We start from the raw sequence: 72,089 nt of genomic DNA on the forward strand, positions 1-72,089 counted from the left end.
ATGTGATCAAGTTTCTATTGTCCAGCGGATATGATGTGAACGAAAGAAATGAATGCAGCAAGTCCCCTCTTCACGCAGCATGTTATAATGGCAACATGGATATCGTGAAATTACTCGTTCACCACAACGATAATGTCAATGAACAAGACCATGATGGATGGACACCACTCCATGCTGCTGCACAAGAAGGACATCAAGACATAGTCGATTACCTTGCATTGAATGGAGCAGACATGAACCCGAAGGATATAGATGGGTTGATACCGCTCCAGGCACCAGCGGACACAGGTCATCCACATGTAATAGAAGGCATCTCATCACATAGGGATGACCCAGGTGAGGGAGAAACCGGAGATCCACGACCTGGAGGCAACCAGAATCTCATCACAAGAGTATATATCACGGCGTCATTGAAGGATGCAGGCACACTATCACGTACAGGAAAGTTAACATCCCAGGTAGAAAATGAAGAGGAGGGGAATGACTGCAGTCCCGCTGATAATGCGAAGAGAGGAACCGTTGAACTCTCCTTGAAGAATCTTTCAACAACAACCAATAATGATGAAAAAGATAAAGGTCGTCCACACGAACAAAAACACCTATCCGAACGTAGAGGTGATCAGAATGAGGAAGAAACAGGAGGTTCACTATCCAGGGACCACCAGTATTGTGTTAAACGTCTCGCCACAAAAAGCAATGTGAAGAAGAAGAAGAATAAGAAGAAGGAGAAGGTGGTACAAATGAAGGAAGCAGGCACGCATTCACGCATAGGGCAATTAGCATCTCACGTAGATAATGCAGAGGATGGGAATGACTGCACTCAAGCTGATAATGCGGAGAGAGGGGCTGATGAACTCTCCTTCAATCTTCCCACAAGGACCCATGACGTTGAAAACGATGTAGGTCGTCCAAACGTAAATAAACACCTATCCGCCCGTAGAGGTGACCCAAATGACGAAGCTACAGGAGATCCAGTATCCGGGGGCCCCCGCCATGGTGCTAAACATTTTTCCAGAAGAGGTTATGCGAAGAAGAAGACAGTGATAAAAATGAAGGAAGTAGACACACAGCCACGTACAGGACAGTTAGCATCTCACGTAGAGGATGTAGAGGATGGGTATGACTGCAATCAAGTTGATAATGCAAAGAGAGAAGCTGATGAACTCTCCTTGAAGAGTCTCCCCGCAAGGACTAATGATGATGAAAAAGGTGGCAATGAGGAACACAATCCTTTTATTCATGCTAAGCTGAAATATCCTGACAAAAGTGAACAAGTTCCGATGCTAGATCGGATGAAGGCAATAACGTGCCCCGATACGAGAAAAAGACGCACCACAACAAATGGCACAGACTGTTCTTCCTCACGTGGAGCTCAGACATGGCAATACAGCGGATTCGATTCACCCAATCTACAAACCATGGAGGCTGACGGTCATCCACCTGAAGAACCGGGAACTAGATGTCACTCACTAATTGACGAAAACAGGAAAATTAGAGTGAGTGGTTATTATTTGTTTAAGTTTTCTCTAAACAAAGCATATGCCATATATTTTATTGAAACTTTGGATAAAAAAAGATAATGGAAAATACAGATATGTTTGGAAGCAGCCATTCAGCCAATTATAATATCATCATAGAGATGAAAAACATAGCTTCGTAGAAAGCGAAATTAATGACCTTCTGTACATAGCCCTACGGCGAATATTCTGTAGTATGTTTTGCTTCAAACACACCTATGCATGAAAAATGGACTGAAATTCTAAAAATAGAGAATAACAAATTACATGCAATGCTATTTTACACAATGGTCAGTTAATAATGTGTTTAATTCATGTATGACTTTTGAATTTCGTCTTTCTCGTTGTTTTGTCTAATTCATCCTAAAGCATCCGTGCTGACCAAAACTAATTGTCGCCGTTATGTCTTCATATATCATATCGTTCCACAACATTATAATGTTACATTTTCTCTGATTTAATTGATTGTCCCTGTCAGGAATCTTCTCCATCGATGAATGCTGGAAATGATCCTCCAATTAACATAACATCAGAGAGTGAGAGGTACTAGTCATTTTTCGTTTTTGTATTATGAGGAAATCTTATTATTCGTATAACGAGATGTATTTGGTACATATATTTCGCTCCACAATGAACTGCATCATTAGTAACAACAGTTGTCTTCATGTTTATTGATATGTAGAACTATTTTACATATTCTTTATAATGTATATGAATAATCGTTTATGAAAAAAAAGCATTATGTACGTAAATTGCATGACTTCGCCTTTTAGCAGGATTAGAGCACTTTCAGATTTAATAGCTGCCTGGACTTGATCCTTAAGAAGCTAGGGAACAGCGAAGCAAGACATGATGTGGTACCCAGGGTATTGTTGGGGTCAATATTTTGAATCTAGGTATTTTTCTTTTGCCATATGCGGGCTTTCATGTACATTTACTTTTATTTGTCAACAGTCATACATATATTTCTATATTTCAGAGATTTTAGGTACCCATTTTGATTGGCATTTTTTTTTTAACATCAGCTAACTTATTTCTACAATCAAATTCAACAGCTTTCCTAAACAACCACCAGATGTCGTTCACCAAAAGTTGTATGACGGAAACCCTGTCTCTACCCATGGAACCTCCTCAAACCCACTTTGGAAAATCATGGTAAGAGAGAAGTATTGTTCCCATTTATTTTGTATCAACAAATTGCTGTGGAAGTTATGAAATAGAATAACAAACCATAAAAAATTAAATTATCATTCTGCATCTGTGCAAAACAAAACGTATATGAGAACACTACCGAATATTAGTAGTTTTAATGGTGAATTAAATGAAATGGGTAACCTCTACGATTTGTACAGGAAGGCGTTCATTATCAATTCAGGTTTTTACTGCCTAGTTATTTTTGCTATTAACTTTCAGGGGGTTAGGAATCGATATAATTTAATCTTTTGCATATATTGAGAAATGTCACTTGATTCCTTGTGGTACATTGAATTCAAGCATTGAATGGTGTCCTCTCCCCCCAAAACTTTTGTTATTGTTCACATCGGACGCTTGCTGATTAAGATATTCAGTGACTTTTGTCAAATTTCATCAACATTCTTTTTCAAACTCATATCATTTTGATTTAGACCAAGCGTCTAACATCAGTTGACCGTTGTTCTTCAATCCTGGGCCTCGTACAAACTTTCCTGCAGATGATCATCTCCTTGGCCATCATTCTTGCTGGAAGTCCGGTTCTTGTAGCAGGCATTGATACCTCCGAACGGGTCACGCTACAAGCAGGTAAATCTGGTGTGGTCCCATTCCATCTCCCATGGTCACCTAATAGTACACTCCGAAGTTATTTTACACTTCGATTTGAATCCACACCACATCCATTCTGCATTAATGGGGAAGTTAATATCGAGGGCTTCAAAAGCTCATCCCAATTGTCAAGATATACAACCCCGGTCACAGATTTAGACACTTCTCCATGCGTTAATATAATGATAGATAACGTTGATTCTCTAGACGAGGATGGGTACGTATTAACGGCAGCCTGGCATAGTTTTGAGAACGTTAGGTTTGAAACTGTGAAGAAGGAGATTATTGTTCAAGTTCCCCCCGGACCTGCGAAATGCTTCATTACTTTTAGTGGAAAAGGTGATTATCCTTATGAAGTACACTGTCGAGCCACCACTGGAAGTGTTACAACCACACTATCATGTTACCAGAATGATCAGATGATTGACGTCAGGGTTAGTATTACAGAAAATGGCCAAATTACTAGAGGTATATTTTGGCTACCTGATAACACTCATTTTTCTTGTTGCTCACATGATATAACCTCGTATGTCAGTGAAACAATTTGTAATGACTTCGAGTGGCCACCTATCAAAGAAACTACAAGACAGATTGTTAATACTGTACCTACATCGGTTACCACTCCCACACCCCAGATAGAGTCTCACACAGGTTCAGGGGCTTGTAGGCAATTCATGCTTCCTTCTCTGTGGCAATTCACATACCTGTTCGTATACATCCTCGCCTTTGTTACTATAAACTAAACACAAAGTCTTCATACGTAATACCACTTTCTTGTTTAAATGATACTAAACAAATAAATGCAGAAATATATCATCGTTCGCATTAGAATTTTTTTTATGTATATAGTGTTCAAAGTGTTTACTATTTCATAATCGTTTCTAAAATTCTTGCATAAATGTTTTTATTTGAAAGAAAATATCAATATGGCCTACTTTTCAATTCGTTGGTATTAGAATGTATGCTTAGTTTAATTGTCTGTAGTCTGTCATATATCAATAATTGAGGGAAAATCTTGAATAATCGATGGCATTTTCTTTTATCAGCATGTCGATTTGACATAGACTATTTAAGTAGGTTACTATCACCCAGCCATGTATGCCCCCAATTTTAGAATGAAATTGAACCAAAGGGGTTATACAAGTTACTCCTATGATCAACATGCTCACGATGAAAATGTTAATTTGGAGTATGATTTCATTTTTGAGATTTTTGTTTTGTTTGCATTTTTCAATTTTATGTTGAGCCGGGTGTTAACATTCTGAGGTTGAATAACTTGATATAGAATAGTGAATGCGTTAATGCAGAGTTAAAGCTTTTCTAGTTTCAAATAGGCGATTTATAATTATTTATCGATGTATCAATAGAGGTAAATATGACTTTGGTAGTGTACCGCATTATGTACAAAATCTTGGTTTCTAACTTATAAATATATTCATGAATGGGCAATAATTTTTCTGTCAGAACTAATCCAGGAACAAAAACTCTAATGCAATCTACAGTCATCTTCACAACTAAACCTCGTATCTACTTCGGTGTCAAATCTTTGTTATAGTAATCGCTCTTTTTGCAAAGATTCTGCTGAACTTTGGAACAAACTACATTTACATGTCAAAAACTGTCAAACTGTCAACCAATTCAAAACTTGTCTTAAGACACAATTATTCAAATTTGCTTTTGATGATTAACTTACTATGTTCATATTGATGTATAATTTAAATGTATTTTAATTTGTGGGATTGTTTGTTTTGTTTTGTTTTGTTTATAATGGAATTTTTTTATCATTGTATTTTGCTTGTCATAGCGCTTAGAGACTTCGATGAAAGCGCTTTATAAGCAACGTTTGTGTTATTATTATTATTCTCATGGAAATAATACATTTTAAACTGGGACGCATGTTCCATTGTTGAAGTCATAGTACATGTATCTTTTGTAGTGCACGGAAAGACTTGTTGCTTGATCAATTAACTTCTAAAAATATTTTACAAGTATGTCTACACATCCTAATGTTTTTCATATTGATATATTCAGAACGACTCGCATTGATATTATTGCGTGTATTATATTATAAGGCCATTCCCAACACAAGCCACGCACGATACATAACTGTGCTTCATTGCAGATGTTATGGTAGTGTTTATCACATAATCTGTGAATTTGTGAATCCAAAAGCTGGAATAAGTTGTACAATGAAAAATTGGAACACTATAACGACGTAAACATTACAAGTTTCTTTGGATTATCTTTGTAAATAGATACAAATATAAAATTGATTTTAAAAACATGCTTTGCACTCGTTTAACATTTGTTTTGTTTGTGCATGCTGTAATTCAAGTGCACTAAATCAAATTTGTATATACGCAGCAGTTTAACTAAAACATCTTCATTATGAAACTCATTGTGGATATACAATATGCATTTTGCATTTTATCATATAAAAAACGCCACAAAATTTACGTATCAGATATAGCTCAACTCAATGCATTGATTTATATTTAGGTTTTATATTGTAAATAAGTGTCATTATCATATTGCAAATATATGTGTTCGTTTTGAAACAATTATGCGAGTTTTATTTTGAAAAAAGTGCATTTACATTACATGAAGTTTTGGGCACGTGTGCTTCATCTTTTCGAAGCCGTATGGAAAAAGGACGTGATCGAAATTGAGTTTTAAGAATGTGCATCAGTGGCCAATCTTGTTTTACTGCTGTCATGTAAAAGATATCGAATATTTGACAATTTGATCTTATACAAAAAAATACAATAGTTTGTGTCATTGTACCACAAATATGGGTTTTTTGCCGAAAAAATAAAAGATAAGATTAGAACAGATATTTCCCATTTCTTTCGTGTGACTTTTGAGGAACACATGTGTCTTGTGCAACCTGCGCTTTCTTACATTTATCTAATATAAAGAATGTATCCAAACCATAATAATGAAATGATTATATACACATGTAGGAAATATTGTATTGTTTTACAGTGTTGTGATTTATTGTATTATGAACAAATCCATATAAACAGGGCACAAATATCACAAGTGTATATAAAACACTAGACAGAATGCGACAAGTGAAACAGATAACAAATCAATGCATACATGTATGTATATGCAATCCGGTATGTTTAATAGCATTTTTGTAGAGGTTTATTGGCCTCACTTGGCGTGATGAGGAAATGGTAAGAGTAATAAAGAACCTCTACACGTATTGTTGATCGTATGATATGGAATATGGAAGGATTGTTAATGGTAATCAGTAGTGGTCATTAATGGTATATTTTATTATGTAAGATATTGTATATTAATCGTTCACATGAATTGATAATGAATTGTAATTATATCGTTGCCCATATTCTGCATACTTTGCAGCATATCTTCTGTATTTGTACAGAAGAGTATAGTATTCATGTTGTACAGTAATCTACGAATCTCGTAGTAGATTCTTTTAAAAATATTGTCATGTATAATAACCGAACATCTATGCGTATATTTTGAATAACAAATGGCGAAAGTTTTAATTCTTAGTAACGAAATTATTACTGTTGTATATGTATATCACCCCGTTATTTTACTCAATATCATGATCATGATAATAAAAGACCAACCTCTTTTGTATTTAGGTGAGATTAAACGCTTAGATTGTGCACCTTATCAAATTATATTTGACATTCATACCGACCTATTTGCTCATATCACAAAAGGATGGTGGTCACAAATGGTCTAATTTTTCTATTTAAGAATACAAGTAAAACTTTTGAAGACCGTTTATTTCGCTCTTTGTATATATGCTAATGAAATAATGATAAAAACAACATCAAAAGACTAGCCACGAAGAGGAGTCACACACTAAAATCAATAATTGAAAATTTCACACAATTATGTATATACATATCCTGATTCATGGCTATACAATATATCGTCCTTGTTTTCACGAAGTGACGGTAGTGAGGAAAATCGTAACGCAAAGTGAATGCAATTTTTTTTCACTACCGTCACTTCGTGAAAACAGCGACGATATGTACCCATATATAATTTACAGGAATACAATGAATGTAACAATGGTACATACATGTATCAAAGAAGTAAATTCCTAATGTATTTGATATCTTTGAAAATTATCTTCCTTTGTAAATAACCTTATTACTATACAATATATGTATAAGTTTACTCAGTGTTTCAGTGGTCTTTTATACAAACGTGAATTTTTTTCTTCAAAACACTGAATACATATAATAGATGTTGAGAATGAACATATAGCCTTTCTCTACGTTCTTATATGATCAGTGTGCTTCCATGCATCTCAGTGGGTTGTGTTACAATTAATATATGTTACAAATCGCTTCAAAACACCAACAACAAGCAAAACTTTAATCTGGTTGTCATGCACTAACCATGCTATACTCTCATGAATGTCAATAGTTGTGTGCACTTTGTCTTTAAAAGCTTGACAATGTTAGCTGTCTTGCTTTTCTCTGGATTAAAGAACTTTTTCAAACTAAGACAATAACATAATTATGTACCCATGCATGAAGTTATATATTGTTTGACAGTGTTGTGTTTTATTGTAGTAGAATGTCATCCATATTCAAAGGACATAAACATCAGAAGTGTAAATATAAAACAAGAAAAACAGACAAGCGAAACAGGTACCACTTCAATGCATTCATGCAGGTATATCCGATGCAGTCTGTTTAATAGCATCTTTGTAGAGGTTTATTTGTCTCACTTTGCATGATGAGGAAATGGTAATAGTAATAAAGAACTTCTCTACGTATTGTTAATCTTACGATATGAAATTTGGAAGGATTATTATGGTAATCTGTGGTATTCGTTATTAAACGCTGTTTATTATTTGTTAAGATATTGTTTATGATACTTCGTTAAATATCTTCTGTATTTTTACGGATAATAATAATAATAATAATAATAATAGCCTTATAATAGTCCACTCCAAATTTTATTAAACCGAAACGGAAATTCTTTTTGCCCAATTGATCGTGAGCCCGGCAGCCACTGAGCAGCGCCAGATCGACGTTGCTCTATCCCTTATCGTTGAACGCCAAACAAGGTAGCAACAACTCCCATCTTTTAACGTCTTTTGGTATGACGCGGCCGGGGTTCGAACCCACGACCTCCCGGTTGTGTGGTGGACGCTCTACTGACTGAGCCAACACTCCGGTACATATAGTATAGATATAGTATAAACTGTAAAGTATGTATATTGTATAGTTATCTATCAGACTCTTTGTCAAATAATTTTCAAAGATTTTCCTGTATAATAACAAGCTCTATGCGTACTTTGCATGATGATTAACAAAGGTTTGAAGTAGTAGTATCACAATTACCAATGTTGTATATGTATATATATCAATATTGTACTCAATATTATAATCATGATAATAAGGGCTAACTTTTTTAAAATATTTGGTGGTAAAGTATATGCTTAGATTGTGCACATATTCAAGTTATCTTTGACATTCACACCAACATACTTGCTCATATTGTCCACTAATTTGCAGTGTTTTTAATTAAATTTAATGAAAAAATGTATTAACAAAATATATTAATGGATAACACATTTGAAAACCTTTAAGAAAGTTATTTATGTTGGTAACAAACGGTCTTAATTTGCTTTTCGAGAATAACGGACATTTTGTTTAGAGATCCGTTTCTTCTCCTGTATATATTAATATTCGTAAAAGGACGATGTAGAAAATACACGAAAAGACCAGCCATGAAGAGTGACATTTTCAAGACAATATTGAAATGATTAACACAATCAAGTTTGTGCATAGCCTAATTATATAGCCAGATATAGAAATAATGTAATATATGGCATGTATGAATGCATGTATGAACTAAATTCCTAGTCTTTTTTAATAATCATGCAAACAAAAGAAATTCGACAATTATCTTCCTTGGTAAATAATTTAACACTATACAAAATATGGAATCAGTTTACTTTGTGCATTAGTGTTCTTCTATTCTTCTTTTGTTTACGAATTTTTTACATTAATTGATATTTATCATTTTATTTTGCAAACTACGCAGCTTACCTTCTAAATATAAAATTGATAATTAGTATGTTTTGGAGTGTAGTATGCGTAATATACTATTATTTGATAAACCTCGTAGGAAATAAGTTTTCAAAGATTTCCCTATATAAGAACAAAACCTTTGTGCATATTTTAAATGATAAATTACGAAAGTTTTACTGGGTAGCAAACAAATTATCAATTTTTAATATTTAAATTTTTCAGTATTTTACCGAATATTATAATCATGATAGTAAAAAGTTCATTTAAAAAGTATTTTGTTGTAAGGTAAATGATTAGATTGTGCACATTTTGAACTTATCTTTGACATTCACATACGTACTTGCTCATAATACGAAAGTATGTTGGTAGCAAAGGGTCTAATGTTGATATTTAAGAATAACGTAAACTGTTTAGAGATCCTTTTGCGCTCTTTATGTTTATGCTCATAAAATGATGATGCAGAAAATACACCAATCGACCAGCTATGAAGAGGCGAAACACACCAAAACAATAATTCAATAATTAGCACACTTATGTATGCACATATCGTAATAAATGGCTATACAATATGTGTAACCCATATATCATTTACACATATATAATGAATGTATAATGGTACATGTATGTATACAAGAAGTGAATTCATGATGAATTTGATATTTTTGCAAAAAAAAACAAATTTGAAAATCATCTTCCTTTTTAAATAATTTGATCACTATACCTTAAAGTTTGCTATGTGTTTGCTTTTATTCAGATATGAGTCGTTAATTTTGTTTAAACATTAAATGGATAAAGTAGGTGTATTTACCAGTATGCTTCTATGTGTTTTAGCGGGTTATAATAGCAGACGTATCAATTGTGATAGTATACAAGATGGACCGTAACATATGGATTCCATGAGATTTGAACATTCGTTGTACTTTAAATCTATTTTGTTACCACTTTAATCAATAATGGATGTGGCAGATCAAAATGATTGATCGAATATGCTTGCTTTGCTAATAAATACATAAATGAACATAATTTGTTCTCTGTTAATTTGTTATCATGCTATATTGATTAGTACTTTCATCCGTAATAAATAGTACTTTCCTAAACATGAAAGAGTGATGAATTCTGGTAAATATAAAAAATAATATATATGTGTCAGATACTCTTCTTTAAAACTGTATACAGTGTATATCATCGTCGCAAATCCACACGAAAATGGGTGTGAAATGCCCTATGAGTTTAAAAAGTTGGACTGAATTTCATATGTCTTTTACATGTTTGCAACGGGTGGTTTTACTGTGACGTTTAAGCAGGATTTGCTTTTTTAGTCATGATATTGATGATTTTAAAAACGGTATCGCACAATGTACAATTCAAATTTGTTTAATCATAAACCTTCCAGACTAACTTTTAGCCAGTTTATTGCACAATGCAATCACATGTCCTGTTTTAAACTTTCATTATATTCTAAAAACTTTTCTTGCTCATGTATAGCTTTTTGACATGAATATCACTAATTGGAGGTCTCATGAACCCTCGTAAATGTTACATAAAATGCCTACAGGAACGAAAATTTGGAATCGTGGGCTGTCGCTTTCGTTGGCCGTCTGTCATGTGATCTGTCGGTACCATGGTATGTCGGTCTCAAGGTCTATATCAGTATATTCGGAGAGGGAATAGGGAGGAAAGAGAGAGGGGGATGAAAAGGGTCTGTCGGTTCTATGGTCTGTCGGTCTCAAGGTCTATAGCCGTATATACGGAGAGGGAATAGGAAGGAAAGAGAGAGGGGGATGAAAAGGGTCTGTCGGTTCCGTGGTCTATCTGTCTCAAGGTCTATAGCAGTATATTCGGAGAGGGAATAGGGAGGAAAGAGAGAGGGGGATGAAAAGGGTCTGTCGGCTCCATGGTCTATCTGTCTCAAGGCCTATAGCCTTATATACGGAGAAGGGAAAGGAAGGACAGAGAAAGGGGGATGAAAAGGGTCTGTCGGTTCCATGGTCTGTCGGTCTCAAGGTCTATATCAGTATATTCGGAGAGGGAATAGGGAGGAAAGAGAGAGGGGGATGAAAAGGGTCTGTCGGTTCCATGGTCTATCTGTCTCAAGGCCTATAGCCTTATATACGGAGAGGGGAAAGGAAGGACAGAGAAAGGGGGATGAAAAGGGTCTGTCGGTTCCATGGTCTGTCGGTCTCAAGGCCTATAGCCTTATATACGGAGAGGGAATAGGAAGGAAAGAGAAAGGGGGATGAAAAGGGTCTGACGGTTCCATGGTCTGTCGGTCTCAAGGCCTATATCATTATATACGGAGAGGGGAAAGGAAGGAAAGAGAAAGGGGGATGAAAAGGGTCTGTCGGTTCCATGGTCTGTCGGTCTCAAGGCCTATAGCATTATATACGGAGAGGGGAAAGGAAGGAAAGAGAAAGGGGGATGAAAAGGGTCTGTCGGTTCCATGGTCTGTCGGTCTCAAGGCCTATAGCCGTATATCCGGAGAGGGAATAGGAAGGGAAGAGAGAGCGGGATGAAAAGGGTCTGTCGGTCCCATGGCATGTCAGTATCCTGATCTGCCGGTCTCAACTTCTGTTGGTCTCAAGGTTTGTCGGTCTCCTGGTGAGTCGGTCTTTGGGGTAGCCATATAATATATCTGTAGCCATAAATACGGAGAAAGAAATTGGATGAAAGAGATAGAAAGAGAGAGGGAGAGAGAGAAGGAATGAAGAGAGGTAGACAGGGAAACAAAGAAAAGAAGAAAGAAACAGTATATGCCTGCATAATGTGTGTGTGTGTGTGTGTGTGTGTCTGTCTGTCTGTCAGCGAGAGACAAACAAACAGACATAGAAAAAGAATAGAAGTGGAAAGAGCGTCCTCTTCTAAAGTTGCGTACTTAATAGTCATGTGTAAAACCTTTACCAGCTAATACTAGCCTAGGGAGGATTGAATTGCCAGGTAAAGAATTTAGTAGAAAGGAAGGAATGTGTAGACGTCACTCTGCCAGGTTAATTTCCATAACTCTTTGTCCAAAGTTATTAGAGCCGAAATATTAACAGCGACTGATTGATTTCTAAGTTCAGGGCATATGTGAAAAAAAAAAATGGAATTAGTTTCCTTTTCCTACTGATCTTATATATTTGTGCATCGTCTCTCTTTTTTCCCCCTCTTTTTTCCATTTTTGCTTTCTTTTTAATATTTGCTCGTGTCATTCGTCGTATTTTGAACTTCAGACGTTCCAATGAAAATCCGTGGTCAAATGAAGCACATTCTTTTATCCAAATAATATCCGATAATAGTGAGTATCGTCTTTAGTAAAGCCCCCCCCCCCCCCTCCCCCTCCCCCTCAAAAGCAATAACAAAATATCATTAAAAGTGTTCTAGCAAGCCTACCCCCTGGACATCCACCCCCCCCCCGAATAACCACCCACAGTCAACTACCCCCTAGGACGACTACCCCCGGACAACTGCCCCCAGACAATTACCCCCGGACAACTACCCTCAGACAACTACCCCCGGACAACTACATCCGGACAACTTCCCCCAGACAACTACCCCTTACGACAACCATCCCCTAGGACAACTAAACCCGGACAACTATCCTTGGGGGTTGTTGTCTGGGGGTTGTTGTCCGGGGAGAGGCGGAGGGATCAGGATTGACCTAATACCTGACTCGTCTAATTCAGGACCGACCGACTATTTAGACGCTCAATGAGAAATCCCTCATTTAAACGAGGATATTTTTTTATTTTGGGAGCATGTGATATGATAAGCGTTTTATATTATACTGGGGAAAAGCTTTTTAAATTAATGTTTTTATATAAAATTCTTAATAAAATATTAAAACAGGGACTTTTAAAGAGGTCTCTGGTTGAAATCTGTTCGCAAGATTCTTCATTCGCATTGATGCATGTTTAATTCCGCATAAGGAGTCTTTTGCGTATTTCGCATGTTGAGCGTGATCACATCAAAATGATTCTAGTACGTGCTTTTGACCGATAGTTTAACAAATGTTCAATCTTTATTAATTATTTGTCCAAATGATGCACGGGACTTGTCATTATTGAAAACTTACCTGCTCCTGTCGGTCATCTGAATATGGTATCGCTGCAACTGCTGTTCATAATCTACTTGGTCTAGTGGTTAAGGCAATGGCGTTCTTAGCCAGGGACCTGGGTTCGATTCTGCAGAGACATTCTATCAACCTTTCCCCAAAAGGATGATAGAGCTACGCACCATTACAAAACAAATGAAAATTACGTTTAATCTAAATATGTAATAAGCATGAACAAAAAACGTGAAATAAGCCTTGTGCTTAATACAGACGAAACAAACGCTCTTACTTAATTAACAGTGTATTAACAGTAACATTGTAATGGGAATGAAAATACAATAGGTAATATAAATAAAACTGCAACAATTATGTACTTTGGATGATGAATAAATTACAAAAAGATAGGACATAATTATGGTTATAAATTAGGTAGGAAGATGGGAAATCATTTTGTGTTGAATAGGTAGGTCTTAAGGGTGCTCCCTCCAAGGACAATATACACATTATTTATACAGATGGAATGAAAATATTTTCAAATGACAAAATAATACCAAGATTTACAAAATTGGTACAAAATGTTGTGTGTGTGTGTGTGTGTGTGTGTGTGTGTGTGTGTATGTATTTCTTGTTTGAAAGAGGGATTGTTCAACTGAATCATTTGGTTGAGAAAGGTCATGTTAAGCCTGTTAAATATTTTATGAACCTCGGTATGAAAGGTAATAATTTGCTTATGATTATTGATATTTATGATGCGATACCCAGGTTATGGAAGGATGATTCAGGGTTAATAGAATTCCTCGAGGTTGATTTGATAAGCTTTAATACTTATTTCCATATTTCTAGTAAAAAAATACAGTTTGTGGATGTGGGTTCAAGAACAATCTATGATTATTTCATCAAAGCACTGCAACGAACGTATGATTTGCAGGTAAGGGATGGGCAAAATGATTATGATTTTATAGATAAAGAATTAAAAGAAATATTTGTTAGACCAAGAATTACTATACTCATTAGAAAACAACGTGAATTTCAATTTAAATTATTGCATGGAGCCATATACACTAATGAGCATCTTCATAGATTTGGTTTTGTTGGTGATAATTTATGTTCGTTTTGTAAACAGGAAATAGAAACATACAAACATTTATTTTTATCTTGTGGGAGCGTTCAAAGGTTATGGCAGGCTTTAATACAACTTTTTGAGTTAGATGAAATTAAAGATTTAGAATGGCGAGATATATTTGTTGGGTTGGTAGGTAGTTCATATAGAATAAAAATGTGTAATACTATCATTTTCATGGTGAAGTATGTTACATTTATGTCAAGATCGGGGGGGGGGCGAGTACTAACTTTAGAAAAGATGAAAAAAAAGCATTTTTAAGTATAGGGATGAGGAAAAGAAAATAGCAATTAAAATGGGGAAGCTAGGATCACATTTCTTAAAGTGGGAGCAGCTTAAGATTAATTAAGATTTGCTTTCTTCTCCACCGTGAGCTTGTTAAAAGCGTAACTCGATTTTGCGGCCTGGATAACTTATTTAGTATATTTTTCTTAAGTTGAGAATGTTGGCAGACATCCACTGAGTGAGTACTGTGTGTGTGTGTGTGTGTGTGGGGGGGGGGGTTGGGTGGGTGGGTGGGTGAGTATGTGTGTGAGTGGGTGAGTATGTTTGTGTGATAGAGGGTGAGTATGTCTGTGTGATGGAGGGGGCAGGGAGGGGGCAGGATTGTTTCAGTAAAATTATCTCCAGATTTGTTTTTTTTTTGTAATATATAAGTAAATAACATTTACAATTGACATATTATGTTTAGGTACTTATACGTTTACTTTGTTGCTAAGTTATATTATACTGCAAATAAGTTTGTGTTTAATTATGTTTATGTAAAAGCATCAATATTGAACACGTTTATTTTATTCAATTGTATGTCATGGTTTGTATTACACATCTGGAGAAATAAAACAAAATTGTTAATACAAAAAACAAAAAAAGTGTGTGTGTTTTGGGGGTTTTTTTTGAGGGGAAGGAAGCATTTTGTGAAAAAAGTGAAAGTTCAAATTTGTCCAGTATCAATGAAACTGCATTAAAAAAAACTAGTGTAATTTTATGTCTTTGTTTAACAACTTATTAAAAACACCTACAAAATGGGGGGGGGGGGGTAAAAGGATAACGTGTATGAAACATTATGTTTGTGTTTACCCTGACGTTTAATATAGCTTGCCCAAAACTCAGACATGATATCATTTCTGAAAGTATAAAACAAGCAAAAGTGCTCAACCAATTTTCGATATTATTTTTCTTTTAAAACGATTCCCTTACAATCGGTACCGGTGAAATTTGCTCTGTTCTATTCCATCTGCTAGTCCTTTTTGTGCACACCCTGTATATAAATGTCTAGTATGTACATTTTAAAGAAAATATATTAATTGCCACCGCAAGATGGAATACACAAGGAGCATGGATTGTACCTCACAAGCGCTTTATCTTATATTTCTGTCTGTCCTGGAATATACCTACCATCCTACTTGGTCCGGATTTCAATATCACTTTAATCAATTATTCTCAAGACTTCACCTTTCAGTAACAATCATCTCGTGCAAGAGCCACGTCTCATTAATTCTGCAGTATGGGGTGAACGGACTTGGTTAGGTTGAGTAGGCCTTTGTCTTTTTCCAAGAAAAGATGATATTGATGTTCTTCAGGAAAGGCCAGCATCGGCTACGAGCTTTACATGTCGTGAGCAAAACAATGAAATGATAATAAAAATAATACAGATTGATTTTTAAAGCGCTTATCAACTCTTGAATTGTTAAACAATAACCACGAACAGAAAATGTTCTGTATCTAAATGTTAAAATTGTGCCGATAATGAACACTAGTCTTCCCAATGAAGATATCGACGGTAATGGCGTGTTCTTTTAGCCCTTATCGGAGCCATGCATACACAGAGTTGAGCCACCCCGGTTCAAGATGGACACAATATACCGACCACTGCTTTGTTTGGCAAGCACAAAACATACGAATATACGCCATGATGTGACCCAGTGAAACCGAGTTGGCCAACTTATGTGTATAGATGGCTCTAACGCCGAAAATTTCGCAACGACTCAGCCGGCCGCTGTAAAGGCAAGGGTGTGTGGTGGGGGGGGGGGGGGGGGGGGGGGTAATAGGAGATATATATATATTTTTTTTTTGGTCCCGAAATTTGACCGATCGACATTCCGTTCCGTTGGGGGGGGGGGTAAGGTCATCTGTTTTAGGTCATCCATTAGGAAAAAGAAAAGAAAAGAAAAAATCAAAGGGGGGGGGGTCCCCCAAAACATACACATAACAAACATTGAAGGGGGGTTAACCCCCCCCCCCCTGCGTACACCCCTGGGTACAGGGCTGGGCCACAATTCACGGTTCGTTATTGTGCTCGCAGGGGCCTCCCTTTGTCAGAAATGTTAGGGCGAATTGCAAAGAAGGTTGACCCATTTTTCAGGAACGGTCGCTTCTCTTGAAGAGGGAAGTCTCTCTCTCTATACGCACACACGCAAACAAACAGAAACATACACACAATCGAGCTCTCTCATCTCTCTCTCTCTCTTTCTCTCTCTCTCTCCCTCTACCACTTTGCAACTCTTCCCCTATCTCTCCTTTTCTTTTATCCCACTTCTCACTTCGTACGTATGGCTACAAATCATCACACAAGAGAACGACAGTTTAATACTGCCTAACAAGGCTGACATAATGTACCCCCTCTCTCTCTCTCTTTATCTCTCTCTCTCTCTCTCTCTCTCTCTCTCTCCATTGGCCTTCCTTCCCCCTCTATTTCTCTGACACTCTTCTGTCTCTTTTTTTCTCTCTCTATATCTCCTTCTCTCTCTCACCTCTTATGTCTATCATTTTTCTCCTTCTGATTTCTCCTTCTATCTATTCATTCGTCGAACCTTAAAAAAAGAGTGCCTGTATTGATATCTAAAGATCTTTATTGGTGGTACATCTGACTTCGTTCTAGCCTTTTGACAAGGCCTCGTGACTCTGGTTATTTTCCAACCCAATCAGCGGCTGAGGTGAATCTAGAGACCCAGGGTGAAGGCGCGATCGAGTGGCGTTAGGGCCACTCGCTCTGCCGGTCACTCGGGTTTTCACAATTAGTCTCTATTTAGTCGCTCGGCGTCTATCAGACATGAGGCCTTGTCTAAAGGCTAACTTCGTTCCAATTTAGTCAACATTAACTTTTCTTGTCTGACTTGGCTCGCCATGTTGACACGTATTGGACACGAACTTACTTTTGACATCTAATAAACTCATTCGACGTACTGCTTCTTTACACAAAATCATAAACTTGAGGCTGGCTTATCGAAATAATATTTATCATGAATCTAACACGCCTTCCGACACTAAGTCCATAAAAAACAGCATAGTAATTGCCCAATTAACTTATAGTCATATCTTGGTTTATCATAGTATGAACTGCCTTGTAGTTGTACTCTAGTTTTATTTGTAACACTTTACATGATAAACCCACTGGTTCATTCATATAATTATACCCACTGCTCATAATTATAATCAACAGGTCAATATAATCTAGAACCAGTTTATTGTACCTCCTATCCGTTTAGCTAAAGATCGAATTCTCTCATCGTTAAATCCCTGATGTCACATCATATTTCTCATCCTACTACTTCTACCCCACCCCCCTCCATCCATCTTTGCTGTTAGTCAGGTCAATTTATTGATTCTTCTCTCAAAGCCCGAGAAACAATATGTTTTTAATATATTAAATGCACAACTTTACGCATCTAACAACGTACAGTCAGTCTCAAAATAATACATTTATTATCAAAGGGGCTATTGTATAGTATCTGAAACAACGGTAAGGAATTGTTTGTCATTACAAATACATATGAGTTTCCCGCTTTCTACGAAGTGAGAAGTGGGAAGAAAGAGAAGGAGTTGTTTTTTCAAACTAATTTCCCTGGTAAGTGAAAAACAATTTAATGGTTTATTTATTTTACCTGACTGCTAGGAAACCAGGTGTATGCTTGTGAATAAACAATCAGGGGACTGATGGTTTTAAGTCCTCTCCGAGGGACTTGGTACTGATATATGCCTTACCTACAGGAAGGAGCTCATGGATCGCACAAGAACAAAACCTTCCATTATTATTACTTTTCATTTTCTACAAGATTTCTATAGATATGATTTAATGAAAATAAGATTTGAATTGAAAAATGTGAATATAAATAAGATTGTTTGTGAAAATAAAGAAGATTATGATTTGGATTGATGACGGCAGAATTGTGTAACTATAAACTGCCCATGTGCATACTTTTATATTTACTATTATACTGCGTGAGTTCGTAAGGTTTCTGTAACTCGTGTCATTTATTTTACCTTAAAGTAGACTGTTGTGGTAACCGTTGCAATGGTCTGGGAATAATGGATAGTGGATCTGAGAAACAATATTAAAGACCTAACCGATAAAACTACTGTTTTATAACAGAAGGCCATTATAATAATTCATAACAAATCTAAATCACGCAACTAAACTTTGCGAATCTAAATTTCGAAAATTTCCAGTACCCAATTTCATGATTGTATTGTACTTTTTACTGAGCAGGTTTACACGTTATAGATCCGTACGTAATAATATTACAATACCCAACCAGACAATCCAACCATTTCCACCTTCCCCTCACCAGGATTCTTCCTGAACCCTGCCCAAAATATGGGTACACACTTCGCAACGAAATTATAAACACCCCAGTTGTAAATTATTGCGAAACCAGGTTGCGCGCTCTCTGTCTCTCTCTCTCTCTCTGTCTCTCTGTGGATCTCTTTCTATATTACCGTCTTTTTCTGGCGCTGTTAAGCTCCCCAATATCTACATTACTCTCTTCCAGATAGCAAGCTTGTGCAAAATGTATAATTTGCATCACAAATAGTTTTTCCGACTGACTGAGCAATACATATGTTTTTAAATATATGCTGCCATAGCCTTGACGACGACTGTGCAAAGCATTTCATGTAGAATGTTTCGATTTGGGGTGCGCCAAGTGACAATACGCACTCTAAGCCACCTTTTTGATCTATTAGATTTACCTTTGCCTTTCATTATTGTATCTTGTCCGTTAATTCTACATGGGTCTCGGATTATGGATAATAACACATTTCTGCACACTGAATCTGTTTTGCGATTTATTTCTTTGGCAAGTGTTTTTCCGAGCACTGCGTGTTTCGATATAGTGCCAATACCAGATTCGCCATTTAATGGACACTAACCTCCTGTTTCTGATTGTGCAAAACAGTATTTCACCGTCAGTTTGCTTCTTAATGACACGTTCAAGAACAAACATTTGAAGTGAGCTGTTACCTGTTACTTTGACTGAAATTTGGATAAGATACTCGTGAATCCTTGGTAGCTAGGATGCATTTAGTTCGCACAGTCAACACTGCTGATGAGGGGAAAGACTGAAGGCCTCGTGCGTTTCGTCGTTTCCTTTGGACACATCACAGAATTAAGCAAACGGTAAGCTTCCACTTGACAGTTTTCATAATAATATCAAACATAACAATGATTCTTTTAAGAAATGAGTAGTATAACAAACTAGATTTCTAAGTGTGAATCGTAATCCCATTGTGTTTCGGATTTGAAACAAGATTCCAATATTAAAGTTGTTCAACCAATTAGAATATATAATATCATTATATGTGAAAAATTCCATTTGACATGTTCACTTGCCCACATTCTTAAGATAAGGGTATATCTTCAAAAAAACGTACGGGCTACCATGACAAATTTAGTATCAAACAAAAACAATTGTTTCTCGATACCGAACTCTTTGACAATAACCGTCACAAGAAGTCTTTATAATCATTTTTTATGGAACTGGTTACAACAAGGAGTTATTTATTTTGGGTTCATCATCAAAAGATCCTTGGTTATGGAGAAAACGATAATGATATAACGTTAAAGGGCAAGTCCACCCCAAATATAACTTAATTTCAATAGAAGCAGAAAAATCAGACAAACCAACCAAAAAGAGTTTGAGCAAAATCGGATAACTAATAAGCAAATTGTGAATTTTTAATGACATGAGAAACTTGTTAATTTCAAGACAAATTGGCAAGTCAGTCATAAGTCTGTTACGTCATTGCCTCACTTTCCACTAATTGTTTTCTTTATATTAATAACATAAACTTCCAATTTTTTCCCTAAAAATCTTATTTCCTCATACCAGCCTCCAAATTATATTTTTCCCAGTTAAATCATGAAAAATGTGAATTTTGATAAACTATTATTATTTAATATAAAAATGAGTGATTATGAAGATACAATACTCAGAAAATAATAAAAATTCTTCAAAGTTCATAAAATATTTTTTGAAATGTCATGCATGCAATATAATACAAATCATATAACCTAGGCAAAGGCTTTGGGAAATCAAGTTTTGTGGATAAAAAAGGAAATTAATTGGATAAAATATATAAATAAATTGATAAATAATGAGGCAATGACGTCACAAACTGGTAACCAAATTTGCAATTCGTGTAGTGTTTTTTTAAGTTCCATAGTTTTCGTACTCTAAAAACAATTCATAACTTTTTTATTAGTTACCCGATTTTACTCTAATTTGTTTTACTCAGTTTCTCTTGTTTTTATGCATCTATTAAAAGCAAATTATTTTGGGGGTGGACTTCGCCTTTAAGACAAAGAACACTAACTAAAAGGAAATTCAAACAAAATTAATATCAGTCGTTTGAAATCACGAAGAAAATCGCAGATCTGGTTCATCGTTTTTGTTTCACCTGCGTAGCAAAAAGCGAAACGTAGGCGCCGCTTTTCGGTGAAGGCGGCGGCGCTGACGGCGTCAACATCAAAAACTTAACATGAGGTTAAGTTTTTGAATTTGTGATATAATTTTTAAAGTATAAGTTCTTAGTCAATGAAACTTATACTATAGATTTATCGAGTATACCTAATCATGTGAGTAGAATTTCAGGTCACAAAGTTGAGGTCAAAGGTCATTTTAGGTCAACAGACTTGGACTATGTTGTTGCATCATCATCGAAAACTTAACCTAAGGTTAAGTTTTTGAATTTTTGATATAATTTTGAAAGTATAAATTCTTAGTCAATGAAACGTAGACTAAAGGGTTATCAAGTCTCCCCAATCATGTGAGTAGAATTTCAGGTTACTAAGTTAAGGTCAAAGGTCATTTTAGGTCAACAAATTTAGACTTTGTTGTGGCATCAACATCAAGATTTTCAATTTGTTTGCATATTTACCCAAGGGTTATCGAGTATCACAAATCATATGACACAAATTCCAGGTCACAAGGTCAAAGGTCATTTTAGGTCAGTAGACTTGAATTATGTTTCCACAACTTAATATAATAATTAATAAATAATTTTTTTAAAAACTAATTTGTTCATATTTCTTTCAAGTTATCGATCGTGGTACAATAACTAGTAAATAATTCTTCTGATCATTCTTAGTCAATATTCACTTCAAAATTATATTCAGAGGATTTCATTTGTTGAGGCCTGCTAATGGACCACCCTGTCTATAACTAATGTTCCAACCTCAATTATTTATCATATCGAATTGCGTAATGCAGGCGAGACCGCGGAGAGCATTTCCCTTGTTTGATAAATCAAATTATAAAAGGTCCTTTCATCACGATTCTACCGTTACTGGGTGCCGCCATTGCGTTGTCCTCGCCGGAGATTGTGACGTAAATGCGCTATGGATGTATGATTGGCCAACTATATCAATCACACTTACATGTATAAGTATGATTGCATGTTTTATAACATTTTCATTAAAACAAATGTAAATAGGAACTTACATTATAAATAAATTATGTTTGACATATTAAACAAGTATTAAAATAAATTGGATGGATGAGTGAGTGCATGCTACCAGCTGCAGAGCTAGAGCGGAGTATAGCGCAAATACCTCATAATGGCGACTCCCATATGAATTTATAGCAGACGATAACCGTCTTCTTATTTTGGAAGCCTTAGTGAATATACATACATGTGTACCCTACGAACCTGATTGTTGTATGCAAATGCGAGTTTGAATGTCCTCTACATTAAACGCAGGTCACAATGAATGTTTCCATTCTTCTCTAAGCTCCCAATATTTACATTACTCCCCCAGATAGCTAGCTCGGGCCAAATATATGATTTGCATCACAAATAGTTTTTCCGACTGACTAAGCAATAAAAATGTATTGAAATATAAGCTGTCATGGCTATGATGATGAATTTGCAAAGCATTTCATGTGAAAGGTTTCGTTCTCGGGTGCGCCAAGAGATAAATTGACTTTCCAGATTCCCCCTTTTGACGAAGATTAGTCAAAATTTGTTAGACGATCCCGTTTACGATTTGTTTAAAAACTCTAGGGACCTGTAACACAAAACTTAGCAATTGACTGTACGATTGATTGATCGATCTTAAAATCTAATAATTGTAAATCATGGTAATTCAAAAATAGCAATCAATTGCTAGTTTATCTTTGTGTGACGGTGCCTAAACATTAACAGCACTACCGAACACACTTCACTTTAAGTCTCAGGTAAATACGTTCTTTGAGATGAAATGTCTCCTTTCATAAGATCAAGAAAAAAGTTATTAGGACATAATTTCGATATAGCGTTCTAATCCCCTTCCTCCCTGACGCAATAATCCGGTGGTACATTGAACAAATATACAGTGTCAATGGACAGATGAATCTTGTGATTTTGTTTTCAATTTAAAGAATGTATATTTTGATATTCAATGTTAAACTTCCATCTGTTTTGCCCATTGACTAGACATTATCTAATTCATTCAAGTAGCCCCAGTGCAAGAAAGGCCTCATTTTCATTTTAAATTACACATTCCTTTACAAGAAACAAATTTACTTAATTTTACGTTATTCTATACAAAAGAAAACTAGACAACTTTGTTTTTTGAGTTCTCAACCCCAAGACAATGAGACAATACAGCATGCCATAATAGCTATAGTTTGATAATGAACACTAACATCAACGATCCATTTCTTTTCCTATTCACATTTACAAAATTGAATATACATTGAAATAAAAATTTTAAAAATGGTATGAAATAGGATACCCATAATGTCACACTAGGCATACCCACATACACTTAAAAACGCGTCCATTTCGTTTGTTATAACCCACACTGGGATACACAACGGGATTCAGACAAAGATTGAACTACCCTGGAAATACAGAATTCCCCCTATTAAATAAACGAACATATGAACATCCATCCAACACGATCAATGTCATTGTTTTCCTTTTCCAGAATCCACAATTTGATGATTTTGTGACCGTGTGCAAAATGAATAGCAGGCCCATACTATTGACATGCTAAAACTTGTGGCAAAATATAGTGTAAAGGTTAACCCAGCCCTCTGAGCCACTATCTTTTGAATTTTTTAAAAAAATTTTTAGTCATTTTATATGTTGGAACAGATAGGAAAGTAGTCCGACACTACATCACATTGAGATTAGCCAATTTGAAGTGCCCATACGTAAAGTGATTACAACTTTCAAAAATGCATAACTTTCTTATATTTAGTTAGATTTAATTGAAAATGTCATCAGTCTGCTTCTCTGATTTGTCTGCTTTTTTTTAGAGTAGATATCTATTTGGGATGAATTTCCTTTTAAAATGATGATACATAGTTGTTCAAAATGAAAAAAATATCAGTCGCTTTTAACTCTTCATTGTAATCTCAGAAATCAATACACAAGTGCAAAAGACTGTCTAAAAGTTGTAACAATGACCAACATTGATCGAAACACAATGTCGAGCAAACTTCCACTGACATTATGTTTTCTAACATTATTTTACAAGGACATGTTTTTTCACCCGCGCTCCACAGATCTCTACCATCGATCAAAATAATTTAATTTCAATTCTAAACCTAGCTGCGTAAACAACGTAAACATATCATTTGAAGTTATTGCGTTTACCTTCTTTAAAATCCATCCTAGGAACGAACCACACAAAAAAAGAACAACAAAGGATAATGTGTACAGCCTCATACCACAGGAAAAAGTTATGTAAGGGTGTGGGTATAGGTGTGTGTTTGTGCCTGAATGTAGGCGCGTGTAATTGGGTTTTACAGACGTGTGCCAATCAGACATGATCCATCGTGTATCGGGACCGAACTCTTTGACAGTAATCGATGCAAGAAGTTTCGATAGTCATGTTTATGGAACTGGTGATAACAAGGAGTTATTTTATATGGGTTTAGCATAAAAAATCATTTGTTATGGAGAAAAATTGTCCCTTAAAAGGGATTTTAGTTACTCCCTCCAATCTAAAGACATCAAAAGTGAAGAAGAAAAGAGAAAGAACCAACGAAAAGCGATGACGGTATAATGTTAAGACAAAGTAACACCAACCCGGACATCCTTATATATCTATCAAAGATATTCGGCAGAGATTATTAATTGGATTTAACGTACATGAATACCTTGGACTTAAAGTTTTGAGAGCCAAGGGTTAACACATTATCACCAATCTTCAGATCAATAGGAAAGTATCACAAGAAGGGAAAGATGTGTTGATGTTAATGGCAGTACGATGGTACGAAAATATACCTGACAGTGGCCAATACTGCAACTGAAAAAGAGCCTTTAGGTGTGGGACTTTACATTTAGATGTTCGAATTAAACGATGTAAGAATATCAATGTTTAATATGAATATCAGAATGAGCAACTTCGTATTTCACTGACAACAAAACTAATGACTGACAACAAAACTCATGAGAAGAAAAATAGATACCTGTTTAAGTTTGGGAGGCGTATACTAATATTCCTTTGTGTAAGTTGTGGAAGAAGAAAACACAGAAAAATTAATATGATGGGAAAAAGACATTTAAAAAAACAGTAAAGATACAAAGGTATTCCTACTATTTATGATCTGATTAGTAATGTCATATAAATTGTTTTGTTTCACATATACATCTACTGCGTTATAGAATTTCAAACGAAATCTTCCCCTTTCCAATAAAAAAAATAAAAAGGAGGAATATGAGTTGTTACAAAAGAATCGAGAAGTTGTGCCGAAAAAAACATCACCCACCGTGACCGACTTCAATAGGAGTAGCTCCATATCAATAGAGATGTTTATGGTTTTGCAACTTCCATATTCTTTGTCCGCATGTTCTCGGTTCCCCCCCCCCCCCCGAGTTCCCTGTTTTCTCTTCTTTTTTTTCTGTTACCCAGCTCATTTGAGGCTAATTTGCCTACATAATTGTTTAAGAGGGGAAACATTATGAGGGGAGATTAGAGGGAGAGAGAGAGAGAGAGAGAGAGAGTGAGAGAGGAGGAGAGGAATACTGCAACAATAAGCCAGTTTAGGCCACCTGATTTGTTTCAGTTAATTGGAAATTAACGAGCGCATCAAACTTTGTCGAAGAGTTGAAACAACAGCCAACGACAATAATCGAGAAAAAAAAGTCAGACAAGCTTCCATTGAAAGTATCCTCTTTAGAATGTATTTTTACGAGGGCATGTTTTTCACCTACGCTCCACGGATCTCTACCATTGGTCATAATAATTTACTTTTCAACCTAGCTGCGTAAACAACGTAACAATATCATTTCAATGTGTTACGTTTCCCTTCGTTGAGATGCAGCCTTCATATCATTGGAAAATAAAAACTTGAGGGTGTGATGTAGGTGTGAAGGTGTGTATGTGTGTGTGTATATGAATGTAGGTTTGGGTTTTACAGACGTGTACCAATCAGACATGATCAATTGTGTCTCGAGACCGAACACTTTTGGGTATAGGGCCATGAATTTGGTAAAATGAACATATTGGAAGCATATGCGATCCTACACTATTCAGTGGTCATTGTCGCGGTTGAAATCGAGTCTAAAGTAATGAAATTATAAATAATAAACTCGTTATATTGTATAGCTCCCTCTGAAGGTAAAGATATTAATTAAGCTATAAAACATTGTTTCTTGACTAATATAGACCGGTTTTAACTATTCCCATTTGGAAATTATATATCACAACTACATATTCTGAACTGTTCATGGGCTAATTTTCTAGTGCTTACCATACATACACAGGGGCATCCAAATATATCAAAAATGTAAAGAATCCCTATCCAACCAATTTTCAAAATTTTCCAAAACTTTGTATTAATATCTTTAATAGTCATGTTAAAGCTTATATGCCGTAGTTTACAGGAGGGATTAGAACGCTCTGCAAGGTCACTGGACAGGCGGTTATCTCATCAACTCAGCTCTCAGTAAACATAAGAAAAAGAGGATCATGGGGGACCAATGGACACCGATTAGGCATTGTTTGTTATATAGAGGGCGCAAGAAGCTACCAGTAGTGCAGTGGGCCTTTAATGGAACTGGTCATAACAAGAAGTTATTCATTTGCACGCTCAAACGCAAACATACTCATACGCACACACGCACACACGCACACAAACACGCATCCACCCATATATCACCCATATCATTCGTTATTTTCTATAGTGATATTCAATTTTCTAGAGTATAAGATTAATTAGCTCAATTATCCCTCGTAAATACCATTCACGTTCACTATTCCAGCAGTATCCTGCATTAGGTTCCACTGATGCATGAGTATATCTGCAAGACTGAAACCATTATCCTACTTGTTGGATAAAGAGAAGAAGACAAACAACTTTCCGAAAGTAATAGATTTAAGTCTTGATTTTGCATCTACCTCGAAGAAGATACAACAAAGTGTATTTCCAAAAAAGTCAGATAATCGTCACTGATAGGAAATATGTTTCATGTGACATTTTCTTTGTTGTGATTTGTTTCAAATGAAACTCTATCAATATTATAAATATGGGATTGGCACGGAGGAAAAAGGAGCTTATTACAAGACGATGTTGTTAGGCATAGGATTGTTACGCTTGAGGTCAAGCTTAAAAAATTGTTCCAGGCCCCAATTTGTATAGTTTGCACAGTGCATTTAAATTTACACTACTCTCCTGATTCTACCATCTTTGCCCTAAAAATAAACTGAATTGACCGTGGCTCCCAGATAAGCAGAACTTGATGCATTGCGATTCCTTTCTGATGTATATCTTTATATTTCACTTGCTACATGGTGATTCCAAAATGGGGGTGAACGCTGATGGCGAGGAGATAGGTCCATGTTGTATTCACATTTACTTGTTGTATGTACTTTTCGGGTAGGTGGTATGATGGTAAGAATTGAGAAAATGAAGTTTTATACTTCAACACTCTTTTATTTCAATTTTAAGTCTAAGGTTGGGTGGTTTCACTTCATTTAAACCATTTAGGACAAGATCTCTTTCAGGATTAAAGGGCAATCCAACCCTTGTAATAAATCGATTTGTATGAAAGCAGTAAAGTAACAGAAACAGAATGGCTAAAGTTTGAAATGAATCGATCAATAGTAAGAAAGTTACGAATGTTTGAAATATGAGATCACTAAGTCTATGCGCATCTCAAATTGGTGGTTTGGTCAATGGATTGTGACGTAGGACGTGGATTACTCACCCATTTGCCGTCTACACAAATATCACTAATGTCTGTTTTTCTCGTTGCTGCGCCCTTGGGGCACTACTCAAAATATATGTTAGATAGCATGTTAGAATAGGTCCCCTAAAAAGAATGAATCCCTCTGAGCCATTGTCTTTTGAAAAATTAAATTGTTTGTCATTTTATATGTTTGAACAGATAGGAAAGTAAGGCCGGCACTATATCACTTTGACATTACCGCCTCAGCCAATTTGAACTGCCCATAAGTATAGTGATTACACATTTAAAAATATGAGATCACTAAGTCTATGCGCATCTCAAATTGGTGGTTTGGTCAATGGATTGTGACGTAGGACGTGGATTACTCACCCATTTGCCGTCTACACAAATATCACTAATGTCTGTTTTTCTCGTTGCTGCGCCCTTGGGGCACTACTCAAAATATATGTTAGATAGCATGTTAGAATAGGTCCCCTAAAAAGAATGAATCCCTCTGAGCCATTGTCTTTTGAAAAATTAAATTGTTTGTCATTTTATATGTTTGAACAGATAGGAAAGTAAGGCCGGCACTATATCACTTTGACATTACCGCCTCAGCCAATTTGAACTGCCCATAAGTATAGTGATTACACATTTAAAAATGCATAACTTTCTTATATTTTGTCAGATTTAATTGAACCTTTCATCAGTTTACCCTTTTTTCTGCTTTCTTTTAGGGTAGATTTCTAATTGGTTTGGATTTCCCTTTAAATTGATGGCACATAGTTGTTCCAAAAAAAAGTTTTTTTTAGTTGTACATTGTATTCTCTCAGAATTCAAAACACATGCGCAAAAGACTATGTCTAAAAGTTGTAGCAATGACCAGCATTGATCGAAACACAATGTCGAACAAACTTCCATTGACATTATCTTTTCATAAATTATTTTACAAGGACATGTGTTTTCACCCAAGCTTCACAGATCTCTACCATCGATCAAAATAATTTAGTTTCAATTCTAAACCTAACTGCGTAAAAAAACGTAATAATATCATTTGAAGGTTTTGTGTTCCCTTCCTTGAGATCCAGCAGCAGGAACTAACTACACAAAACAAGGACAAGACTAGATGGAACTTCGACTGCGCGCAGTCGAAAATGATGCTCCCGCCAAAGAGCAATTTCACAAACCATAACAGAAGCAATTTTTCAAATTCAAATTTAATAGTAATTCATTAAGAGGTTCTCAGAATATCGTGATTACAAGGTATTTTTCATAAACAGTTATGACCCTTTAATCTTTGACCTCATAACACTAAAATCTAATCAGTTCATTGGCCTTGCAAGATATATACATGTCCTGCGTTTGATGGTAATCTGTCCGTCGGTTCTAATGTGATCGCCAGCTATTTATGCATTCATAATGAGCCCTATGACCTTTGACCTTTAACCTCGTGACCCCAAAATCTAATCAATTCATCGGCTCTGCAAGATACATGACCCAAGTTTGGCAGGAATCCATCAATCAGTTCTTGTGATAACGCGATCACGAGCTTTTTTTGCATACAAAGTGAGCTCTGTGACCTTTGACCTTCGACCTTTCATATGGAAACGTTTGCTTGTATTTTGTATCATAAAAGAATTTGATCACGAACTGACTCCCACACGGTGTTGAGTGCTCAGGGGTCACTGGATTCATCGGGCAGGTAGTTCCATTATGTGAATGGGTAAATTAACTATTACAAAATGAGGGGACACATTACATTGTACAATAGGGACACACGTTGTTTTTATTGTGCAGAACATACTCTTTTATTGACTTACTTATTGCATGGAACTATAAAACCAAAATGCATTTTGTATTCTAACAATTGGAGTACAAAGAATAATAACAGGTGAATGAAATGCATAAACACCACAAACACCTGGGGAGGAAGCATTCATAAATTTGAATACGATGAAACTATAAAACCAAAATGAAATTTGCGTTCTGGCAATTGGAGTACAAAGCATGATAGTAGGTGAATGAAATGCTTCAACAGCAACACAAACACCTGGGAAGCTAGGAAGCATCCATACATTTGAATAATTTAGTTGATAAACGACTCCGCATGTGGACGTTTGTTGAAGCAGAAAGCAGTGGATTCTTAACAACACTAACCCATTTAACAGAATGTCAGAACGTTAATTAAACTTGGCGCGGTTGGAAAATGCATCTTTCTACCCTGCGACTTTAATGGTACGATCCAGTAAATTAAAACAGTAAAATGGATCTTATTTTAAAATTATTCATTAAACAAAACCCAAAACTTCAGTGATATCAGAAAAAATATGTTATATCTTCCTAATAATTAAAAAAAGATGTATAAACATTGTGAAAGTGTCGCATTTTACGATAAAAGACACCGATTTAGCGAAGATGACGTCATTAGTGCGCTTGCATCAGGGAATTCAAGGTCAAAATGTCAATTCAGACGCTGATAAGTTATTGGTCGAGCCTTTTTGTTTCCTTTATTCCGAAAAAATTATACAATCAATCAAAATAAGTTTGATACCAGAAGAAAGCTAACGATTAGTATTTTCATTAACCGCTTGCCCCAAAGTCTCTTGACCACAGTGAAACGAGTGAGAGCTTGCGAGAGCGGCCAAAGTGTGATTGAAACTCGCTATTTGCTCTTCTCCAACGCAAAAAGAGACGACATTGTGCTGGATAAATGTATTTTTTCCGACAAAAGTACAGAAAATTTGCATATGGTCTTTTTATATTATACTTTATGAAATGTTACCCTAGCGACTTCCGGGCGCCCCAATGCTGGAAACAAACGCACATTTTAGAAAACTTCACTTTTTCATGGAAAAATGCTTATTTGTTCTATGCATGCAAGTCAGATTGAGCGGATGATACAACGTTTCCATATGACCCCAAAATTTGATCAATTCATCGGCTTTGCAAGATACATACATGACTTATGTTTGGCAGGAATCCATCAATCGGTTCTTGAGATAACGCGATCATGAGAACGGGACGTACGGACGGACGGACAACCCGAAAACATAATGCCTCTGGCTACTTCGTAACGGAGGCATAAAAATGTGTACGGCCTCATAACATAGGAAAAAAGTTACGTTTGGGTGTTGGTGAAGGAGTGTGTGTGTTTGTGCGTGAATGTAGGCGCGTGTAATTGGGTTTTACAGACGTGTGCCAATCAAACATGATCAATCGTGTATCGGGACCGAGTTCTTTACCAGTAACCGTCACAAGATATTCTTAATAGTCATGTTCATGGAACTGGTTATAACAAGGAGTTATTCCATATGGGTTCAGCATAACACATCCCTTGATATGGAGAATAATTAGGTACTCTCTCTAACCTAAAGAAATCAAAAGTGAAGAAGAGGACAGAAAGAACCAGCGAAAAACGATGATGGTATAACGTTAAGACAAAGTAACACTAACCCGGACATCCTTATATATATCTATCAAAGATGTTCGGCAGAGATTCTTTATTGGATTTAACTTACATACATACCTTGGATGTAAAGTTTTGAGAGCCAAGTACTAAAACATTATTAAAATAACATGACCAATCTTCAGATCAATCGGAAATTATCACAAGAAGGGAAAGAGGTGTTGATATTAAATGACAGCACGACAGTACGAAATTTTACCCGACAATAGCCTATACTGCAACTGAAGAAGAGCCTTTGGGTGTGGGATTTTACATTTAGATGTTTGAATTAAACGATGTAACAATATCAATGTTTAATATGAATAGCAGACTGAGCAACTTCGCAATTCACTGACAACAAAATTGATGACTGACAACAAAACTCATGAGAAGAAAAATAGATACCCGTTTAAGTTTGGGAGGCGTATACTTATATTCTTTTTTGTAAGTTGTGGAAGAAGAAAACACAGAAATTAAACATGATGCCAAAAAGACATTACAAAACAGTAAAGATGCAAAGGTATTCTTACTATTTATGATCTGATTAGTGATGTCATATTATATATTGTTTTGTTACATATACAAAACTACTGACAATTATGTATTTCAAATTTCATTTTGTTTAATAATCTGTATGTATTGTATATGTTTTAAGAACATGTTTTAAGAAGAATGGAATAAATACCATACCATACCCTATACCATACCGTACTGCGTTATATAATTTCAAACGAAAACGTTCCCTTTCCAATAAAACAAAATTAAAAGGATTCCCTTTCCAATAAAACAAAATTAAAAGGAGGAATTCATTTGTTACAAAAGAATCGAGAAGTTGTGCCGAAAAAACATCACCCACCGTGTCTCTGACTCTTCAATAGGAGTAGCTTCATATCAATAGATATGTTTATGGATTCCTAACTTCGATATGCTTTGTCCGCATCATCCCGGTTTTCCCCCGAGTTCCCCGTTTTCTTTTTTTTTCCTGTTACCCAGCTCACTTGAGGCTAATGTTCCCTCATAATGTTTGAGCACCATAATACTCTCTGTATTATGATGCTCAAACATTATGAGGGGAAATTAGAGAGAGACAAAGAAAGAGAGGGAAGGGAATAGAGATCTAAAGAGCGAGGGGAACAGAGAGAGAGAGAGAGAGAGAATACTGCAACAATAAGCCAGTTTAGGCCACCTAATATATTTCAGTTCATAGGAAATTAAAAAGCGCAAACAAACTTAGTCGAAGAGTTGATACAACGTCCAACTTTGATCGAAAAATAATGTCAGACAAGCTTCCATTGAAATTATCCTCTTCAGAATGTATTTTACGAGGGCATGTCTTTCGCCCACGCTCCAAAGATCTCCACAATTGGTCACAGCAATTTACTTTTAATAATAAACCTAGCTGCGTAAACAAGGTAACAATAGGGACTTTTAGATTTGCACGTCGACATATCGGACTGCTACGTGTGACGTCCTTTTAAGGCACTCGACAGAGTGGACTGATACGTCTGACGTTCTTTTAAGGCACTGCCAGTGCCTTAAAATGACGTCACACGTAGCAGTCCACTATGTCGACGTGCAAATCTAAAAGTCCCCATCATTTCAATGTGTTGCGTTTTCCTTTTTTGAGATCCAGCCTTCATAAAATTGGAGAATAATGCTCTAGGGTGTGATGTAGGTTTGTACATGTATGTGTATATGTGAGTGTGTATGAATGTGGGGGCATGATCAATTGTGTCTCGGGACCGAACTCTTTGACATTAGGGACTTTTAGATTTGCACGTCGATATTGCGGACTACTATGTGTGACATCCTTTATTATGTGACGTCCTTTTAGGGCAGTGTTAGTGCTCGGCAGTGCCTTAAAAGGACATCACACGTTGTAGTTCACGATGTCGATGGGCAAATCGAACAGTCCATATTATCATTTCAATGTGCTACGTTTCCCTTCTCGGAGATCCAGCCTTCATTATCATTTGAAAATAATGCTCGAGGGTGTGATGTAGGGACTTTTCGATTTGCACGTCGACATATTGAACTGCTACGTGTGGCATCCTTTTAAGGCAATGTGACCTCTTTTTAGGCAACTGGCAGTGCCGGGCAGTCCACTTTGTCGACGTGCAAATCTAAAAGTCCCTAATAACAGTCACAAGTTATTTATTTACACGCACAAACGCACACATACTCGCACATACACACAAACACGTACACGCACACACACACGTACCAGCACATACACACGTACCCGCACATACACACGTACCCACCCATACACCCCCCATATCATTCGTTACATTCTTTAGTTATATTCAATTTTCTAGAGTATGAGATTAATTAGCTCAATTATCCCTCGTAAATACCATTCATGCTAACTGTTACAGCAGTTTATTGCATTGGTTTCCACTGATACATGAGTATATCTGCAAGACTGAAACCCTCGTTTTACTTGTTGGATAAGAAAAGAAGAAGAAAAAAAATCAATATTATTGTCAGACTTAAATCAATTACTACTATCCGAAAATAGTAGATTCAAGTCATGATTTCGCATCTACCTCGAAGGAGATACAACAAAATATATTTCCAAAAAAGTCAGTTAATCGTCACTATTTAAAACAGAAAATATGTTTTTATGTGACATTTTCTTTTTTTCGATTTGTTTGTTTGTTTGTTTCAAATGATACTCAATTAAAAATATGAATATGGGATCATAAGATGGCATTGGCAAGGAGGAAAAAGGAGCTATTGTTAAGACGATATTGTTAGGCATAGGGTTGTTCTGCCTGAGGTCAAGCTTAAAGAGTCTGTTCGAGATCTCAATATTAATAGTTTGCGTAGTACATTTAAAATTACACTTCTCCCCTGGTTCTACCATCTTTGCCCTTAAGTATCTACATCTGATGACAGATTCTACTACAGTGTACCTTGCCATTTTCATAATGGTTGTGTTAGCATGGAAAATTGTTCTCATTTGTGTCATTGGACAGAAACGACATGTCCTAATTTTAAGGACTGGATCTTGATTCAGCTTTGCTCTTAGAATATAACTCTTCTCTTCCTCCACTTCCATCTCTTTTTCCTTCGCCCTTTTTTCCTCTCCTCCTCCTTCTACTACTTATTCTTCTTCTTCTTTTTCCCTTGTTTTCACCTTCTTCTTCTTCTTCTTCGTCTTGTTCTTCTTCTTTTTCTTACATGTAGCTGTCAAAATATATGCGTCTGGTGCCTGACCCACGTATTGGACAAGTTAAAGTATTCTTTCTTGATGTTGGTCCGCCTAATAGGCTAGGAATATTGTGTTTTGAGGTCAAACAAATTGCAATAAAATATTTTTCACTGCAATGCATTTTAGTAAGGTCCTCAAAATGACATACTAAAAGTCCAAAAAAATCCAAGTAGTGGAAGTGCCCCTAATTTGCATAAATCCAATATGGCCGCTATTTCGAGGATTTTCACATAGATTTTGTCATATTTGTCAACTTGTATAGGCTGTTGTGGCACTAAAGGAGTAGGAAAAGTGATCTGCTGTACATTGTGTATCAACTAAAATACCCATATTCTACAGGTACATCACACACCTGAAACAAATCCCCCGCACACCCACACCCACACAATCCAACATGTAATTTATGCTCAATTTATTACCTTAGCAGATGATGTTATTTCATTATGCACTAGGCAAATATCATGTCATTTTATATCGAAACAACTAAAACAAAAATATCAGTTCAGAAAAACTGGCCCTTATGAGTATTCGTACAAACACAAGAGCTGTTATAGGGTTATGTAGGGGTACAGCCCGTACCTTACATTATCCGTGTAGTGGACTAATTGTGTCTAATTTCCATAAATCCACAATGGCCGCCAATTCTAGGTTTTTTTTCCTAGATTTGGTCAAAATATTCACCATACATACCTTTTAGCACACTTTTAGTGTACTTTTAAAGTCTAAAATGTTATTTCCAAGAATTTTTTTGTTTGCATAAGGTTTTATATGCCCGGTTGAGTGTTTTAATTTGCTTAAATTCAAAATGGCTGCTAAATTAAACATTTTTGTAGAGAATTTATTATAATGATATTTTTTGTCTTATGTTACCTTGAATACATTCAGACTAATTGCGACAACACTTATATATGTTGTACAAATATATTTATATTTCAAATGTTTCATAATTAGGTTTTTTAATTTTCATATATATACATACATTTTGTTAAAAGTGGATTAATCAATTTTGTGTTGAATCTCACCTTACAATGCATTTCAGAGCAGCTATGTCTATGTTAGTTTACAATCCCAGTGCAATTGTTATAACATGATGCAGGTCATGAGGCCTACAATTAAGTATACATATTCTAATTTGATTAGAGTTTGTAGTCTCCAACAAACAAACATTTATGAGGCATGCTGATCAGTAGTATCATCAAGTTCTAGGTAGGCCTATAATGGTGGTGAGTTGATACAACTAGTGCCATGGCAATCAGTGCAGGCTGTTGGACATTGGATGCCATACTTCCAGCACGTGCATTTCTTGGCTGCACAATCTTTCTTGCATCCACATCTGATGATCTTAAGGTGTTATGCGGAAGCTGGTGTTTTATCAGTTTTTATTGGAAGATACTTCCCATCCATGACCTGCCAACTCAGTTTCCCGATGTCAGGCTGTCTGCCATTCCTTTCCATTCTAATATCTGATAGTACACACGCAGACTGTGGAACTTTCCTGCTGCTGAAGTTGGTTGGAAAGTCTTTGCTTACGCAATCTTCTATTGAGTCACCACCATACAGGCATACAAGTGCCTTCTCTCCAGTTGGAATAATGGCCTCCTTCAGGTATGATGCCGGCTGACTTAATACCATGGCAAGCTCACAGAATTCGTCATTCTTCATGATTTTCTTCAGTGCTACGCCTTTCCCTAGTCCAAATATGCGAGACGTTGTGTCGCAGTCCAGAAGCACACGACACAGAGAAAGTAGTCACACACACTACTTCCTAGAGTTTCCTTCAGCTGTTTAATATTCCATATTCGGTTCTTCTTGGAGTTGCCTTAATTGGGCTCAGGTGCAAAAAAAAAGAAGTCCTTTGAATTCAGATCAGCGTAGAAGATCAGCACGATGAGAAGGTTTGTGTCATCATCGACAATAACTGTTGCTTTAAACTTCTGTTGCATCACAATTAATTCCAGGATCTGCTCTTCCTCAATTGCTACATCACAATGAAGATCAAGAAGATGCTGTCCGTTAGTAGTTGTTCAAGAGAGAACTTAAGTGGGCTGCTCCGCGAAATTAGCTACTCCACATGGAACACCTGGGTGCTGAACAACCTCTGGAAATTCCTATAGTGATCACTATAGGAGCTTCCAGAGGTTGTTTGTACTCGTTGCAGATGTACATTATACAAGTCTGGTATCAGCATGGTATTAAGAGCAGCATCAACGAGTAAATGGCTCCGCACATGCAACTCTAGAAATAGCCTTTCCACCAAGCATACATGGCATACACTATACTTCAGGAAGTTCATGGGGTCCTGAGCCCGTCATCAAATGCCCTGCAGAATGATCTGCTTCAAGTCACTGTCACTTGGCTGGCTCCTGGTTATTGTGAGTGCCTTCCACCAGAGTAGCTTATCAAACGTCCAAACAGGTGTATAGTATTATACTGTTTAGCATGGATACAAGCAAAACGCAGAGTTTAGTAAACACATGCAGGATGGATCACTAGGATTCATGTCAATCATGGGGAGAAACATAGAAGATGACTGATCATGGTACTTGCCGTTGTTTTTATTATCTGTATCGTTCCGGACCTTTGAAGGCCTTGGGGACCGCAGTAGTAAAAATGTCTTCAACAACACATCAAGATCAAATGTTGGATATTCTGGTCCCCGATTCACAATCGGCTGGTAAACCAGAGGTTGTACAGTTGTAGATGCCTTTAAGTATTCAATGTTGATACGTCCAACAGTAGCAAAGTCCTCCGCGGATACCGTTTAGTACAGGCTTACAGTACTTTATCCCTAGGGTTAGGGTAGCAATGTGCCCATCTGTGGAAATTACCTGATCCATCAGGAGTGTCGATATTATTTGCAATAAACTGAATGAACTCTTGAGAAATTGCCGCACTTCTTTCATATTTCTTAACCACCGGATAAGAGCATTAGAAGCATTGCGCATGCAGTGTGTCGATCAAAAAGCGAGATGAGAATTGATGATGCATTTGTATTCAAAGCTGAAGAGGAGAAAGGAGAACCCTTGGACGTATTGCGTGCATTATGGCTTGCCCAATAGATGCCAGCATCACAATCTACCTTTTGGCCAACAAACATGTTCCGCAATAGCAGTTGCAGGGAATCTGTGAGAAATGCAGGTAAACGCGTCACTTGTAATTTTCTTTTAATAACTTAACGTCATTCTTTATACGGTGAGGCAGCAGTCTTGATGATCCTCATTTTCTCCTGCTTTGATGTGTTGTTCTTTGGTTGCTTGTGGAATTCATACAGAATAGCACTAGCTGTGCTACGAAATGTAACTACATCATGGTTTCCTTTCAGTTCAGTTATACAACCTCTCACCTAAGTGCCACTGTATTTTCTTTTTCATGTATACCCCACTGTCGGCATCATGATCTGTATCCAGAAAATACTCTTACATCTTAGTAACACAATCAACTACTGTTGTTTGTTCCTCATCATTTTCCTCATTGGTATTTTTTTTTCTTCAGTTTTAAAGTTCACCATGCATAGTTTATGGTAAACTGCATCAACTGCGGGAAGATCATTGGCAGACGCAAGTCTTCCAGACACATTTTGCGACCAAGTATCATTTCTTTTAATGCATATCTCTACTACAACTACAGTAATAGCACAATCAGTACCACAGCAACAACTAAAGCCCCTTCCTATTCATGTGTAGGCTTGCCTTTTGTAGCACTGCATAGATCAGCAATCAAGAAAGGTGTACATTCTGTGGCGTCATGAATTACAGGCTTAATTTGACCTCTGAATTACCTTAGATGAAGGAGGGGGGGGGTGTAGTAGCAAACTTTGATTGGTTATTGTGCCTTAGTTGATTCTGATATCTTAATTTAAAAAATGTATTGTATTCTGCACATTATAAGCTTTCCATCGATATTATAATGAAACTGTTATTGAGTGTTCTACTTTAAAGTTTTGCAATGAATGACTATGAATTAGGCATCATGGATATCACATAATAAAAGCTTACGGGTCTAACTTAGTTGGATATTTGACAAAAATAGTGACTAGAGAGCACAAATACCGCAGTAATATGGATAATTGTACTGTGATGAGCCATTAGCATGCAATATACTATTTGTCAGATCTCTAAACTTAAGTAAACTGTTACACTGAGAACAACTTCTAATTCCAATGACCATGACGATAATGTAAGGTACAGGTTGTACCCCTAATAGCCCTACCAACAGCTCTTGTGTTTGTACGAATACTCATAAGGGCCAGTTTTTCTGAATATTTTATTTTAGTTTTTTTTCAATATCATTAGATTGACATTATATTTGTCTTGTGCATAATGAAAAAACACCATCTGCTAAGGTAATAAATTGAGCATAAATTACATATTGGATTGTGTGGGTGTGGATGTGTGGGGGATTTTGTTCAGATATGTGATGTATCTTTAGTATATAGGTATTTTAGTTGATACACAATGTACAGCAGATCACTTTTCCTCCTCCTTCAGTGCCACAACAGCCTATACAAGCTGACAAATATGATAAAATATATGTGAAAATCCTCGAAATAGCGGCCATATTGGATTTATGCAAATTAGGGGCACTTCCACTACTTGGATTTTTTTGGACTTTTAGTATGTCATTTTGGGGACCTTACAAAAATGCATTGCAGTGAAAAATATTTTATTGCAATTTGTTTGACGTTTACCTAAAAAAAGACACAATATTCCTAGCCTATAAATCGACATCAGGAATGTCATAGACAGGATTTCCAATTCGGTTGCATGAAAAGGATACATGCTATCTTGATTGGATGCCTTTGATATCAGACAAAGGAACACCACTTCGACAGTATAAATGCGCCTTACACTTGCATCTAAACTGATGGATGTATCTCCAAGGTCATGCAGACTTCTGATTTCTTCCATGCCACGATAATTAACAATAGGCAGAACAACAAGGAACACCCAATTACAATAGACACTGCTATCAAGATTGTAGTCGAGTATTCATCTTAACCGTTCGTAACTTTCCAAGATTATTTGATGCTTGCCATATCGGGATCTTCCACATCAACACTTGATAACTTGCACGCCACAAATTATTGGATTCGGGGTTTGAATTATTATCATATACATAATGAATCAGTTTGCATTAAGATTTATACTAAACAGAACTGACCAAGATAAGCAGAGCTTGATGCATTGTGATCCCTTTTTAAGGTTTTTGTTACATTTCAATTGGTACAGGATGATTCCACCATGGGGGCACGGACATCCGAAATGAGGGGTAACACGGATAACGAGGAGATGAGTCTAGAATCAGCAGTAACAGATGCATTCGAGGTAAGCAAAATTAATTTTTATGATTAGGCATTTTAAAAGTTTTACACATTAAAGTATAAAGGAATGATATTTCGTAACGAACATCTCTCCCTAAAATTTGCCGACAGAACTATTAAAATAACTATCAATCAGCGAACCTACTAGTTTCCTCCCAATTAAATGGAACATCGGATGTCACTTCTCAATGGTTCATCCCAGTAGATCGACTATCCATTATCTTTCTTAAACCGACTGCCCACGAGACCGGCAAAACAAAGAAATACATAACATAAATCCTGCGGGCTTCAGGTCTCGTAGGGCGGCGATCTAGTGAACCTCCAAAACAGTTGTCATAAGGTTCGCGAGACATTAACGGTCTCCTGTGTTTTCTGTTTTAAATGGTCAGTGAGCCACAAAATAGAACATTTGTTTCATTTCATGTTTACAATTAGTAAGGATTTTTTTTTTTGGTCTTTTTCTATTAGCTCCAAAATGACTTGTTTTGTCGAATACTTTTGTCGCAGTATCGAAACGTCTGGCGGGTCGGATGACCTGGCTCATGAGCCGCAATCGATAGAGAAAGACAACAAAATCCACTGTAATATAAAAATGACTTAAACAGAATGATAATAAAAATAAAGAGTACTGAATGATTCAGGAAATCAAACAAAAGATAAGAAAAATATGAACTTTTAAAATTGTAATTATTCTAACACAAAGCGGGTGAATTTTGAATTGTGAGCACCCCAACCAATTTTTTTAGCAATCGAAGAACCGATATAGTAGTTTTATACCTGAATCCTAAATATATATCATGGGATTCATGGTTAACCATCAATAAACACTGATATAGAAAAACATTGATTTAATCAGAATGGCCCTTCGTGCACTGAAGCTAGATGACATAGTGTTTGAGTGACACAAAATTAAAGATTCATAACTTTCCCATCCTTTTGTAGGATTTACCTAACATTTTCACTGATTCATTTCTTTTATTGGACACTGAGTAAATATTCATTTGATCCTAAAGCAGGGAATTTCATGTTTGGGCAACTACGTATAATATATTTCGAATTACCTTTCAGAGCAGGAGGCAATTGTCAGTGGTATGAAACATAAAGACCCGAATTCACAACAGTGGTACAAAGAGGTTTTGTACCATGGGTGTCGTACAAAACCCCCCTCTGAGGTTTAAACCTCTGATTTTCTGATTCACAAAGGAGGTTTAAACCCCCGGGGGGTTTTGTACCACTGTTGTGAATTCGGGCCAAAGTGTGCAGTCTGTAAAATGTAAATATTCGAAGTTTTATGGGTATTCAATTAAAACAAAAACAAGGGGGCGCTATGATCTCTGTAGCGAGAACCAGTACAAATACGTTTTGCCTTTTTGATATCCTAGAATTTAATCGATTAGACATTTGGAATTCGCTCATATTAAATTACAGTATGTTATATACGGTAGTAATGTTTATGATCAGCTAAGGCATTCGACACTCTGTAATGCACTAGTGCAAGATCAGGTGAATGCGACTTTCTTAGGCCAAACTGATTTGGATTATTAAAGGAGGTCATTCTTTGTCAAAAAATCATACATTCTGTGGTAAACAATTCGTTCAAGTATTTTTGAAAAGCTTGACAAAATGAAAATTTGGCGATAGTCACTTAGATTTATGCATACATCATCTTTTTAAATAATTATATTGATCTCTATTCATTAAGTTTGTAGGTGTTCCAGATTTTTTATCTCAACCCATGATACAAAAATGGTATTCATTTTCTTGCTTTGTTGAGCTTCATTCGTCAGAAATATGTGCTTCCAATTTATCATCTTAATTTTGAAGTTTTTTTATGGAAAGGTCACATCATAACATGAAAGACTCTACTGATGAAATACCTTCAATTTGAGTATTTAAGCATTTTAAGGATTATGTACTTTGAAGTGAAACAAAATTCAGTCATATTGTCGTTCTTGGGTTGATATTAGTCAAGAGCTCTAGCATTGCCGCCTCCTCCCTGTGCAGACTTTTATAGCAACCCGTACACTCATGTCAGTCATTTTGTTTTATATATTAAAGAGGAAACCTCAGTCTACATACAATTGACAGGGGAAACAACATAAAATGAACAACAACAATATATAACATTGTTCCAGGTATCCCAATTCTCCGTTAAGTCAAAATGATTAATAATTGGAGAGACTAACTCCAGACTGTGAAAGTATGAAATCATTAACTGTTATGAAATTTGGTTTTTTTAATTTTTATTCAGGACACTGAGAAATCTGGCGGGTTTGAACAAGAAACTGAAAATGAGAAGAGTCTTTCGCAAGACGCTGATGGTGACGTAGGAATTCAGGAACGGAAAATGTAAGTTTTTTGTTTTAATCTATCATCATCTACACGTACTAGAACAAGCAAAGCGTACGCCTTGGTTCTGGTAAACCGAGAAATATTTCTTTCCAATAAATATAATAACTCATATTCGAGAAATTAAACCTGCTTAATGCATATCGCTGGTTTATCTATCAGTGAATAATATAGAAGTAGCTTTAAAGTGAGACCACATTTTCTTCATAACATCGTTATCTGCATGAACAAGAACTTAACATACTGCGTTTGCTCACTCCTAAAATATTGACAATTTCTTGAGATGATAAGAATAAAGAAGTAAAGAAGAGTGCTCAGCAAAATATAGAAAAGGACAAAGAGAGAAAGATGTATATATATATATATAGAGAGAGAGAGAGAGAGAGGGAGAGAGAGAATGAGAGAGAGAGAGAGAGAGGAAAATGGGTGTCAATTATGATAACTACATGTATTATTAAATGAATAGAAAATAGAACGAATGACGCGATCATAATAGATGTATATGCCTACACATTTTAAATCATCTCCATGGACAGAAATGAAAACATTTGATTTGAACCACCCTTATTATGTAGTCATTCATTGTATTTGGATAATCGTGTCACACTGTCACACTGTCACATTTGTCTCACGTGAAAATCATTTTTTTAGAAAAACAGTCACTTTCGCGTTTCAGTACTAATACCTTTATATTTAATTCTGTCCTCCTTTCGAAGAAACTCAGTATAATCCAATCGCTTTTCCATGAGACTTTCTACTTTAAAAAAAGAAATATCCGCTCAGTTGAATGCATATTTACGGAATCCCTTTTATTAAATGTTTGATTTTATAACGGACACACACCATCCAGAATAAAAGCTTTGATTTTGTTTATTAGTCCTTGCGGCTTGTATTAATGATAAGACTGAATTCGCCTTTATTTTACCATTTTTATATTACATTTTATTTTTAAATCTCACATTGTCCCTCACGAATCTTTATCTACAAATGCATAACTTGCTTTCAACTTCCTTTGAAAACAGTTAATGTGGTATCAATACGCGGCAATGGACTTCAAATGTTACATCCCATATATGAAACAAATTGACCCTTCCCCTTCTCTTCTTCTCCGGAGATGGTTTATTTCCTGCTTTCAATCGCATATCATACTATTGTTTTTGCTTAAGATTCATGTTCATGACACACAACAATTAGGTTGCAAGTGATTATTTGTAATTCATTCCCTTTCGATTAGAATGGAATTCGAACAAGTATGAATAAAATGACGGGAAATTGTTTTACAAATTTGAAATGCTTAATTCCATAATATCGCTTAGAGTAAACGAAATATGCCTTTTGTTTTAGGGAAAACGGAACCGGTATACTGCTGATCATATCACAGCAAAAGATGACTTCACAACATACATCTGTTGTTTTGAATATTGAACAAAATGAAGCACAGAAAGAACATACAGATGAAGGATATAATGTACTATCTAATACGCCTACATTACTTCGACCTGATGCAGATATAGAGGACGAGAAGACAGAGCTGTCACACGATACTCTTGTAAATTTGAATACCGACACATCTGCTGATGACAAGTGCATCAAATCGACAGAAATCTTAGACAGCTTGAAGATTAGAAAGAAAGAAGTTTTGAATAGACTGAATAAACTGTCCACGGGACTGAGTGATGCCAGTGTGTTCGAACTAGAGCTACCATTCAACCCTGACATAGACCTGATGGATGAGAAAGGATACACAACGCTGTACAAGGCAGCTTCAGAAGGTTATCTCGAAGGTGTTCAGGATCTCATTTCACGTGGAGCAAACCCAAATGAACCAAGTAAGGGTGGACTCCGTCCTCTTCATGCAGCGGCTCAAGAAGGTCATGCACACATCGTTGACTTCCTCATCCTGCAGGGAGCGGACGCGAATGTCGAATGTGACTTGGGTCAGACTCCTCTTCATACAGCAGCATCCAGTGGCTATACCGGTATCGTAAATGGTCTCATTGCAGGAGGAGCTAATGCGAACAAGGAAGACAACACCGGGTGGACTCCATTCAATGCTGCCGTTCATTATGGCAATCTAGAAGCCGTCAAATGTCTTTTGACGAAAGGTGTGAAGCAGAACAGATATGATGGAATGACCCCACTCTATTGCGCAGCTCAATTTGGTCATTTAGATATTGTAGATTTCTTCATTTCCAATGGAGCTGATGTGAACGAAGAACATTTCAAAGGAAGGATTCCTCTCCACAGTGCAGCTGCTGGAGGCCACTTGAAAGTCATGGAATATCTCATCCAGCGAGGATCTGATGTGAACAAGAAAACTAACACGGGGTGGGCACCATTCAATGCTGCCGTTCAATACGGTCATCTCGACGCCGTCAAATGTCTCATGACTAAAGGAGCAAAGCAAAACAGATTTGATGACATGACACCACTCTATGCCGCTGCACAATTTGGTCATTTAGATATTGTAGATTTCTTCATATCCAATGGCGCTGATGTGAACGAAGAAGATAACATAGGTAGGGTTCCTCTCCATAGTGCAGCTGTTAACGGGAACATTGAGGTCATTGGATATCTCATTCAACAAGGATCTGATGTGAACAAGGAATACATCAAGGGTTTCACCCCATTCAATGCTGCTGTTCAGTATGGCCATCTAGAAGCCGTTAAATATCTCATAACTGAAGGAGCAAAGCAGAACAAATTTGATGGAAATACCCCCCTCTATTGCGCAGCTCAATTTGGTCATTTACACATCGTCGATTTCTTCTTTTCCGAAGGAGCTGATGTTAATGAAGAAGATAACAAAGGGAGGATTCCTCTCCACAGTGCAGCTGCTGGAGGCCACTTGAAAGTCATGGAATATCTCATTCATCAAGGATCTGATGTGAACAAGAAAAGTAACACCGGGTGGACACCATTAAATGCTGCCGTTCAATACGCTCATCTCGAAGCCGTCAAATGTCTTATGACTGAAGGAGCGAAGCAGAACAGATATGACGGTATGACCCCACTATATGCTGCAGCACGATTTGGCCATTTAGACATCGTCAAATTCTTCATTTCGAAAGGATATGATGTGAACGAAGAACATGACACGGGGATGATTCCTCTCCACAGTGTAGCGATTAACGGTAACGTTAAAGCCATAACATATCTCATTCAACAAGGATCTGATCTAAACAAGGGTGATGCTAATGGTTGGACACCATTAAATGCTGCCGTTCAATACGGTCATCTAGAAGCCGTCAAATGTCTAATGACTGAAGGAGCGAAGCAGAACAGATATAATGGTATGACCCCACTCTATGCCGCAGCACATTTTTGTCATTTAGATCTCGTTGAACTATTCATTTCCAATGGCGCTGATGTGAACGAAGAAGATGACAAAGGTAGGATTCCTCTCCACAGTGCGGCTATTACTGGGAACATAGAAGTCATGGAATATCTCATTCGACAAGGATCTGATGTGAACAAGAAAAGTAACAGTGGGTGGACGCCATTCAATGCTGCCGTACAATATGGCCATCTAGAAGCCGTCAAATGTCTCATGACTGAAGGAGCAAAGCAGAACAGATTTGATAGAATGACCCCACTCTATGTCGCTGCACAATGTGGTCATTTACACATAGTGGACTACTTAATTTCCAAAGGAGCTGATGTGAACGAAGAAGATTTCAAAGGGAGGATTCCTCTCTACGGCGCAGCTAACAACGGGAACATAACGGTCATTGAATATCTCATTCGACAAGGATCTGATGTGAACAAGAAAAGTAACACCGGGTGCACACCATTCAATGCTGCCATACAATATGGCCATCTAGAAGCTGTCAAATGTCTCATGACTGAAGGAGCGAAGCAGAACAAATTTGATGGAATTACCCCCCTCCATTGCGCAGCTCAATTTGGTCATTTACGCCTCGTCGAATTCTTCATTTCCAAAGGAGCTGATGTGAACGAAGAAGATAACAAAGGGAGGATTCCTCTCCATAGTGCAGCTGCTGGAGGCCACGTGAAAGTCATGGAATATCTCATTCAACAAGGATCCAATGTGAACAAGAAAAATAACACCGGATGGACGCCATTCAATGCTGCTGTTGAATATGGCCATCTAGAAGCTGTCAAATATCTCGTTACTGAAGGAGCGAAGCAGAACAGATATTATGATATGACCCCACTCTATTGTGCAGCTCATTACGGCCATTTAGACATCGTCAAATTCTTCATTTCCAAAGGAGATGAAGTGAACGAAGAACATGACAAAGGGATGATTCCTCTCCACAGTGCAGCTGCTGAAGGCCACTTAGAAGTCATGGAATATCTCATTCAACAAGGATCAACAACAAATATCTCATGACAGAAGGAGCGAAGCAGAACAGATATTATGGTATGACCCCACTCTATGCAGCTGCTCATTTTGGTCATTTAGATATCGCTGAATTCTTCATTTCCAATGAACTTGATGTGAACGAAGAAGATGACAAAGGTAGGATTCCTCTCCACAGTGCAGCCGCTCATGGCCACATGAAAGTCATGGAATATCTCATTCAGCAAGGATCTGATGTGGACAAGGCAGACGTCAAAGGTTGGACACCATTCAATGCTGCCGTTCAAAATGGCCATCTAGAAGCCGTCAAATATCTCATAAATAAAGGAGCGAAGCAGAACAGATATGATGGAATGACCCCAATGTATGCCGCAGCCCAGTCTGGTCATTTAGATATTGTCGAATTCTTCAATATCAAAGGAGCTGAAGTGAACGAAGAATACAATGTAGATCGGATCCCTCTGCACGGTGCTTCTATTAACGGTAACGCTGACGTCTTGGAATATCTCATTCAACACGGATCTGATGTGAACAAGGCAGATGCCAAGGGCTGGACACCATTCAATGCAGCTGTTCAGTACGGCCATCTAGAAGCCGTCAAGTATCTCATGACTGAAGGAGCGAAGCAGAACAGATATGATGGTATGACCCCACTCTATGCCGCTGCAGGGTTTGGCCATCTTGATCTTGTCAAATACTTTATTTATAAAGGAGCAGATGTGAACGAAGAAACTGATACGGGTCGGATACCTTTGCTCGGCGCAGCTATTCACGGTAACGCTGAAGTCTTGGAATATCTCATTCAAGAAGGATCCGATGTGAACAAAAGTGATGCCCAGATTCGATGGAATGACCCCACTCTATGTCGCAGCACGATTGGGTCATTTAGATATCGTCAAATTCTTCGTTTCCAAAGGAGCTGATGTGAGCAAAAGAAACGACCGTGGGATGATTCCTCTCCATGGTGCAGCTGCTGGAGGCCACATGGAAGTTATGGAATATCTTATTCAGCAAGGATCTAGTGTGAACGAGGCTAATGCCAAGGGTTGGACTCCATTCAATGCTGCCGTTCAAGAGGGCCACATAGAAGCCGTGAAATATCTCATGACTATAAGAGCAAAGCAGAACAGATATGATGGGATGACCCCACTCTATCTCGCAGCACGATTGGGTCATTTGGATATCGTCAAATTCTTCATTTCCAAAGGAGCTGGTGTGAACGAAGAAGATGACAGAAGGATGATTCCTCTCCACGGTGCAGCTGCTGGAGGCCACATGGAAGTTATGGAATATCTCATTCAGCAAGGATCTGATTTGAACAAGAATGGTAACGATGGGTGGACGCCATTACATGCTGCAATCAGTAACGGCCATTTGGAGGTTGTCAATGTTCTCTTTGCAGAAGGAGCTCAGGGTACCAGGTTTGAAGGATTGACACTGCTTTACATTGCATCACGGTATGACCATGTTGATGTGGTAAAATTCCTTGTCTCAAAAGGATGTGATGTGAATGAGAAAAGTGAATGCGGGAAGTCCCCTCTTCATGCAGCATGCTACACTGGCAACATGAATATCGTGAAATTACTCGTTCATCACAAAGCTAATGTCAATGAACAAGATCGTGATGGATGGAAACCACTCGAAGCCGCTGCACAAGAAGGACATCGAGATGTAGTAGATTACCTTGCATTGAATGGAGTACACGTGAACGTGAGGGACATAGATGGTTCTACGCCGCTTCAGAAAACAGCGAACGCAGACCATCTGAATGCAATAAAAGTCATCTCACCTTGTAGAGGTGACCCGGGTGAGAAAGACACTCGAGATCCACGTTCCCGTGGATCCCAGAAACTCATCGAAGGAGAATATGTGACGGTGACAATGAAGGATGCAGACACGAGGTCACACACGAGGCAGTTAGCAATTCAGGTAGACAATGTAGAAGATAAGAATGACTGCAATCAAGCTGATAATGCGAAGAGAGGAGACGACGAACTCTCCTTGAAGAATATTCCCATCGGGACCCATGATGATAAAGAAAGTGGCAGAGAAGAACACAATCCTTTCATCCATGCTAAGCTGAAATATCCTGAAAAAGGTGAACAAGATCCAGTGCTAGATCAGATTGAAGCAATGAAGAGCCCCGTGACAACAACTGGGGCAGACGGTTCTACCTTGCGGGGACATCAGACATGGCAATACAGCGGATTCGATCCACCCCATCTACAAACCATGGAGACTGACGGTCACCCGTCTGAAGAACCGAAATCCAGATGTCACTCACTAATTGATGAAAACACGGAAACAAGAGTGAGTGGTTATTAAATATTTCAGTTTTCTCAAAGCATATATTTTATTGAAACTTTGTACTAGAAAGTTTCGTTTTGAAGCAACCATTCAGCCAATTCTATTGTCATCATAAAGACGACAAACAAAGATTCGTAGAGAGCAAGATTAATGACCTTTTGAACATGGCCCTATGGTAAAGATTTCGTAATAAGTTTGCTTTCAACACACCTATGCATGAGAAATAGTAGAAATAGAGAATGAAAAATTACGTACAACAATATTATACACATTGGTCTGTTATTTGGTCTGTTGTGAGAAACAATAACGTGTTCGTTCTATGCATGTATTGTAAAGATTGTCTTACTCGTTGTTTTGTCTAATTCTTCCTAGAGCATCCATTTTAACCAAAACTAGTTTTTTCGGCATTATGTCTTCTTAGATCATTTCATTTCACAGCACTCTAATATGACATTTTCTGAAATTAACTTTTCCCCGCCAGGGATCTTCTTCACCGATGAAGGATGGAAATGATCTACCAATCAGTGACACATCAGTGAAGTTTGAGAGGTACGAGTCAATATCCGTTTCTTTTATATGAGCAAACGTTATTATTCGTAGAACGAGATGTATTTAATGCAAACATTTCTTCCCCAATTACTAGCATCATTGACAACAACAGTTTTCTTCATGTTTATTGATATTCATAATTATTTTGCATATTCTTCCTAATTTATACAAATAATCGTTTACGAAAAAAAAGGCTTATGTACATGTACGTAAATTGTATGACATCACCTTTTACCAGGATTAAAGCACTTATTACCTGTCTGGACTTGATCCTTAAGAAGCTAGAAAACAGTGAACCAACACCTGTTGCGGTACCAAGGGCACTGTCGAAGACGATTTTTTTTTAATCTAGTAAATTTTTGTTGGCCACGTTTGTGCTTCTGCGATGTAAATGTATAACTATTTGTTAACATTCATACATACATTTTTATTTTATTAATTTGTATTCCTTTAATGGGCCAGAAATATCATCATCTGAGTAGACGCTACTCGGACCCAATTTAATTGGCTTATGTTGGTCTCTCCTTACATCTGCTAACTCTAATATCTACAATTAAATTCAACAGCTTCCACACACACCCTCCAGCTGTCGTTCACCAAAAGTCGTATGACGGAAAGCTAGTATCCACCCAAGGAACCTCCTCAAACCCAGTTTGGAATATCGGGGTAAGAAATAATTATTGCTCCTATTTATTAATTATCAACTAATTGCTGTGGAAGTTATGCAATAAAATAACAAGCTTAAGATAAAAATGGATTATCATTCTGCATCTGTGCAAAACAAAATGTATATTAGAACACTAGCAGAATATCAATAGTGTTGATGGTGAATTAAATGAAATTCGTAACCTCTACGATTTGTACATCAGGTAGGCGCTCATTATCAATTCAGGTTTTTACTGCCTCGTTATATTTGCTATTCGCTTTCAGGGGGTAAGGAATTAATATAACTTAAAGGGATAGTTGAGTTCTGTTGCAGAGGGCGCTAAACAAAATATTTTGTTGTGAGATAATGAAAAATGGAGTGTAACATACAATTTAAATGACAAAATCATCTCTGTTTGATCAAAATCGGTTCTGAGACGGCTGAAATATCCATAACTATAACGATTTCTAATACTTGTGTACCACCACAAATATTAGATAATTTGAAAAAGACGTTGAAAAAACGAAATGGCGCCTTTTAAGACGAATTTCAGCCAATGCCGATGTTGGCTTTTTTGTTGGCGTTTTCGTGTTGTTTATATTACGCACAAACAGCCGGCCCATGTTTTGTTATTTTTAATTTAATAATTAATTAACGGTCCCGGATTTTTTTTTTAAAGTAGAGCTGAATTGGTATGATCGTATTGGCTAAATTTCACACATTTTGGGATCTAAAATTACCTTCATAGCAATGTTAGGTTCTATATAAAAGGGCACTAGAAATGTCATAGATAAGAATAAGAGCAATAACCATGCACTTTGAAGGCATTTGCGGTCTGAAAACAGAACTCAACTATCCCTTTAATCTTTCGCATATATTGAGAAGTGTCACTTGATTCCTTGCTGAACATTGAATTTAAACATTGAATGGTCTCCCCTCCCCCCCCCCCCCCCTATTTGTATTGTTCATATCGGATGCTTGCTGACTGAGATATTCCGTGACTTTTGTCAAATTTCATCAACGTTCTCTTTCAAATTTATACCCTTTTGATTTAGACCAAACGTCAAAAATTGGTTCACCGGTGTCCTTCAATCCTGGCCCTCGTACAAAGTTTCCTGCAGATGATTATTGCTGTGGCCATCATTCGTGCTGGAAGTCCGGCTCTTGTAGCAGGCAGCGATATCACCGAACGGGTCATGCTACAGGCAGGTAAACCTGGTGTAGTCCCATTCCATCTCCCTTGGCCACCTAATAGTACATCCCACGGTTATTTTACGCTTGGATTTAAATCTATGCCTCGTCCATTCTGCATTAATGGAACAGTTGATGTCAAGGGCTTTAAAAGCTTCTCCCAGGTACCAAGATTTACCACCTCAGTCACAGATTTAGACACTTCTCCCTGCGTGAATCTGATTATAGATAACGTTGATAGTCTAGACGAGGATGGGTACGTTTTAAAGGCAGTCTGGAATAGTTTTGAAAACGTTAGGTATGAAACTATTCAGAAGGAGATTGTTGTACAAATTCCACCCGTACGAGCAAAATGCTTCATCACTTTAAGTGAAAATGTTGATTATCCTTATGAAGTACACTGTCGAGCCATCACTGGAAGCGTTACAACCACGATATCATGTTACCAGAATGATCAGAGGATTGACGTCACGGGTGATATTACAGATAACGGGCTAATTACTAGAGGTATATTCTGGCTACACGATTACACTCATTTTTCTTGTTGCTCACATGATGTAACCTCATATGTGAATGAAACAACGTGCAATGACTTCGAGTGGCCACATAGCAAAGAAACTACAAGGCAGATTGTTAATACTGTACCTACATCGGTAACTACTCCCACACTCCAGATAGAGTCTCATACAGGGTCAGGGGCTTGTAGGCAGTCCATGCTTCCTTCTATGTGGCACTTCACATACCTGTTCATATACATCCTCGCTTTTGTTACAATATACTAAGCACAAAGTCTTCATACGTGATGTCACTTTCTTATTTCACAAAATAGTGTAATACTAACAAATAAATGTGAACATATATTATCTTTCGAATTCGAATTTCATTAATGTATACAATGTACTAATATTCATACTTATCTGTCTTTATTTGAAAGAAAATGTCAAAATGGCCTACTTTTCAATTTGTTGTCATGTGTATGTATGCTTTGTTTAATAGTCTATGGTCTGCTTTATTTCCTCTGTGTGGCCATGCCTTGAATCATAATGCATGGCCCTACAGAGGAATATTTCCTATTGGGGGCCGGGGGAAAATGCAATGAATTTTCGACAATTTATTGCATTTTCTTTGTTTTGGGGGATTTAAGGAAGGGGCCGCGCACCCTAGCAAACACTGCGTACAGTCATGATTTAGGGGCTAAGCAATGGCCTCGTTACTGTGAGGCCCCATGATGAAAATCGTGTCAATCAGCTATGTATTAGTGCCCTTTTGTGAGGCATTAATCCTCATGTCAATTATGACTTAAGGACGTAGGTCCCTTAGCTGATTAGCATAGTAGCACACATATGATTAAGCAGTCACGCAAAACAAACAATCGAAAATTAATATTCAATAAAATCTGAGAATGTATGCCATTATCCATATCTATTAGAAATAAATATTTTTTTAAATCCTTCCCTAAACTGGGGTAAAAATAAATATTCCACCATTATGACCAACAGTGTTTTTAATATCGATGACATTCTATTTTATCAGCTTGATGATTTGACATAGACCAGGCCTTTTAAATACTGTAGATTGCTATCACCCGGCCATGTCTGACCCCAACTTGAACCATGGTGGTGTCATATGAGTTACTACGTGGATCGACATGTGCACGATGAACACTACTATAAAGATCTATGATACCCATGTTGCCAAGTATATTGTCATCACCAATCATGCAAATGTTAATTTAGAGTGTGATTTCTGTTCGGATTTAATTTTCACCATTTTCAACTTGAACCTTGTGTTACATTTAAAAATTAAACAAAATGGTATAGATTTAGTGAATGTAGGCTATATACAATTTTCAAAATTATAAATTGTTTTAATGACGTCAGAGAGTTAACAATATTAGATACAAGATGTAAATATATAATCATATTGTAAATATCCTCTGTTTGAAAGCAGAAAGTCAAACACATTAACACAGAAATTACGCCTGTCTGGCTTCAAATAACGATATCTGGTTATTTATCGGTGTGTCACTATAAGACTAAACAGTTGTTTTAATTTTCAAACACAATCTTTTTATAGCGCACATTATGGTAAAATGATTTGTTTTCTCATAAAGTCTGCGTTTCTTTTCTTTTGTATACTAATGTTATTTATATTACTTTTAGTCTCTTTAACATTGCTGTTGAACACCATGTACTACATAATTTGTTTGGCCTAATCAATTATTTTTTTGAATATATTTAACATGTATGTCTACTTTTACTGATATAGTTTACATTGATGTACATGTAATACAGAACGGCTTGAATTGGTATTAATGCGTGTCTTATGTTATATAACGCCATTCCCATCACAAGCCACGCCCGATAGAGAAATTGTGCTTCGTTGCAGAATATGATGTTATATATAAAGCAACTTACTACATGGAGTTATGCTTAGTGTATATAACATATTAATTTCATAATCTAAGAATATTTGAATCCCAGAGTTTGAATAAGTTGTAAAGTGAATAGAAGCACACTATAGTCACGTACAAATAGCAAGTTTCTTTATATTATCTTTGTAAATAGAACAAATATAAAATGTGATTAAAAATATCTTTGCAGAACTATTTTTAAAACGTCCGTCAAAAGCAGATTGAGTCCTCCTTCTGTTACACTCTCCTTGCCACATTGAGGCTTAGAGCTGACCCATTATGCTGTTTTCCTGATTGCATTATATGTATACCGTTATCTTAAATCGGTTATCTAGCATACGGTAACGAATCTGAGGGTCGTATTCTCCTGTCCTGTTTATCGTGTACTATATGTAGAGTCTATACGGCTTAGCATACATAATGTGCCAAAACTCTGATCCTGCTATCATCTTTTGAATATTTGTTGTGTCATCTATACTGAAATTTAAGTGTATCAATTTCAAATATCTATGTCAGCCGCAGTTTAAATGTCACGGCTTTATAATGAAACTCATTGTGGACTTACAATATATGATTTGCATTTCATCGTGCCTAAGAAAAACCGAACACGTATTCACGTATTGTTAATCATACAATATGAAATATGTAAGACATATTGATAGTTATTAGTGGTAGTCGCTAATGCTGTTTATTATTAGTCGATACAAGTCATGCATATCGTTTATGAATTATTTACGATTTGTAAAGACTCGTTTCCAATTATTTTGCCTACCGTCGGAGCTTATCTTCTAAATAGAAATGTAAGATCTAGTGTATTGTTGAGTACAGTATGCATATATATCTGTTACAGTTATCTATGAAAATCAGAGTAAATTGATTTGCAAATATTGTCCTGTATAATAACCGAACCTCCCTGCGTATTTCGAAAATTGAATAACGAAAGTTCGAAGTCGTAGTAACGATATGATTAATGTTGTACATATATATTACTTATTATTTTACTCAATATTATAATCATGATAATAAAACGCAAACTTATTGGTATTTTGTGATAAAATAAATGCATAGATTGTGCACATTTTGAAGTTACCTTTGACGTTCATACCGGCATATTTGTTCATATTACGAAAGTATGTCGGTATCAAAGGATCTAATTTTCCCATTAAAGAATAACAGAAAATTGTTATACAAAATATACCAGCCATGACGAGGAGAGTAAAACTAAAAACAATAATTGAATAATTAACACATTTATGTATGCACATATTCTGATGTATGGCTATACTTTCTACATCATTTGGAATACTCATTTGTCTTAATTTAAAAAGTATAATATATGTATAATGTATAATTTTGTATATGTAATATGTGTTTTATTTTGTTTTAGTTTTAAATGTTTACTTATTTAATATTTTACATAAATACATACATATGTTCTTAACTATATTTTTACACTTCGTTTTGTTTATACTATATATATATATATATATATATATATATATATATATATATTTACCGATATATTTTGATGATCATAACTTAATTGTTTATCTTTTAGGCCTATCAATATAGTCGTAATTAACTTAAATGTTTTTAACTTATTTTCTATAGATTGTTGTGTTATGGTTGAACATTTGCCAGTGTTATATTACTTTTGTTTATATGTCATGATTATGTTGCTTTATTTTAACACGGCCCTGATTGACGGAAACCAGTCTGCGAACTTTTTTCGGGCTTTTACAGTGTATAAATAAAATAAACTCAACTTAAACTGAACTCAATATATGTTACCTATATATATAGTTTACAGATATCCAATGAAGGTAACATGGTACATATATATATGAAAGAAGTAAATTCCTAATGTATTTGATAATTTTGCAAACGAGAGAAATTTGTAAAACTATCTTCCTTTGTAAATAATGTTATCGCTTTACAATATATCGTATAAGTTTACTTAGTCTTCCAGTGTTCTTCTATTCAAATTTGAATGTGTTCTTTTAAACACTGAATAAATAAAATAGATGTATAGAATGTACATATAACTTTCTTTTAGTTTCGTATATGATCAGTATGCTTCCATACACCTCAGTGGGTTATATTACTTTTAATATTGGTTAAATTCGCTTCAATACAATAACAACAACAATCACAATCCATAAGCTGTTTGTTTTGTTAAAAATTGAAAATGTTTGCTTTCTCGCTTTTATCTGGAATAAAGAACGTTATCAAACCCTGACAATTATATAAGTATGTACCCATGCAGAAAGTGATATATTGTTTTACAGTGTTGTGTTTTGTTGTAGTAGAATGAAATCCATATTAAAAGGGCGCACATATCAGTGTAACAGCAAGTGTAAATATAAAACAAGAAAGAAAGGACAAGAGAAACAGATAACAACTCAACGCATGCATGTAGGTATATCCAATGCAGTCTGTTTAATGGTGCCTTTGTAGAAGTGTATTGACCTCACTTTGCGTGATGAGGAAATGGTAATAGTAATAAAGAAACTCTTCACGTATTGTTAATCATATGATATGAAATGTGGAAGGATTATAAAGGTAATATGTGGTATTCGTTAATGATGTAGTTTATTCATTATGATATTGTATATTAATCGTTCACATGAATTGACAATGAATTGTATATAACGAATATTGTTGCCCATATTTTGAATGCTTTGCAGCATATCTTCTGTATTTGTACAGAAGAGTATATTATGTATATGGTACAGTAATCTACGAATCTCATAGTAAATTCTTTTAAAAAATCGTCGTGTATAATCACAAAACATCTATGCGTATTTTGATGAACAAATATCGAAAGTTTCAAATCTTATTAACGAAATTATCATTGTTGTATATGCATATCACTCATTATTTTACTCAATATCATAATCATGATAATAAAAGACCAACCTCTTTTGCATTGGGGTAAGAGTGAACGCTTAGATTGTGCACCTTATCAAATTATAGTTGACATTCATACCGACCTATTGCTCATATTACAAAAGGATGTTAGTCACAAATGGTCTAATTTTGCTTTTTAAGAATAGCAGTAAAACCTTTAAAGACCGTTTAGTTCGCTCTTTGTATATATGCTAGTGAAATAATGATGCGAAAACAACACCAAAAAGACCAGCCATGAAGAGGAGTCAAACACTTAAAAAAATAATCGAATATGTTACACAATTTTGTATATACATATCCTGATTCATGGCTTTACAATATATGTACCCATATATAATTTACAGGAATACAATGAATGTAACAATGGTACATGCATGTATCAAAGAAGTAAATTCATAATGTATTTGATTATTTTGAAAATTATCTTCCTTTGTAAATAACCTTATTACTATACAATATATGTATAAGTTTACTTAGCGTTTCAGTGTTCTTCCGGTATACAAACGTGATTTTTTTTCCTTCAAAACACTGAATACATAAAATAGATGTTGAGAATGAACATATAACCTTTCTCTACTTTCTCATATGATCAGTGTGCTTCCATGCATCTCAGTGGGTTATGTTACAATTAATATATGGTAAAAATCGCTTCAAATCACCAACAACAAGCAAACCTTTAAGCTGGTTGTTATGCACTAACCATGCTATCCTCTCATGAATTTCAATAGTTGTGTGCCCTTTGTCTTTAAAAGCTTGACAATGTTTGCTTTCTTGCTTTTCTCTGAATTAAAGAACTTTTTCAAACTTTGGCAATGACATAATTATATACCCATGCATGAAGTTATATATTGTTTGACAGTGTTGTGTTTTATTGTAGTAGAGTGTAATCCATATTTAAAGGGCAAACATATCAGAAGTGTAAATATAAAACAAGAAAGACAGGACAAGCGAAACAGGTACCACTTCAAAGCATACATGTAGTTATATCCAATACAGTCTGTTTAATAGCGTCTTCGTAGAGGTTTATTGGTCTCACTTTGCGTGATGAGGAAATGGTAATAGTAATAAAGAGTCTCTTCACGTATTGTTAATCATATGATATCAAATTTGAAAGGATTATAATGGTAATCCGTGGTATTCGTTAACGCTGTTTATTATTTGTTAAGATATTGTTTATGAATTGTTTACATGAATCGATAATGCTTTGTAATAATATCGTTGCCCATATTCTACATACTTTGGTGCATATCTTCTGTATTGTTATGGATATAGTATAAACTGTTAGGTATGCATATTGTACAGTTATCTATCAAACTCATAGTCAATTAATTTTCATAGATTTTTATGTACAATAACAACCTGTCTGCGTACTTTGAGTAGTAAATAACAAAGATTTGAAGTCGTAGTAACACAATTATCAATGTTGTATATGTTAATATCTCAATATTTTACTCAATATTATAATCATGATAATAAAGGCCAACCTCTTTCGTATTTGTTGGTAGAGTATATGCTTAGATAGTGCATATATTCAAGTTATCTTTGACATGCACACCGACATACTTGTTCATATTGTCCATTAATTTGCAGTGTTTTCAACTCTATTTAATGGAACAATTTATTGTTTAAAAAAATCATTTATAGATTGCACATTTTGAAACTTTATGAAAGTATGTTTTTAACAAACGGTATAATTTTGCTTTTCGAGAACAACGGAAACACTTTTAGAGATCCGTTTCTTTTGCTGTACATATTGATATTCGTAAAAGAACGATATAGAAAATACACGAAAGGAGTAGCCATGAAGAGGAAACACATACTAAAACAATATTGAAATGATTAACACTATTATGTTTGTACATGTTTATAGGCCTATATCATGTATGAAATAACTGAATCCCTATTTTTTTCATAATCATGCAAGCGCAAGAAATTCGAAAATCATATTCATTTTTATTTCTATACAATGTACGTTTACTTAGTGTTTCTGTGTTTTCTATTAAAATACGAATTTAAACATTAAATAGATGAAATTAATGTATAGACCGCATATGTAATCTCTAGTTTCTACTATAGAATGCTTCCATGCATTTCAGCGGGTAATGATACTATCAATATAATTGTGTTAAACTTACTTGAAAACAACAAAGAACCGTTTAGCTGGTTATTTTGCACTTACCATGCTAACCTCTCATGAAACGTAATAGTGTTGTACCATTTAATGCTTGAATATATGTGCTTTATTGCATTTCTGAAATAAAGAACGTATTTAAACCATGAAAATGACATAATTATAAACCCATGAAGGAAGTAATATATTGTTTTACAGTGTCGTGTTTTGTTATACATATCAGACGGGTATGTATAAAGCAAGAAAGAATGGACAAGCTAAATAGATAAATCAAGGCATAAATGCAGATATATGCAATGCACTTTGTTTAAAAGCGTCTTTGTAGAAGTTTATTGGCCTCACTTTGCATGATGAAGCAACGATAATTGAACTTCTTCACGTATTGTTAATCATACGATAACAAATGTGGAAGGATTATTAATAGTAATCAATGGAAGTCGCTAATGCTGTTTATTATTTGTAGATACATGTATATCGTTTATGCATTATTTACGATTTGTAATGAAATCGTTTCCAATATATTTTGCCTACTTTTGAGCTATCTTCTAAACTAAAAATTGATATCCAGTGTATTGTGGCGCATAGTATGCACATTGTACAGTTATCTATTAAAATCATAGACAATTGATGTGCAAAGATTGTCAGGCCTGTATAACAACTAAACCCCTCTGCGTATTTTGGATAGTAAATTACGACAGTCGTAGCAACACAATTGTTCATGAATATCAGTCAGTAGTTCACATACAATTATAATTATTATAATTAAAAGGCCAACCTATTTGTTTTATGTGGTAGAGTATATGCTTATATTGTGCATATTTTTCAGTTATCGTTGACATTCATGAAGAAATACTTGCTCATATTTCGAAAGTTTGTTGGTCGCAAAGGGTCTAATTTCGCTATTTAAGAATACAAGAAAAAGTTTTTAGAGATCCGTTCATTCCGCTCTATATATTTATGTTCGTAAAAATAATGATGTAAAAAAAAAAAAAGACGAGCCATTAGGAGGAGAGACATACTAAAAACAGTATTTAACACAATTATGTATGTACACATTCTGATTTATGGCTATACAATATATGTTAATTATATCCAATTTACCACTGGCTTTTTATTGAATAATGGATGTGGCAGATCAAAATTAATGTTCGTATTTGCTTGCTTTGCTAATAAATACATAAAAGAAAATTATTTGTTTTCATAGTTTTTTTATCCAGCTATATATTGAATAGGACTTTCATTCTTAATGAATAATACTTTCCTAAACATGAAAGAGTGATGAATTCTGGTACAAATAACAAATAATATATGCCAGTTACTCCTATTTGGAACTATATACAGTGTATATCATCGTCGTAAATCCTCACGAACAAGGGTTTGAAATGCCCTATGAGTTTAAAAAGTTGGACTGAATTTCATATGTGAAGTCCCCTACACCTTTACATGTGTGCAACGGGAGGTTTTACTGTGATTTTCAAGCACGATGTGCTCTTTTAATCATCACAATAATGATTTCAAAACGGTACCGCAAAATGTACAAATCTCATTTGTTTAATCATGAACCTTCCAAACTAACTTCTAGACAGTTTATTTCGCAATGCAAGCACATGACCTGTTCTAAACTTTCATTATATTTCAATAATTTTTTTTGCTTAAGTTAGCTTTTTGACATAACTATAACTAATTGGAGGTCTCATAAACCCTCGTAAATGTTACATAGAATTCCTACAGGGGCGAAATTTTGGAATCGTGGGCTGTCGCTATCGTTGGCCGTCTGTCATGTGATATGTCGGTACCATGGTATGTCGGTCTCAAGGTCTATAGCAGTATATTCGTAGAGGGAATAGGGAGGAAAGAGAGAGGGGATGAAAAGGGTCTGTCGGTTCCATGGTCTATCTGTCTCAAGGCCTATAGCCGTACATACGGAGAGGGAATAGGGAGAAAAGAGAGAGGGGATGAAAAGGGTCTGTCGGTACCATGGTATGTCGGTCTCAAGGCCTATAGCCGTACATACGGAGAGGGAATAGGGAGGAAAGAGAGAGGGGATGAAAAGGGTCTGTCGGTTCCTTGGTCTGTCGGTCTCAAGGCCTATAGCCGTATATACGGAGAGGGAATAGGAAGAAAAGAGAGAGCGAGATGAAAAGGGTCTGTCGGTTCCATGGTCTATCTGTCTCAATGCCTATAGCCGTACATACGGAGAGGGAATAGGGAGAAAAGAGAGAGAGGGGATGAAAAGGGTCTGTCGGTACCATGGTATGTCGGTCTCAAGGTCTATAGCAGTATATTCGGAGAGGGAATAGGGAGGAAAGAGAGAGGGGATGAAAAGGGCCTGTCGGTTCCATGGTCTATCTGTCTCAAGGCCTATAGCCGTACATACGGAGAGGGAATAGGGAGGAAAGAGAGAGGGGATGAAAAGGGTCTGTCGGTACCATGGTATGTCGGTCTCAAGGTCTATAGCAGTATATTCGGAGAGGGAATAGGGAGGAAAGAGAGAGGGGATGAAAAGGGCCTGTCGGTTCCATGGTCTATCTGTCTCAAGGCCTATAGCCGTACATACGGAGAGGGAATAGGGAGGAAAGAGAGAGGGGGATGAAAAGGGTCTGTCGGTTCCATGGTCTATCTGTCTCAAGGCCTATAGCCGTACATACGGAGAGGGAATAGGGAGAAAAGAGAGAGGGGATGAAAAGGGTCTGTCGGTACCATGGTATGTCGGTCTCAAGGTCTATAGCAGTATATTCGGAGAGGGAATAGGGAGGAAAGAGAGAGGGGATGAAAAGGGCCTGTCGGTTCCATGGTCTATCTGTCTCAAGGCCTATAGCCGTACATACGGAGAGGGAATAGGGAGGAAAGAGAGAGAGGGGATGAAAAGGGTCTGTCGGTAACATGGTATGTCGGTCTCAAGGTCTATAGCAGTATATTCGGAGAGGGAATAGGGAGGAAAGAGAGAGGGGATGAAAAGGGCCTGTCGGTTCCATGGTCTATCTGTCTCAAGGCCTATAGCCGTACATACGGAGAGGGAATAGGGAGGAAAGAGAGAGGGGGATGAAAAGGGTCTGTCGGTTCCATGGTCTATCTGTCTCAAGGCCTATAGCCGTACATACGGAGAGGGAATAGGGAGAAAAGAGAGAGGGGATGAAAAGGGTCTGTCGGTACCATGGTATGTCGGTCTCAAGGCCTATAGCCGTACATACGGAGAGGGAATAGGGAGGAAAGAGAGAGGGGATGAAAAGGGTCTGTCGGTTCCTTGGTCTGTCGGTCTCAAGGCCTATAGCCGTATATACGGAGAGGGAATAGGAAGAAAAGAGAGAGCGAGATGAAAAGGGTCTGTCGGTTCCATGGTCTATCTGTCTCAATGCCTATAGCCGTACATACGGAGAGGGAATAGGGAGAAAAGAGAGAGAGGGGATGAAAAGGGTCTGTCGGTACCATGGTATGTCGGTCTCAAGGTCTATAGCAGTATATTCGGAGAGGGAATAGGGAGGAAAGAGAGAGGGGATGAAAAGGGCCTGTCGGTTCCATGGTCTATCTGTCTCAAGGCCTATAGCCGTACATACGGAGAGGGAATAGGGAGGAAAGAGAGAGGGGATGAAAAGGGTCTGTCGGTTTCATGGTCTGTCTGTCTCAAGGCCTATAGCCGTATATCCGGAGAGGAAATAGGAAGAAAAGAGAGAGCGAGATGAAAAGGGTCTGTCGGTTCCATGGTCTATCTGTCTCAATGCCTATAGCCGTACATACGGAGAGGGAATAGGGAGAAAAGAGAGAGAGGGGATGAAAAGGGTCTGTCGGTACCATGGTATGTCGGTCTCAAGGTCTATAGCAGTATATTCGGAGAGGGAATAGGGAGGAAAGAGAGAGGGGATGAAAAGGGTCTGTCGGTTCCATGGTCTATCTGTCTCAAGGCCTATAGCCGTACATACGGAGAGGGAATAGGGAGGAAAGAGAGAGGGGATGAAAAGGGTCTGTCGGTTCCATGGTCTGTCTGTCTCAAGGCCTATAGCCGTATATCCGGAGAGGAAATAGGAAGAAAAGAGAGAGCGAGATGAAAAGGGTCTGTCGGTCCCATGGTATGTCAGTATCCTGATCTGCCGGTCTCAACTTCTGTTGGTCTCAAGGTTTGTCGGTCTTATGGTTAGTCGGTCTTTGGGGTAGCCATATATATCTGTAGCCATAAATACGGAGAAAGGAAATTTGATGAAAGAGATAGAAAGGGAGAGGGAGAGAGAGAAGGAATGAAAAGAGGTAGACAGGGAAACAAAGAAAAGAAGAGAGAAACAGTACGTGCTTGCCTCTGTGTGTGTGTGTGTGTGTGTGTGTGTGTGTGTGTGTGTGTGTCTGTCTGTCTGTCTGTCAGCGAGAGACAAACAAACAGACATAGAAAAAGAATAGAAGTGGAAAGAGCATCCTCCTCTAAAGTTGCGAACTTAATAGTCCTGTGTAAAACCTTTACCAGCTAATACTAGCCTAGGGAGAATTGATTTGCCAGGTAAAGAATTTAGTAGAAAGGAAGGAATGTGTAGACGTCACTGTGCCAGGTTAATTTCCATAACTCTTTGTCCAAAGTTATTAGAGCCGAAATATTAACAGCGACTGATTGATTTTTTAGTTCAGGGCATATGTGAAGAAAAAAAATTGAATTTGCTGTAGTTCCCTTTTCCTACTGATCTTATATATTTGTGTATCGTCTCTCTTTTTCTCCTCTTTTTCCCCCCTTCTTTTTTCCCTTTTCGCTTTCTTTTTAATATTTGCTCGTGTCATTCGTCGTATTTTGAACTTAAGACGTTCCAATGAAAATCCGGGGTCAAATGAAGCACATTCTTTTATCCAAATAATATCCGATAATAGTGAGTATTGTCTTTAGTAAAGCCCCCCCCCCCCCCCTCCAAAGCAATAGCAAAATATCATTAAAAGGGTTGTAGGAAACCTACCCCCTGGACATCCACCCCCGAATAACCGCCCACAGTCAACCACCCTCTAGGACGACTACCCCGGGCCGGACAACTGCCCCCAGACATCTACTCCCGGGCAACTGCCCTCAGACAACTACCCCCGGACAACTACCTCCGGACAACTTCCCCCATTCAACTACCCCCTACGACAACCATCCCCTAGGACAACTAACCCCGGACAACTATCCTAGGGGGTTGTTGTCTGGGGGTTGTTGTCCGGGGAGAGGGAGGTGGAGGGGAGAAGTGGAGGGATCACGATTGACCTAATACCTGACTGGTCTAATTCAGGACCGACCGACTATCATTTTTAGACGCTCAATGAGAAATCCCTCATTTAAACGAGGATATTTTTTTATTTTAGGAGCATGTGATATGATATGCGTTTTATATTATACTGGGGAAAAGCTTTTTGAATTGATGTCTTTATATAAAATTCTTGATAACATATTAAAAAAGGGACTTTTTAAGAGGTCTCTGGTTGAAATCTGTTCGCAAGATTCTTCATTCGCATTGACGCATGTTTAATTCCACATAAGGAGTCTTTTGCGTATTTTGCATGTTGAGCGTGAACACATCAAAATGATTGTAGTACGTGCTTTTGACCGACAGTTTAACAAATGTTCAATCTTTATTAATTATTTGTCCAAATGATGCACGGGGCTAGTCATTATTCAAAACTTATCTTCCCTTGTCGGTTAACTGACTATCGTGTCGCTGCAACTGCTGTCCAGAGTCTACTTGATCTAGTGGTTAAAGCCCCAGTCCCATATAAAGCCGGACCAGCACGGACGAGCACGGACCACTCCGGACCATCCCGGACCATGGTCTGGGTGATCCGGGATGGTCCGGGATGTTTTGTTCAAAAAATCGCAACCGCCGACCGTCTCCCCGGACCCAACACGGTACCACTACGGACCGCCCCGGACCGTCCGGGCATAGCCCCGGCAGCAGTACAGATCATTCCAGACCCAGCACGGAGCCGCAACGGACCGTCCCGGACCACCCCGGTGCCAACACGGTGCCAACACGGTGCCAACACGGTGCCAACACGGATGACACCGGACCATCCCGGTGCCAACACGGATCATCCCGGAACGCCCCGGTGCTGGTCCAGGGTGATCCGTGTCGCCTCCGTGCTGGGTCCGGGATCATCCGTAGGGGCGCCGGGGTGATCCGGGGTCAATAACTCACTCCCGGACTGCCACGGATCAACACGGACCGCCCCGGCGCCACTACGGATGACCCCGGACCCAGCACGGTGGCTACACGGATCACCCCGGATCAAACTATTGTCCCGGACCGTCCCGGACCACCCCGGCAGTTTCTGACCGTCAAAAACATCCGGGGTCGACTCCCAGACCGCCCAGGACCATCCAGGACCATCCAGGACCATCCAGGACCACCCCGGTGCCAACACGGTGTCAACACGGACCGAATCCCGGATCACCCCGGATGGGGTCCGGGATGGTCCGGGACGGTCCGGGACGTATATGGGACTGTAGCTTAAGGCAATGACGTTCTTAGCCAGGGACCCGGGTTCGATTCTGCAGAGACATTTTATCAACCTGTTCCAAAAGGATGAAAGAGCTACGCACCATTACAAAACACATGAAAATTACGTTTAATCTAAATATGTAATAAGCATCAACAAAAAAACGTGAAAGCGTTGTGCATAATATAGACGAAACAAACGCTCTTACTTAATTAACAGTGTATTAACAGTAACATTGTAACAGAAATAAAAATACAATAAGTAACATAAATGAAACTGCAATAAGTATGTACTTTCGATAATGACAAAATTACAAGAAGATAGGACATGTGTTTATAAATTAGGTAGGAAGATGGGGAATCATGTAGTAGAATGTAGTAGAATGGTTTTTATTAGACAACTTCAAAATGGTAGCCCGAAAGCTAAATTACATTGCAAGTTTTACAAGTATTAAACAGCATTTCAACAAAACTTAGATATAGACAAGTACATATAATACACAGTCGGGTATATCATAACTTATTACTTATTCCCTACTTGCAAACAAATTGATGATACAAATAGAATAGATTCGGCATTATTATTATTTCTGTAATCATTGATAAGTGAGGAATATTCACATTTTAAATAGAAATTGAGGCTAATTAATTGAGTTATAACAGGTACTGAAGATTTGTTTAATTTCGAACCGTAATGCACATTGAATGTCTATAAAGCTACACAATATATACAGATTTATCATAGAAACATGATTAAACAATTACCGAAGGGGAGAGAAAAAGGTCAAGAATGGAACAGTTGGAACTGTGAAGACATGGAGGAGAGGAATGATGATGAAAGTAAGACGACACAGAGAAAGCGACTAGAAAGAAATTACAAAGTAAATTACAAAGTTTCCCTTATAGAGAAAACAGTACAATTTACCAATTATACATTACTAAGATAATAACAGAATATATGGGTAAAAACTTTAAATATGTAAAGACATGTACATGGGAACGTGCGTAACTATAAGAGAGATATTCACTAATTAATCAGTTTGACAGTTAAAAACACAAGTTTATCAATTCATTTCAATGTAGATTACATGCACTAACTGAATCTTTATGAATTTATGAGTATAAAGTTGAGCAGTATTAAAAGCAACAGAAGGCATACGATTTAAATAAGAGGTGTGGAATCGGGCAGGAATCAGGGGATTTTACGCGTTGTTGAGTAACCTGGTGAGATATGGGACTGGGCTTTTCCTGTAACGTTCTGTTTTGGTTCTATACAGATACATGATTTCCGTGTGTTTCTTGTGCTGGCGTTTAGTTTAAACCAGTCTGATTGGTCGGATTTTAGTGCTTTCAGGGCAAACTTGAGACATAGCTCTTCTCGGCGAGCATGGAGAGTTTGAAGCTTCGTCTTTGATAAGGCATAATTCTAAATGTCCGTTTTTGAACATTTTCGATCTTGTTGGACTGGTGTTTAATAGGTAGATCTTAAGGGTTCTCCGCCCAAAGGAAAATATACAAATTATACAGATGGAATGAGAATATTTTCAAATGACAAAATGATACCAAGATTTACAAACTTGGTAAAAAATGTTTTGTGTGTGTGTGTTGTTGTTGATGTTTTTTTTTTTTTTTTGGGGGGGGAGGATTTTGTTGAAAAAGTGAAAGTTCAAATTCGTCCAGTATCAATGAAACTTCATTAAAAAAAAAAAATAGTGTAATTGTATGTCTTTGTTTTTTAACAAGTTATTAAAAACACCTACAAAAAAAGGGGGGGGGGTAAATGATAATATCTATGGAATATTATGCTTGTGTTTACTCTGACGTTTATTATAGCTTGCCCAAAATTCAGACATGATATTATCTTTTCTGAAAGTACACAACGATACATTGTTTTATGTAAGGAGCACTGCCAGTGGCAGAATCCCCCCCCCAAAAAAAAAATCACAAATATGCGTTTAGAATAAAACAAGCAAAAGCGCTCAACAATTTTCGGTATCGGTACCGGTGAAATTTGCCCTGTTTTATTCCATCTGTTAGTCCTTCTTTTGCACACCCTGTATTTAAAAGAAGATATATTAATCGGCACCGCAAGATGGAATACACAAGGAGCATGTATTGTACTTCATAAGCGCTTTATGTTATATGCCTGTCTGTCCTTGAGTATACCTACCATCCTACTTACTTGATGTTAACGTGACTAGAAAAAAATAAAATATCGGTCCGGATTTCAATATCACTTTAATATCACATTATTCTCAAGACTTCACCTGTCAGTAACAATCATCTCATGAAAATGCCAGGTCTCATTAATTCTGCAGTATGGGGTGAGAGGAATTGGTTAGGTTGAGTAGGCTTATGTCTTTTTCCAAGAAAAGATGATATTGGATGTTTTTCACGCCGGCATCGGCTACGAGCTTAACATGTCGTGAAAAAACAACGAAATGATGATAACAATAATACAGATTGATTTTTATAGCGCTTATCAACTCTTGATTTGATAAACAATAACCACGAACAGAAAATTTTCCGTATCTAGATACTACAATTTTGCCGATAATGAACACTAGTCCTCCTAATGAATATCATGTTAATGATATTTACGGTGATGGCGTGCTCTTTTAACCCTCATCTGAGCCATGCGTATACAAAGTTGCGCTAACCCGGATGCGTCTTATTTTTTCGTTCCACGGCGAGCCCAGATTCCAGTATGAACTCATTTTCATACATAACAAGCTACGAAAGCTTGCAAAGAGGTCACAAACAATTCGACTTCGACCATTTATTGCTTTGCCTCTCTATTTATAAAGGCAAAACAACTAAATAAACTGAGATTTGAACCCTCACGTCAACTCCATAGTTTTATGAGTAACACTCTGTCCTTACCGATTGAGCTGACGATGAGTTGATGACAATTTGATTTGTATAATTACTATCATCCTATTAACCACCCTACCAGATTCCACGTGCGCGTGCGCTGGTTTTTTTGCGAGTGCGCATGCGCATGTTTACCTCGCGAGCTCAATCTGGGCTCGCCGTGGTACGAAAAAATAAGACGCAACCCGGTTCAAGTTGTACACAATATGGCGACTTCCCAGTGTCACTGCTTTGTTGGGTAAGCACAAAACTAAAGGATATACGCCATGGTGTGACCTAGTAAAATCGAGTTGGCCAAACTATGTGTATAGATGACTTTGGCCCTCATGATTGCTTGATTGCTGAGCTGTTAACAATTCCGCCCCTGAGTGGCTTGTTATAATTTTGTTCGTTTTATCAAAAGGATGACATCATCACGGAAGCATTATGGGTACAGGGCTGGGTCACAATTCACAGTTCATCATAGAGGGTCGTAATTCTGCTCGCAGGGGCCCCGGCAGGGGCCTCCCTTTGTCAGAAATGTCAGAGCGAATTGCAAAAAAGGTTGACCCGTTTTTCAGGAACGGTCGCTTCTCTTGAAGAGGAAAGTCTCTCTCTCTGTCTAATAACAGATACGCACAAACGCAAACAAACAGAAACATACACACACAATCGAGCTGTCCCGTCTCTCTCTCTCTCTCTCTCTCTCTCTACCACTTTGCAACTCTTCCCCTATCCCTCTTTCTCTTTCTTCCCACTTCTCACGGTATGGCTACAAATCACCACGCACGAGAACGACAGTCTACTACCAGACAAGGCCGACATACCCCTCTCTCTCTCTCTCTCTCTCTCTCTCCCTATCTCGCTCTCCAATGGCCTTCCTTCTCCCTTATCTTTCTGTATCACTCTTCTGTCTCTCCTTTTCTCTCTCTCTCTTTCTATTTCTCACCTCTTATGTCTATCTTTTTTTTTCTCCTTCTGATTTCTCTTTCTATCTATTCATTCTTCGAACCTTAATAGAAAGAATGCCTGTATTGATATCTAAAGATCTTTATTGGTGGTACATCTGACTTTGTTCTAGCCTTTTGACAAGGCTTCGTAACTCTGGTTAATTTCCACCCCATCAGCAGCTGAGATGAATCTAAAGACCCAGGGTGAACGCGCGATCGAGTGGCGTTAGGGCCACTCGCTCTGCCGTTCACTCGGGTTTTCGCAATTAGTCTCTTTTTAGTAGCTCGGCGTCTATCAGACATGACGCCTTGTCTAAAGGCTAACTTCGTTCCAATTCAGCCAACATTAGGGACTTTTAGATTCTGCACGACGAGAACGTGGACTGCCCTTTTAAGGCAATGTGACGTCCTTTTAAGGCACTGGCAGTGACGTCACATTGCCTTATAAGGGCAGTCCGCGTTCTCGTCGTGCAGAATCTAAAAGTCCCTATTAACTTTTCTTGTCTGACCTGGCAGGCCGCGTTGACACGTATTGGACACGAACTTACTTTTGGTATCTAATAAACTCTTTCGAAGTACTGCTTCTTTACACAAAGTCATAAACTTGAGGCTGGCTTATCGAAATAATATTTATCATGAATCCAACACGCCTTCCGACACTAAGTCCATAAAAAACAGCATAGTAATTTCCCAATTAACTTATAGTCATATCTTGGTTTATCATAGTATGAACTGCCTTGTAGTTGTATTCTAGTTTGCTTTGTAACACTTTACAGCATAAATCCACTGGCTTATTCCCACTGCACCTACAATCAAGAGGTCGATATGATCTAGGACCAGGATATTATATCTCCTATCCGTTCTTCTGAAGTTCGATTACTCTCATCGTTAATTCTATGATGTCACATTGAGTGATTTCAAGTTTGGTGTTAGTGTTAGTGTTAGTGTTTAGAGCAGTCAAGAGCTCTTAAATCGAGCGGAGAATTTGCTGATGAAATTAAGAGCCCGATACCGATATCAAAATCGATAGCTTAACACCAGCCGTGACGTCACCACATACTTGATTTTACGACGATGATTTAAAAATAGTACATCAAAACTAAGGATATCATGAAAAGTACAGAATAAATTTACACCTATTTCTCTGGTCTTAGAAAATATCTAATTTTACACGAAAGAATATATGAATTACGTGTTTCACATATTTTTATTTGATCGTCAGACAATAAATTGGCGTCGTTCGTGCGTTGACTGTGTGCGGGTACAACACTAACACCGAACTGGAAATCAACATTTGCTTAATCCCTAGGGGCTAGTGTTAGTGAATAGGACATTTGGACGTAAAATATTAACACCAGCCACAAAGGTCGGTTCAGCAGACGACAATTTTGCAAAATTGATAACACTAGCTACCGGAAGTTGACGATATTCAGAGGTCAAAGCCTTAACACCAGCTGATTTCCATTTCGGTGTTTAGGCTGGTGTTAGTGTTTATTAAACACTAACACCAGCCTTAAACACCCAACTTGAAATCACTCATTATATTTCTCATCCTATTACTTCTACCCCACCCCTCCCCCTCCATATCTCCTGTTAGGTCAATTTATCGATTCTTCTCTCAAAGCCCGACAAACAATATGTTTTTTCACATATTAAATGCGCATTTGTGTGTAATGTACAACTTTACGTAATGTACACCAATCAGTCTCAAAAGAATACAGCTATTATCAAAAGAGGCTATTACATGGTATCTGAAACAACATGAGTAAAGAATTGTTTATCATTAAAAGATACATATGAGTTTCCCCGCTTAATTTGTAGCCATACGTACGAAGTGAGAAGTGGGAAGAAAGAGAAGGAGGGGATAGGGGAAGAGTTGCAGTGGTTGCCGCTTTCCCGCTTCAGTGTCTCGGAATGTCAGGCACCAATAAAGGGTGTAAGAACCTGTTTATGAATAGCGGTCTAAGGCTGGTGTTAGTGTTTATGCAAAATTGATAACACTAGCTACCGGAAGTTGACGATATTCAGAGGTCAAAGCCTTAACACCAGCTGATTTCCATTTCGGTGTTTAGGCTGGTGTTAGTGTTTATTAAACACTAACACCAGCCTTAAACACCCAACTTGAAATCACTCATTATATTTCTCATCCTATTACTTCTACCCCACCCCTCCCCCTCCATATCTCCTGTTAGGTCAATTTATCGATTCTTCTCTCAAAGCCCGACAAACAATATGTTTTTTCACATATTAAATGCGCATTTGTGTGTAATGTACAACTTTACGTAATGTACACCAATCAGTCTCAAAAGAATACAGCTATTATCAAAAGAGGCTATTACATGGTATCTGAAACAACATGAGTAAAGAATTGTTTATCATTAAAAGATACATATGAGTTTCCCCGCTTAATTTGTAGCCATACGTACGAAGTGAGAAGTGGGAAGAAAGAGAAGGAGGGGATAGGGGAAGAGTTGCAGTGGTTGCCGCTTTCCCGCTTCAGTGTCTCGGAATGTCAGGCACCAATAAAGGGTGTAAGAACCTGTTTATGAATAGCGGTCTTAGGTTAAGAATTTGGAATAAAAAAATGTTCTCTTTGCTACATGTTCCCTATCACGTAAGTTTCATCAGCCATTAGTTGAATACTGCCCCGAATATAGCATGAAGCGGGACCAAAAAAAAAAAAAAAAACTTTAGCAAAATCTCTTAGCTTTCGATCACTTACTAAAATCGTCAATAAGATTTCTTTTGCGCTTTTGTTGGGATTTTGCTCCCCGTCTTTTCTCTCTCTCTCTCTCTCTCTCTCTCTCTTTTATCTTCCTCTCTCTATATCTTTATCTCTCGTTATTTCTCACTGTCTCTGTCTCTGTTCTATGCCCCCCCCCTCTCTCTCTCTCTCTCTCTCTCTCTATATATATATATATATGTCTCTCCGGCTTGGGATGAGTTTCTGCGGTGAAGGGGGGATGCAAGGGATCGGGGGATTGTGTACTTACGTTATGTTTAAAAATCTTGGGGCCTTTTTTTTTAAGTATAGTTGTGCATTGTGTCGATGTCATGTTATGTTTGTCCAATTTCTCACCGATTTTGAATGTAATTATTTCCTATTTCAATGTCATGCTTTTGATGTCTTTTTATACATGATTTAATTGTAAACGC

The 72,089-nt window shown here is 37.1% G+C and overlaps 4 protein-coding genes across 4 annotated transcripts; all 4 read left to right on the forward strand.

Annotated features, from left to right (window-relative positions):
* The first annotated feature begins 39,790 nt into the window (after positions 1 to 39,790).
* On the forward strand, positions 39,791 to 46,576 carry LOC105439802 (serine/threonine-protein phosphatase 6 regulatory ankyrin repeat subunit B-like). Its single transcript, XM_011669194.1, has 3 exons — positions 39,791 to 39,874; positions 42,122 to 42,191; positions 43,728 to 46,576. Exons 1-3 carry the CDS (start codon positions 39,791 to 39,793, stop codon positions 46,574 to 46,576), a joined length of 3,003 nt encoding a protein of 1,000 aa, XP_011667496.1.
* On the forward strand, positions 46,573 to 47,469 carry LOC591287 (ankyrin repeat domain-containing protein 50-like). The gene has a single exon (XM_790855.3). It carries the CDS (start codon positions 46,573 to 46,575, stop codon positions 47,467 to 47,469), a length of 897 nt encoding a protein of 298 aa, XP_795948.3.
* Positions 47,470 to 47,494: 25 nt separating this feature from the next.
* Positions 47,495 to 48,871, forward strand: LOC100892355 (ankyrin-1-like). The gene has a single exon (XM_011669196.1). It carries the CDS (start codon positions 47,495 to 47,497, stop codon positions 48,869 to 48,871), a length of 1,377 nt encoding a protein of 458 aa, XP_011667498.1.
* Positions 48,872 to 49,330: 459 nt separating this feature from the next.
* On the forward strand, positions 49,331 to 52,314 carry LOC115928291. The gene is made up of 3 exons (XM_030995374.1): positions 49,331 to 49,402; positions 49,969 to 50,068; positions 51,104 to 52,314. Exons 1-3 carry the CDS (start codon positions 49,350 to 49,352, stop codon positions 52,019 to 52,021), a joined length of 1,071 nt encoding a protein of 356 aa, XP_030851234.1. The 5' UTR covers positions 49,331 to 49,349; the 3' UTR covers positions 52,022 to 52,314.
* The last annotated feature ends 19,775 nt before the right edge of the window (positions 52,315 to 72,089 follow it).

This window comes from Strongylocentrotus purpuratus, unplaced genomic scaffold, assembly GCF_000002235.5.
Source record: "Strongylocentrotus purpuratus isolate Spur 01 unplaced genomic scaffold, Spur_5.0 spur5_scaffold_21, whole genome shotgun sequence".
Taxonomy (NCBI): Eukaryota; Metazoa; Echinodermata; class Echinoidea; order Camarodonta; family Strongylocentrotidae; genus Strongylocentrotus; species Strongylocentrotus purpuratus.

Coding starts and splice junctions, on each gene's coding strand:
- LOC105439802 (XM_011669194.1), top strand. CDS start 39,791: ATGGGGGCACGGACATCCGAAATGAGGGGTAACACGGATAACGAGGAG. Junction 39,875..42,121: donor CAGTAACAGATGCATTCGAG/GTAAGCAAAATT, acceptor ATTTTTATTCAG/GACACTGAGAAATCTGGCGG. Junction 42,192..43,727: donor TCTTTCGCAAGACGCTGATG/GTGACGTAGGAA, acceptor GACCTGATGCAG/ATATAGAGGACGAGAAGACA.
- LOC591287 (XM_790855.3), top strand. CDS start 46,573: ATGACAGAAGGAGCGAAGCAGAACAGATATTATGGTATGACCCCACTC.
- LOC100892355 (XM_011669196.1), top strand. CDS start 47,495: ATGATTCCTCTCCATGGTGCAGCTGCTGGAGGCCACATGGAAGTTATG.
- LOC115928291 (XM_030995374.1), top strand. CDS start 49,350: ATGAAGGATGGAAATGATCTACCAATCAGTGACACATCAGTGAAGTTT. Junction 49,403..49,968: donor ACATCAGTGAAGTTTGAGAG/GTACGAGTCAAT, acceptor TAAATTCAACAG/CTTCCACACACACCCTCCAG. Junction 50,069..51,103: donor ACCCAGTTTGGAATATCGGG/GTAAGAAATAAT, acceptor CTTTTGATTTAG/ACCAAACGTCAAAAATTGGT.